The sequence below is a fragment of the Dama dama genome, chromosome 32 (genome assembly GCF_033118175.1).
Source record: "Dama dama isolate Ldn47 chromosome 32, ASM3311817v1, whole genome shotgun sequence".
Taxonomy (NCBI): Eukaryota; Metazoa; Chordata; class Mammalia; order Artiodactyla; family Cervidae; genus Dama; species Dama dama.
The window spans coordinates 17,042,340-17,114,428 of record NC_083712.1 but is presented as its reverse complement, the minus strand read 5'-3'; positions in this window follow the sequence as shown (position 1 = coordinate 17,114,428).

Below are 72,089 nucleotides of genomic sequence, written 5' to 3'. Positions count from 1 at the left end.
TTTACCACTCATGGTGATAAAGACAAGACCTGGTCTTTTTGCCCTCATGGCCCACAAGAAATGAAAACCAGTCTTATGAAATGTATAGGTGGTATACTTTTATCTTGGTCAATACCTTAATGCTACTCAACTTGCCTCATTTTTAATTTCAACTCTTGTTACTTCTGTGACCTTGGTCAAGCTACTTTACCTTACTGGGCATCAGACTTCTCAGTGACCAATGGGGCATAATAGTGGCTACTGCAGAGTTACTTTGAGGATTACTGTGAGATATCTCATACAAGGTATCTGTCAAGTAGAAATGACTCTTTAAATATAAATTGTTGTGCTTGTCATTTGTATTACTACTCTATAATTACTATCTAATTTAGAATCATTCTATTTTTAAAGGCATAATGGTTAAGTATGTTCTCTTTTGGAGGGACATTGATTTTTCAGTAAGTGTAGGAGAGACATTCTAAGCACTCCCAATCAAGGTTCTCTTAGGGTACTATTTTGTTATTAAATATGGGTTATAAAATGGCTTAAAGGGTGTTTGCATAAGTTATAGAATCAGATATATGTACCATTTGGTTGACTTCATTGAATCTACCAGAATCTCACTAGTTAATCCTCTCAACATGAACATTAAATTTACTTAAAATGAGAATGTATTTATTAAATAAATTACTTTTGAATTATTTGAATTCAAAATAATATGGTATTAATAACAAATCTGAGCTTATTGATTTTCAGCTAAAGTTTCACTATCTTGATATATGGAATTTTTGGTTTGTTTTTAGTGACATTTTAATTTGAGAGTAGATTGGAAGGCTAATATGGCTAACTATGTCTGCAATACTTTGTGTATTTGTCATTTCTTTTCTCCTTTCAGCTCTAATCAGCTGTGTATATATAAGTATTTGAATTCATTTTTTCTTTATTTTTTCCTTTCAATATGCAAAACTGCACAAATTTTTGCAAGACGAAATCCTTCTTGTGAATAATATGTTTATTTATATAGGTAATTTGATACTTTAAATTCAGTTTTGATAGAAACAACCTTCCTACTTAAAAGAATAATTAAAAATATAATTTTACAGTACAAATGTTTTCTCATTAATTTATTATTCATAAGTTTGAATTTTCATAAATGCTGTTTTTTCATGTTAAATATTTCTGAACTGTAAGGTATGCAATTTTAAAAAGAACTAATAAAAAGAGGGCTCCAATAAATAATACTAACTCTGCAAGAGTTTCATATTTAACATAACTGTCTTAAAGGCAATACATCAATTCAGTTCTGTTCTGTTGTTCAGTCATGTCCAACTCTTTGTGACCCCATGGACTGCAGTACGCCATGCTCCCCTGTCTGTCACCAACTCCTGGAGTTTGCTCAAACTCATGTCCATTGAGTCGGTGATTTCATCCAACTATCTCATCCTCTGTCATCCCCTTCTCCTTTTGCCTTCAAGGTTTCCCAGCATCAGAGTCTTTTCTAATGAGTCAGTTCTTTGAATCAGGAGGCCAAAATATTGGAGCTTCAGCTTCAGCATCTGTCCTTCCAATGAATATTCAGGGCTGATTTCCTCTAGGATGGACTGGTTTGATCTCCTTGCAGTCCAAGAGACTCCCATGAATCTTCTCCAACACCATAGTTCAAAAGCATCATATCTTTAGCAGTCAGCTTTCTTTATGGTCCAACTCTCACATCCATGCATGACTACTGGAAAAACCATAGCTTTGATTAGATGGACCTTTGTCGGCAGACTAATGTCTCTGTTTTTTTTATAATATGCTGTCTAGGTTAGTCATAGCTTTTCTTCCAAGGAGGCAAGTGTCTTTTAATTTCATGGCCACAGTCACCATCTGAAGTGATTTTGAGGCCTAAGAAAATAAAATCTGTCACTGTTTCCAGTTTTTCCCCATCTATTTACCATGAAATGGTGGGACCGGATGTCATGATCTTAGTTTTTTAAATGTTGAGATTTAAGCCAGCTTTTTCACTCTCTTCTTTCACCTTCACCAAGACGCTCCTTAATTCTTCTTTGCTTTCTGCCATAAGGGTGGTATCATCTGCATGTCTGAGGTTATTGATATTTTTCCAGGCAGTTTTGATTCCAGCTTGTGCTTCACCCAATCTGGCATTTCACATGATGTACTCTGCATACAAGTTAAATAATCAGGGTGACAATATACAGCCTTGACATACTCCTTTCCCAATTTGGAACCAGTCCGTTGTTCCATGTCTGGTTCTAACTGTTGCTTCTTGACCTACATACAGATTTCTCAGGAAACAGGTAAGGTTTCTGGTATTCCTGTCTCTTTAACATTTTTCCACAATTTGTTTTGATCCACACAGTTAAAGGCTTTAGCATAGACAGTGAAGCAGATATAGATGATTTTTCTGGAACTCTCTTGCCTTTTCTATGATCCAAAGGATGTTGGCAATTTGATCTCTGGTTCCTCTACATTTTCTAAATCCAGCTTGTATATCTGGAATTTCTTAGTTCATGTGCCATTGGTGCCTATATTGGAGAACATTGAGCATTACTTTCCTATCTGTGAGATGAGTGCAATGGAGTGGTAGTTTGGACATTTTTGGCATTACCTTTCTTTGGGATTGGAATGAAAACTGACCTTTTCCAGTCCTGTGGCCACTGCTGAGTTTTCCAAATTTGCTGGCATATTGAGTGCAGCACTTTCACAGCATCATCATTTAGGATTTGAAATAGTTCATCCGGAATTCCATCACCTCCACTAGCTTTGTTTGTAGTGAGGCTTCCTAAGGCCCACTTAACTTCATATCCAGGATATTTGCTCTAGGTGAGTGGTCACACCATTGTGATTATCTGGGTCATGAAGATCTTTTTTATACAGTTCTTCTGTGTATTCTTGCCACCTCTTCTTAATATCTTCTACTTCTGTTAGGTCCATACTGTTTCTGTCCTTTATTGTGCCCATTTTTGCATGAAATGTTCCCTTGATATCTCTAATTTTCTTGAAGAGATCTCTAGTCTTTCCCATTCTGTTGTTTTCATCTATTTTTTGCACTGATCACAGAAGAAGGCTTTCTTATCTCTCCTTGGTATCCTTTGAAACTCTGCATTCAGATGGATATATCTTTCCTTTTCTCCTTTGCCTTTTGCTTCTCTTCTTTTCTCAGCTATTTATAAGGCTTTCTTAGACAACCAGTTTGCCTTTTTGCATTTCTTTTTCTTGGTGACGGTTTTAATCACTGCCTCCTGTACGATGTCACAAACTTCTGTCCATAGTTCTTCAGGCACTCTGTCTATCAGATCTAATGCCTTGAATCTATTTGTTACTTCCACTGTATAATAGTAAGGGATTTGATTTAGGTGATACCTGAATGGTCTAGTGGTTTTCCCTACTTTCTTCAATTTAAGTCTGAATTTGGCCATAAGGAGTTCATGATCTGAGCCACAGTCAGCTCCTGGTCTTGTTTTTGCTGATTGTATATAGCTTCTCCATCTTCGGCTGCAAAGAAGATAATCAATCTGATTTCAATATTGACCATCTGGTGATGCCCATGTGTAGAGTCATCTCTTGTCTTATTGGAAGAGGGTGCTTGCTATGACCAGTGCGTTCTCTTGGCAAAACTCTGTTAACCTTTAGCAAATGAATAATTTTTTGACAGAAAGTGGAAACCACCTGCAATTATATGACATACAAATCCTAAGAAGTTAATTCTTTTAGGGACATTACTTTGTAATATTAGTATGATTGTTATCATATTAAACAATGACATAAACAATGTTGAGTAGGTATCACTTTTTATTAGACTTTAAAAATAAATTATTAAATTTACCTTAAGTCCATGACAAAGTTGTTATTTTCACACTATCATGGGTAGAGAAATTAAGTTTCAGGATGACTGAATAATTTACCAAAGTAAAAGAAATAAACACCTTTCAAAGCTGATATTTGAGCTCAGTTCATTCTGACTTTGAAGTCTATATATGTAATCACTAGCACCATTTCCTTTTATTGCTCTATAACTTAGGTGTTTTAAGGGAACAATGCTAAGTATCAGTACATTGCAGAAGATATGGAGAGATGGGAGTAGATTCACTAAATGTATAAAGTCTCATATTGATGTGGTAATAAAATAGACCTTATTAAAGTGAATGAAATAATGGTTCATGTAATATATTTTTGTTGTTTCTAAAGGGAAAATGGAAATTTCCTTAAATAGTGTATAATCAAATTAGTATTGAGTGCCATTTTAAAAGGCAGTATTTTGTTGGTAAATTTAATATTACATTAATCATTTCCTGCAGTTCAGTACATGTGGCTGATCATTGCCAGACTTTTTAGTACACCTGTGAGTTTCTCTAACTTGAATCTCCTGTTTGGAGTGAGTACCAGATGGGTCAAAATTGTAAAAAATTAATAAGTTTTATGTTCTTTATTTCAACTTTTATTTTGAATATGTTTTAAAATCCATTCAGTAATCTTGAAGATAATAATAGTTAATGCTATAATTAATTAATAATAAATTGACTTACAGCATAACTATGAAACTATATTTCTAGGTATGTATGTTTAATGATGTAACTTTAAACCTAAAATGCTATGATGATCTTCCAGATTAAAGATTCATATTTACAGAATAATATTTGATCTGCCTGGGGTAAGCCATTTAACCTTATATCTGAAAACATAATAAGGCTACTGTTACTTGCTATTCTCTTACTCTAGTAGGTATGAAGTCACTTGCAGGAATTTCATCTGATATTATTTTTATAATTTCTAGAATACCTGGCAATTTTGGGGTATACCATAAATTGTTGTTGTTCAGTTGTTCAGTTGTGTCCTACTGTGCAACCCCATGGACTGCAGCATGCCAGGCTTCCCTGTCCATCACCATCTCCTGAAGCTTGCTGAAACTCACATCCATTGAGTCAGTGATGCCATCCAACCATATCATCCTCTGTTGCCCCCTTCTCCTCCTGCCCTCAATCTTTCCCAGCATAAGGGTCTTTTCTGATGAACTGACTCTTCTCATCAGGAAGCCATATTAGAGCTTCAGCTTCAGCATCAGTTCTTCTACTGAATATTCAGGATTGATTTCCCTTAGAATTGACTGGTTTGGTCTCCTTGCAGTCCAAGGAACTCTCAAGAGTCTTCTCCAACACCACAGCTCAAAAGCATCAATTCTTCAGTGTTCAGCCTTCTTTAAGGCTTTCTTTATACTTATTAATTTAAATGAATGAATGTCTCCTATACACGTTAGCAATATAAAACATATCTGATAGCAAATAAATCCTGTAAAGTTTAGAAAAACATAATATAAATAATTATTTAAAAATACAATCTACTTTATTTTTTTTATTTTTTATTTTTTCACAATCTACTTTAAACAGAAAAAATTTAATTCATGGTTTATTGATGTTTGGAATGATGCTGAGCTAAAGTACAGTGTTAGGAAGACATAGAAGAACTTGCTTTTGTCATTCCTGGAAGGGCTCATTATGGAATGGGCTCAATCATTTTCTACGTGCAGTCTTTTTGCATGAGATATAAAGAGGTGCTGAACATGTAGATAATTCATAGTGCAAAAGCCTATTTGTCAGTTAGTTAAAAATTCAGGATTTTTTCCATTGAATTAAAATCTGTGTAGGTTCCTAGGACATTCCACAAAGGTCTATTTTCACAATGTAGCTGAAATGTTGTAGAAGGTCAGTGTTTGAGGTCAAGAAATACTTGATTCTAGTCTGGTAGCAATCAAGCCTACAAGGTAAGAATCCCCTTAGTAGCTAATTATCATGAGCAAAACTGGCATTTATCATTCATATGAGTGGGCATAGCGAAAAAACTCTAACAAATACAGACAGTTCACATTCCGCGTGGATACTGCAGGGCTCTGAAAACAACAGTGTAAACAGAAACGGCAGAAAGTGATCCTAGTCATGGGAAAATATACAGTAGTTATTGCCCTTTGAATGTTTTTGTCAAGGCGTCAAAAACTCCCTTTTTCTAGGTTATAAATGCACCAGAAAATGAAAAACATGGCACACTAACATGACATTTGAGAACCAAATTTTTTTCTTTATTTTTTCTTTGTAGATATTGGATCAAGAGTGATTTAAATACGTGCCTTTTTCTTCTTGTTATAGAGCTTATAATGTGAGTGAATCATTTCCACACTTGACAAATTGTCATGCCCCTTTCTATGTATGGATCAGCTTAGAACATTTATCCTTTACATTTTCAATGTCATGAAATATTTCTGAGAATTCCTTTAATGTGAAAACTTTTGCCGGCATCTCTTCCTCTGGGATATCGTCATCTTTTTCTTATACCGCTTTCCTCATTCATGTTGATCTTTGCCTTACTGAGTTCCTCTGGCCACATGTCCAGTGTCTCTTGAATGGCAGAAGTGCCAATATTCTAGGATCAGCAATTTCTTTTATAACTCTATTTAAATCCAATTAGAATTTTACTTCTAACATTATTACTTGTCATTTCTTTGCTGCACTTTCAACTTTGTGGGTCAAATTGCCTCTTTTGATTATCAATTTTTATAAAATATATGAGGGAGACAAGGAAACAATACAACTATCATTTTTTCCTGTTTGTGCATCATTTGAATAACAAATTCAAGGTGACTACTTACAGACCTATTTGGAAAGATGTGGTGTGATTGTTCATTTATCATGGTGCATATCTGTTATTTATGTAGTGATTTGAGGACTGAAGAGCTAGCAGTGTTGTTTGCACTTTATGCAGTTCTAATAGTTTGTAAATCATGGTAACTGAAATTTGAACCATGTTGGTGAGAGCACTAGTGTTATTTAACTAGACCATGACAACTGACATTCATGCGTTTGGATTATTCTAAGCAAGAATTGTCTGTAATTATTGTTTGAATATATGATATTTGAGCTACTGATTTTGTATGTCAATTCTATATCCTGTTACTTTAGTGTTTGTTTAGCTTAAGAATTTCTCCTAAGTAGTTTTGAGTTTCCCAGGTAACTATTATCTGCATATAGGGATATTGCTAATTTTAAGCATTTCAAAAATCTCTATTGTCCGACTATGTTGGTTAAGTCCTTTAATAGAATATTAAACAGTGATAAAGAGTGAATTTTGCTCATTTTTGACCCTAGTGGTTTTTTTCCCCATTAAAAAAGATATTGGCATAGCATCTGCTAAGGAAGAATCCATCAATTTAAATACTATTACTGTTTCATTGGAAATGAGTGATGAGTTTAAGTTCCATACCTTCAGTAACTAAGCTGATCATATGGTTTCTGTCCTTTGATATTTTCATGGTGTAAATTATGGTAAAGCCTATATAATATCACACTACCCTTTTATTCCAAGAAAAAAAAAGAGCATTTGTTTGTGATACACTATTTTTTCACATGCTAATAAATTATTTTGCTAATATTTATTTAAATTTTTATTTCAACATTTCTAAAATAAAATGTTCTATGATTTTATTTTCTCTCTGTGTGTAATATTTTAAGATTTAGATGTCTATCATTGTCATATCTGCTGTACAAAGTTTAGTTAGAATTATTTGTGACTTCAAAAGTGGAATAATTCCCCTTTGAAGTTTCTAGGTCTAGAACATCTTTGCAAAACTTCTTTCACAATTTTTTCCACATTTGCTATCATCATTGGTTTGTTTAGAATTCCCATTCATGTTTGGTGAATTAAATTTTTTTTTTAATATTTATTTACTTATTTGGCTGCCTAGGGTCTTAGTTACAGCATGTGGGGTTAGTTGCCCCATGGCATGTGGGATCTTTCCAGACCAGGGATTGAACCTGAGTCTTCTGCATTACAAGGCAGATTCTTCACCACTGAGCCACCAGGGAAATCCGGTGAATTATAATTTTTGTGACTATTATATATGGCAACTATGGTTTTACATTTATTTGCTTTGACTTGTAAAAGAACAGGGTCATAAGATTTGTCGTACTTCATTTTGATTTTCTATACTTCAGTAGTTTTCTCCATTACTATTTTTTCATATCTTATTGTGTTTATCTGTCTTTTTGGTGCTTCTATTTCTCACTTTTTTTTTTTTTTAAGTTTTTGGTACTATTCTAACATGAAAGTCTATCCAGTTTGCCTTCTTTTCCATTTTTAAAATTGTAGCAAAATACAGATAACATACAATTTACTATCCTACCCATTAAAAATATACAGTCCAATTGTATTAAGTACACTCACACTGTTTCATGTAACTGCCAGCACCATCCATCATCCAAAGTCTTGTCATCTTGTAAAGCTGAAACTCTATACCCATTAAGCAATAAGTCCCCATTTCCTCATACTCCCAGCACTTGACAAGGATCATTTTACTTCCTTTCTCTATGATTTTGACAAATCTAAGTACTTTATATAAGTGGAATCTTACATTATCTATCTTCTGTGATTAGCTTGTTTCAGTAACATGATGTCTTCAAGGTTCATCCAAAGTTGTAGTATAGGTCAGAATTCCCTTGCTTTTTAAACCTGAATAATATCCAATTGCATGTGTATTATATTTTCCAAATATTCTTCTCCATTAGAAGTCCCATTCCCATTCCTATCTGTTGTTGATGTGAGAAAATTACACTGTGTCCAAAAACATAAGCTAATGTATTTTTCAGTACATTTTTCTCTCGTCTTGTAGCGAAAGTGGAGTCATATCCTGTCGTTATAAGACTGTGTGCTATGCCAAGTTGCTTCCGTTGTGTCAGACTGTGTTAGCCTATGGACTGTAACCTGCCAGGGTAGTCTGTCCCTGGGATATTTCAGACAAGAATACTGAAGTGGGTTGCCATTTCCTTCTTCAGGGTATCTTCCCCACTTAGGAACTGAACCGGCATCTCCTGCATTGGCAGATGGGTTCTTTAACACTAGCACCACCTGGGAAGCCCATGATACTAGCTTTGATAATTACACTATTATAATTATATTTTATGTATATTATAATTATGTTATAATACTAGCCTTTATAATTGCCCATGTATTTACTTTTCAGTTTCTGTAATTTTCAACCCCAGATTTCTCTTTTTAAATTTTTTCTAATTTCTTATTGATATTTCGGTAAATGACTATTTTTGTGTTTTCCTTTTGTTTTTTAAGTATCTTTAAGACATTATTTTAAGGTCTTTGTTTAGTAGGTCTGCCATCTGGTCTTTTTCAGAGACAGTTTATTTATTTATTTATTTCCTTTGAAAGAGCTCTACTTTCTTGTTTCCTTGTATGCCTTGTGATTTTTTTTTTAACAGAAAACTGGACATTTGAATCTAATAGTGCAATGACTCTGGGAAATATCCCCTTCCTCGGAGTTTGTTGTTGTTGTTTTTTGTTAGTTTGTTTAGTTCTTTTGGTTATTGTAAGTCATCTCTGTGATGAGGATCAGACTGATGTGTAAACTTAAAGTTTTATCAGATCTTTTCTGATCTGCTTCCTTTTGGCATGAGTAATGACTCTCCAATTTTTCTACTACTGTGTATGTAGCTGCTTTTGAGTGTCCTACTAGTAAATATCTGGCTCCCAAAAGGAGAAAAAAAAAAAAAAGAATAATAATGAGGAAGGGAATAATGGTTCCAGGTGTTTGAACACCTTGGAGGTCACTTTGGCCAGAGGAGGAGGGACATATAACAATGCGGGAAAGTGCAAGAACAGTGGCCCTCTGATCAGAAGTGGCACTCGGTGACTAGAGCACAGACTCCCCGTATTTGGAGGACAGGGTCCTTTCTGCCCACCTTGGCTGTCTCAACTGTTTGTAAACTGGTCCATGCATGGGACACAGCTGTCTGTCACAGGACTGAGGGGTGGAGGATGATGCACACCTGTGCAAGAGCTGCAGCTGACCAGACTTAATAGTAGTTTACTTTCCAATGCTTCTCCTGGAAGTTACAAGCCTTCAACGACTCCAGAGTTCCAAAATAGTTGCTTTAGACGGATTCTGTCAATGCAATTGCTAATGGATGCTTCTGACTCTACCATCTTCTCAGAATCCTCTAGCCAAAGTTATCTTCAACTAGTATGTGTGTTTAATACACAATTCTTTGTATTATGTGTATTTTATGAAGTTTTATGTATAAACCTCATAAAATATCATGACTCTGAAAAATATTGTAGGTAGTTGATGCTTGGTTGTATATGGATTACTTGTACATTTTTGAACAGTTAGGTTATAGTGTTAGGTTAGAAAACTGTTGTTCCTGGTAGTTGAAACATTGTGGGTGAGAATGGTTCTATTCCCTAATGTCATTCTATATTATCAACCAGGTGGGTTCTCCTGTGTTATTGTGGAGAAAAAAATAATTATTTTCAAAAGTAACTCTGTGCTGTTATTCATCTCGGGACCCTATAAAGGATTGTGCATTATAATTGCACAAAATTGCAGATAAACACCTGCAGCTACTCAAAAGGAGGTGCCCCTGAGGATCCCTAAAGCGAATTTCTTTAATGCTACATACCTCATATTTTAAATTAACTCAACCAAACATCTCCTTTAAACTTGGCAAAAATAAGTTTCTTTTGTGCATTGTTTCCAGTATAGAAAGTATACTTCCTGTAGTGTGGAACCATGGTGGCTCGATAAATATATATATATACAAATTTCTAAAACGGGGTCACAGTCAGTTATGTGATTTGTAGACATGAAATGTGATTAATAGAATTTAGGTAAATCTGATGTTAAAAAACACCATTGTTTGATTTAAAATGCTGTAAAACATTTGAAAATACCAACTGCCAGTTCAATGGATGGGCAATGATTACAAACAAAGATGGTTTCTTCTTTTGGAGGAAAACATTTTCAGTTGTTTGCTAGGTTTTCTTTACTTCTTACTCTTTCTGGGTATTATATGTTATATATTTTAGGTGTTATATAGGGCAATAAAATTATATAGCATTCTACTATCTTGCAAGATAACTTTAGCACATATTTTGTATGCTTATCCAAATAATTCTTTCATATGATTATGGTGATGATGGTGATGATTAATTTTGAAAGTGAAGAAACTGTTGTTTGTCTGACTTGTTGACTTTCTCAAGGTCATCCTTAATATATAAACATCACCAACCTAATTATATAAACATTAGTTCCTGTCATCAGTAAAATTGCAAACTAATACTTAGGGCAAGAAGAGAACATATATAATTCTGAAGAACTAATGAGTCTATTAAAATTTAGTTTTGCCTGTGAGACAGAAGGCCAAACTTGTTTGTCAGCAGTCTCTGCCACAGTTCCTAAATGAATAACAACCACCAGCACCATCACCTTTGAGTGCAAATAACCACAATGTGTGTGCAGCGTTCTCAAGTGTTGCCAGAGTCCCAATCAGACCTCCCCGTGGATGTGTAAATATGTAGAGGTGTGAAGACAAATGTCCGTCCCTGAAGAACCGAAACACTTTGCAGATAACCAAGGCAGGTGTGCTCGGGGCTATCAGGGTTCTTCTCCCTGTGAAATCCTGTCACCTTACTCCAGTCTCCTATGGCCTTTTCTTAAGCTCACATATCTCTGTTGCAAGTCAGCACAGCTTGTCCAGCAGCTGTCACTGCAGGAATCAGTGTCCATGTTTTATTGCTGTAGGTTGTATTTCCTTGCAATCATTATCTCTAATTTCAACCTTCAGGAAAATCTTTTAGGTCTCTTGACAGAACATTATATGTTGAAATTAACTGAGGAATAGCAAAATGAAATCCAAACCTGCTCATCTCAGGGCAATGTATGATTATATGGCAAAAGCGAATTAAAAGAGTCAATGAATTGCATCGTGATAGAAGAACATATATTCTAATACACAGGTCTCATTTTCCAATAAGTTCATGTATTCATACAGATTATATTTTTATCATACTAGTATTCAATACCAATTTGAGGGACAGTCATTAAAATGATGTAAATGATTTCTTTTATGAATTGTATAATATAAATAATATGCCAGCATTATATGATTAAAAAAACATTTTTAGTTAAAAGAGGATGGGCGAGTCATTTCTTAGAGATGTTGGCTCCTCAGGTTAGAACTGGTAGGTATCTGTGCTGAGGTGAGTTCCGTTGATGGGCCCAGTCATCAATGTTCCAAGAGTGGAAATTATTTCATCTGTGATCATGGAGTTAAAGTGTTTAGGCACTGACTTAAACAAAAATCTACACGTATATTTCTAGCTCCAGCTACATCCTCTGTTCATCTCCATCTCTATCTATTTGTATATCACAACATGAAATTTAAATCTACAGCAGATGTCTAAATTTCATGGATCAAGTTTCCCTGTGCCAATGTATCACGGATACACCTACCCAGTAGCAAAGTGCCTGAATGGCCAAATCAGAAATTAGAAGACTATTTAGTAGGCATGGGGACAGTAATAGAAGTAGCATAAATTTGATACATACTTAATTGAGGCTATGAGAAGCAAAATAAACCATTCTGTCTGCTGAGTATGAAATCCTCCTGTTTTTCAGCATCCTCTCATCTCCCCTAAATAGTGCTGTGTAAGCAGAATAGGCAACAGGCTCGATTCCTAGATTCGCAAAGAAATCCTTCTTTATAAACACTTTCCTGCAGTCATATTAATATTAGTGAATCAACTATAGGTATGACTTTTTTTCCACATAAATCAGCTATCATCAGATATGTCTGCCTAAGATGTTTATTCCATTCCGTGTTTCCTAATTTCTCCCTGATTTTTATACTCAGGCGTCATGGTTTGATATGTTCTAGTTCTATATTCTAAGGTCTCTTTGTCTTTTCAATTCCATATTTCTGGTTAAGAAGTAGAAATTCTTGTAGATTAACCAGGCTGTATTTGGAATTCAGAGATCAAATTTGGCTTCGAGAGATCATGTTTACCTTGTTTTTACATGTTAGCTCTGTAATGAAAAGAGAGAAATAAAGTGGGATAAATTTAAATTACAATATGTTAAAAAGCCGTATCCATGACATATTTTCAGAGGTAGCCTTGTGTGAAGTGTTGGACTATGTGATGAAAGGTTTGCAAAAACTGACTGAGATTTCCCCTCTATATTCCCTTTGCGTTAGGTGTCTTGGGAACACCTCCTGCAGCAGATGGAATCTATTTCCCATGGTCTTGACTAGGGCTCACTATGCTTTGGTGAAAAAGGACATTGTTCCAATTCTGAGCCTAGGCCTCCAGAAGCTTTTCACAGTTTTGCTCTCCCTTCTGAAAACTTGCCCATTCACCATGTAAAAAATCCTGGACTATTCTGCTGGATTATGAAAGACTTGTGGCCCAGTGGTTCTCATTTTTCTAGCTGACAACCATCCAGACCCCATAGCATAGCTGCCTTACTGACAGGCTGTGGGGTAGATGCATGAACGAACTCATCTGAGGATGAAAGAACTGTCCAGCTGAACTCAGCCAAAATTGCTGACTCACAGAATCATGAGCCAGATAAATAATTGCTGTTTTAAGCCACCAATGTTTGCATTGTTTGTTATTGTCATGGGTTGATTTGTGCTCCCCACAGACAAGTTTGTACATTGACATTCTAATCTCTGATAACTCCATGTATGACCTAATTTGGAAATACAGTCATTGAAGCTATAATTAGTGAAGGTTGGATGTGGTCCTGCTGGAGAAGGAAATGGCAACCCACCTCAGAATTTTTGCCTGGAGAGTCCCATGGACAGAGGAGCCTGGCAGGCCACGGTCCATAGGGTCACAGAGAACTGGGCAAGACTGAAGTGACTAAGCATGCACGTGCTCCTGCTGGAGTTAGATGGGCCCCAGTCCAATAATCCAGTATTATTTGTGTACTTAGAAAAAGGGAAATGTGGACACAGACATGTACATAGGCAGAACACCATGGGAAGATTAAGGCACAGATAGGGGTGATGCTTCTCCAAGCCAACCAAAAATCGGGGAGCACATCACCAGAAGCCAGGAGAGAGGCCCTGAACAGCTTCTCTTTGGGAGTCCTCAGAAAGAGTCAAACCGGCCAATACTTTCATCTTGAGCTTCTAGCCTTCAGAACTGAGGCAATTAATTCCTATTGTTTAAGCTGCTTGGCTTACATTATTTGTTATGGCATCTTTAGCAAACTAATACAATTATGCAGCCAAGGATAACTAATCTAAGCCACACACTTGTTTGTTAGGAAATATGGGATAAGAACTTTGCTTTCAAAGTGTTTGCATATATTTTGACATCCAATCCTATTCAGAAAATTTAAAAATATCTTGGGCTATCTTGTATTGCTGGTGAAAAATAAGTGATGAGGGTCGTGTATTCGTCGTTATTTAGAGAAGAAGGGATTGACTGGATGTGTCAGGCAAGTCATGAAAAATGAATGGGAATGGAGGAAATTGTAGAAATAAAGTTTCAAGAACGCAAATGAAAGGATGTTTATGGAAAAATGCATGTGTCAAATCAGCTGAGTTTAGAAGTAGATCATTTTATAACAATTAAAAAAAGAATACTATGTAGATAGATTTGGACATGGGTTTGAGCAGACTCCTAGAGACAGTGGAGGACAGAGAAGCCTAGTGTGCTACAGTCCATGGGGTCATAAAGAGTTGGATATGACTTAGCAACTAAATAACAACAAGGTAGATTAGAAGGGGTCAAGGTCCCATAAAGCCTAGTTACACCATTCAGACATAATTTAAGAATAAACAAGCTTTATAGAACTTTAATGCATGGCAAATTCATACCCGAAATTTCAAGTCCTGGGTAAAATGCATGGGACTGTTAGAGATTACAGGAAGAAAGACTACTTGGAAGTGTCTCACAATATTCTTACTGATGAAGTCCTGAGTAACTTATGAAAGTCAATAACTTATGAAAAGGAAAGACTGATGTAAATATTCATCAAGAAAAACTGTTGCAAGGCTTCCTAAGTGCTAAATGTGTTTTAATTCTGGGCACGTGATTTAATTTTGCCAAACTGATTTTTTTGAAGAAATGGAGTTGGACACGACTGAGCAACTAAGCAACTTAGTGCACACGCGCACTTGCACACATGCACACACACGCCCGTGCACACACACACATATCTTTGAATTTAACTGTTCCTGTTTCTGCCAGGCAGAATTCAGGAGGTTAAATATATAAATGCTACAGAAGAGTTCATATAGAAATCAGCACTAGAATTTAGGTTGCCTCAGATCACATGTGCATGTCCAAGCAAGATGGTGCCCTGAGCAGCTGGGCATGTTTGCATGTGTTATAAACGAGTGGACCCACTTGCATTGTTCATGAGAATTCTAAATACCTTAATATAAATAGATATTTATTGTCATAACCAGGAGAATGATGCATGTGTTGCCAATTAGAAAAGTGGGTTTACATAAATCAGTAATTACCTTTTATAATATAGAAACTAGTTGAAACAGCTGCTTATTTGCATGTCTCTCAAAGTTGGAAGTCACATGTATTTTCTATTTTACTTTGATTTTACCTATTCTGAAGTATACCTTCCTTTAAAAAAAAAAAACCCTGCAACTTTCCAAAGTTAATTTGAATATAGGATAAGTAATACAATCCTAAAGAATTCTTTCAATTTAATTTTAAAAATAAGCTAGTATACTCATGTTTTGCAGTCACAAATGTTCTGGCAGAATCTTAATTTTACCTCATCAGTGTAGTTCAAAAGTGGTTTGGATTTCGCTGTACCTCCTTTCCTCAGTAGTAATGAATGATGAACAAAAAGATGTACAGTGCAGCTGGAGAAACCAGTCATCTTGTTCAAATAAATTGACTTAAGAAAATAAAATGCATGAATACTCCATAAAACTATATTCTGAGAATTCCAAATGGTGTAATTCTCTCAGAAATAAAATCTGAAGTGTTAAGAAAGTAGAGATTTCCTGAGAAAGAAGAAAGAGGGCAAAACAGTACTGTATGTATATGTAGGATCAGAAAGGAGAAGTGATAACATTGGAAAAGATGAAATCATGTTTTAGAAACAGAGTATGCTTCTAAATATTATAGAAAGAAAATATGAAATTATTCATACATTATAAATTTTAAGACAAAAAGGTTTATGTTATCAAAGTTTTCTAGAGTCACAGTTCTCATACATTAGAACCTAGAAGAATATATAGGTGCATGCATCAATGTTCTATCAAAAACTAACTTGTGGGAAATATATACATATATATACACATACAATAAAATGAAGTCATATAAGATATACATGTATTAGTGATAATCTTTTAGGATTCTTTATAAATTGCAGAGCCCCAAAACAAACCTTTGAATTGAATCAGAAGGTGAATAAAAAACACAGGTGTGTTTGTTATACATAACGTATGCTTTCTTTTTTTAATAGTTTAGTAAAGATAAGTTTTAAAATGCTCCAGAATATTATCGACCCATGTCATTTGTTATCACTAGTGCTGAATTCTTTCTTGTGATTCACACATATTGTGTGCTCTCCAAGAAAGGCATTTCATAGCAAATCCTTTATCCTGTACTGGTTGTATATATCAGTCTCTAATAGAAGGCTAAATTTATGGTTAATAAGCTATGCATAAAAATGTTTAAGTGTAACAGTTTCTATTCTAAATAAGGAGGAAATAAAAATTGAACTGTAGAAATCAAAACAACTATAGATTTTAGTTTAAATCAGATATATTCATCATAGTACCCTAAATAATATGAAAAATATTCTGATGGATATTCATGAACATGCTTTGAAAACAACTGATTTTCTGTAGAATTTATGGGAGTTTATGGAAATATAATCAAATATTTCATCCCTTTGTTGGAAGGCATGTGATCCTTACAAGTTTCTTTCACTGAGTTGTAGAAACAAGCATTTAAATGGGGCCTGTATCTGGGAATATGTTAAACAAAGGTTGTGCCAATCAGATACAGAAAAAAAATGTAAGATGATGATCAAGTGAACCTTATAATTTTGGTATCAAGGATGTAATTATGAGTATCTCTTTTCTGTCATATTCTATCTTTGACAAATTTATTATGAATTAAGAGATTATATCTGAATGTGTAAAAATACAGCAGAAGTTGTGGGTGTTATGTTTTTATTGATATGAGAGAGGAAAACTATGGTATTTGTGTCTTGAAAGGATCCCTGTGCCTAGCCATAAGATTAAATACCTAAGTGATATAGAGGAGGGTTGGTATGTCATGTCCATAAGAAGATTTGGAAAAGCAGTTCAATTTCAATTGAGTCAAGCCACTAATTATCAACCAGTTTTTCTTTTTAATAAGTTTAATATCTGTTTCCACTCTGTGCCTCAAAAAAAAAAAACAAACACAGATTTTACAAATGTAGATACAGATCAAGGCAGCAAAAACCTGTGGTTTAATATTCATGTTATTTTTACATTATTGTTTTGTATCAACATCTCAATGCCAAGTCATGCAGAGCACTGGGGTCATTAAGCTTACAATTGACAAAATAAAAAAAAAAAAATCTGGAAAATAGTTTCAGTTTCCAAGTGGCTTTGGCAAAAGAAGCCTGGATAATTTGTGGTATTTGGTGCCAGTAACATTTTAAAGCTGGATTCATATCAAGACCATTAAGCATCTTTCATAAAAAAAATGAAGAAAAACTGATCCTCTCCCCTTTCTTTCTATACTGTAGCTTTCAGAGCTTGACTTTCAGAGCTGCCAACTTGGATGTCAAAACACTCAGCTGAACGTTCCTCTATTACTAGAGTCTCCAACATGTGTTAAAATTTGGCTGAATTAGAAATATGCCAACAGTTAAACATCTTGAGTCCTTTTCATACTGAGTTCCTGGCATTTAATTGTGGTGGCTCCGTCACTTACCAGTCTCTAGCCATGACTATAGGAATTTTCATTTGTCAACATTTTGCAATTCTATGTTGTACACATTTAATTCATTAGTTTATTGGTGGTTTTATTCTTTTTTCTAAGCCTGTAAATGCCAAAAGGACATATGGATTGTTCTGTGGGAAACAATCACCTTTTCTCTGATGAGGAGATATATTTGCTTTAGAATAGAATCAAACCATAGCAACTGGTTTTTAACTCGTAATCATTTTTCCTTGGGGTACCTTCCTGTGAAATGCTATCATTTTGCCCTGGTTCAAACTTTGAAGAGAATCTGCTCCTCTCCAATTACTATTCTTTTGCAGAAGGAAAGCCCTCAAGATGATAGCAAGGGATAAATCACCATAACATTTAAAATTCCAATAAACGTGCTTATTAATGGAATTTAAACAGTTCTTGCATGAAAAATAAGATTAAAACATTACAAAGCATTTTGCCTTAAGTAATGTTTTATCGTCACCTAATTTTTCATATGTATTTGGAATCAACATTATTGTAGTACACTGACGACAATTCTTTTTCCAGTTCAGTCGCTCAGCCGTGTCTGACTCTTTGAGAATGGACTGCAGCATCTAGGCCTCCCTGTCTGTCACCAACTCCCAGAGCTTACTCACACTCATGTCCATCGAGTCGGTGATGCCATCCAGCCATCTCAAATAACAAATAGTACTAGGTATAATGTGAGCACATCGTGCTCAAAATGTATCTTCTAGTTAGTTGGTTAGGTTAGTTTTTAACTTTGAGGGATAAAACCATTACATATCTATATCACAAAAGGAAAATAATTAAAAATTATAAATCTGTAACTAATTTCATAGCTAGGTGTAATAGCTGTGAAATATGTAAGAATGCATTCTATTTCTTCCTGTTCTTTTTTTGTAGTAAGTGTAAAAATGTAACTTATTAATAATGTAAAAATAGTTAAAATATTTGACTTGTTTTTCCATAAAACATATATGGATTTCAGGAGAAAACAGTTGGAAGTTGAACATGTATTAATATTAATGAAATTTTTTAAAGTGTCAAAGTCAACCAGAGAATCAAAATAAGTTGAGTTTAAATTATGATTTTTTTTCACCTAGGAACATCGTTGCTTGCTATATAGCTTGTTACAGACTTCCCTGGTGACTCAGATGCAAAGAACCAGCCAGCATGCAGGAGACACAGGCTCGATCCCTGGTCAGTAAGATACCATGGAGAAGGGCATGGTAACCCACTCCAGTATTCTTGCCTAGGAAATCCCTGGATAGAGGAGCCTGGCGGGCTGCAGTCCATAGTGTCGACTGAAGTGACTAAGCACGCGTAACATGCTATAAGAAGTTACTCAAAAGTCTTTAAGCTTCTTCCATGCCTCTCATTATTTTTTAAGGTGATTTAGTAAGTGATTGACATAATAATTGGCAACATATACTTTGAGGACTTCCCAGGTGGTGCTCGTGGTAAAGAATCCACCTGCCAATGAAGGAGACACAAGAAATAAAGGTTTGATCTCTGGGCTGTGAAGAACTCTGAGTAGGAAGTGGCAACCCACTCCTGTATTCTTGCCTGGGAAACCCCACCGTCAGAGAAGTCTGGTGGCTACAACCCATAAGGTGGCAAAGAGTGGAACACCACCAAACACAACAACAAAGAATTTATTCCCCTCCCTACGTTAGTCTATAGGCAATAGTTTGAAGAGCACAATAGACCTCTTAGTGTTAAAAGATTATTTAAAACAATACTATTATATTTCAGACAATAAAATACTCTTGAAATTGTCACTTTATTTAAATTAAAAACAGGAAATTCTGGATGGGTAAAATAATTGTACTGAAAAAAAAAAGAGAGCTTAAATAGTTTAACTTGAAACAAGGACCAGTATTTTATAGGAGATGATATAAAAATGGCTGTTATGTTTTATATCTGGAAATAAAGCTAAAAATTATAGAGAAAAGATTTAATCTTTTTTTAACAATAATTTGTTTACCTCAAATGCTAACTTAAAAATCATTCAAGTGGAGATGATTCACATAACCTCAAGATAAAATTGCGATGAAATTATTATTGGAATATTTTAATTCATGTTTTACTTTCAATGTGAGCTTAAAGGTTGCCAGTTTTCAGAAAGGATATTGAAAGCTTTGATCAGTTTTTCCAAGTTTAGCTTAACTTTGATATGCAAGTTATTGTCTTATAGGCATCATCCTTTATTTTTTTTTCCTTTAATTGTTAACTGGTCTCATTCATAAATATTCATTTTTTTTCCCTTTAATTGTTAACTGGTCTCATTCATAAATATTCATTGTCAATGGCTTAAAGTTCTTCTAACACCTTCTTTAGGACCTCTTTTGCCTTTGGGGACCTAGCTATTTTTTAAATTAAATTCAAAATTTGTATTTGAAATATATTAATTATATTTTCCATTGCCATGAGAGAGTAGTAACTCTATTAGTATAAAATGGTATACGGTTACATCAGTCAAGACTTTCCAGGGAAATAGGACTGACAGGATATCTATATCTGTCTATCTATCTAGAGAGGTTTATTGTAGGGATTGGCTCACGTAATACTGAAGGGCAAGAAGCCACCCAGTCTGCTGTGTTGAAGAGGGAGAACAGTGAAAGTCAGTGGTATAATTCAGTCTGAGAGCCAGGACAGGTCAGTGGTGTGCATCCTGATCTGAGTTTGAAGGCCGGAAAACCAGGAATGCTGATGTCAGAGGGCAGGGAAGGATGGACGTGCTATTTCAGAGAGAGAGCAGATTCCTCCCTCCTTCCTCTGCCTCTGTTGTATCCAGGCTCTCGCCAGATTGGGTGATAACCACTCTCACTGGGGAGATCATCTGCTTTAATCAGCCAGGGATTCAAGTGCTAATCTCCTCTGGAAAGACCTTTGCGGGCACACCCAGAGATAATGTTTTACCAGCTTTCTGGACAGCCTTTGGCCCAGTCAAGTTGACACATAAAATTAGCCATCACCTTGATGTTTGAATAATGACTGATTTTTACTAATTTATTAGTAGAAATGATTTGGTTAAGGCAATTCTTTTTTCTTACATAAAATTTATAACTGGGGAGACCCAAATATTGTATAACAAGGGACTCTTTTACTATCCAATTATAGCCAACACTACAAGTTATAACTTGTAGTATATACAAGTTATACTTGTATACTTATCTATACTATAAGTTATAATGACAGACCTGGAAACACTGAGGAGTTATTTCAGCTTCAATTTAAACTGCTCTGGGAACACTGAAGAATTAGAAATTCATGAAATTCTTATAGAAGTTTGATCTTTACCAACATATACTTAATTTTATAATGGGATGAAAATCTTTATAACGAAATCTTAAACTTTAGCTTGTTTTGAACACAACAATGTATTTTATTTATTAGATAGTATTCAGCTCACTTAAATTTTTATTTTTACTTAAAGAGAGTAACTCAAATAGGTAGCACTCTGATCAGTGGACAGTAAATATCTTCTTAAAACAAGGATGGATATTTCACTCACGGTTTATACAGAACCAAAAATGGAGAGCTTCCATTCCAATGCCAGTTTGATGTCATTTACTACCTCTGCCCTAAACTTTTTATGGTTTCCCATCTGCCTACCAAGATGCACTCCATCCTTACTCACACCCCACTGCTATCTAACTTCCTGTCCAGTTACTTCCCTCCTCTTTTATGACCCCCAGTTCAAGGAGTTTTCTTGTTACTCCCAAATATGCCTGCAAGCTCCTCCTACAGGGATGGAATTCCAGCAGCTTCTTCTGCTTAAAATATTCTTCCCACAAGATAGGCAGGTGTCTTATTCACTTACCTCCTTCCATTTCTACAAAAATAACACCTCACTGAGAACTTACCTGCTCACCTTATTTAAGAATGCAAAAACTTCCCCTTTACTTCATCTTTGTTTTATTTTTCTCCACAGCAAATGTCACTTTTAATATGCTTTTTGCTATATATCTCTTTCTTCTCAGCAGTCTGTTTTGTGGAAACTATATATATATATATATATATATATATATATATACACACACACACAGACTATATTACAAGCTCTATAAGGGAGCAATTTCAACTCTTTGTTGACTAATTTATGCACAGCAGCTAGAATGGCACCTGAGACTTAATAAGTACTCAGCAAAGAAACAGGAACAAGCTGATTGAATGAATCATATATTCATTATCAGAAACACTTTAGTTTTGAGTGTCTAAATTAATAGACATTGTCAGGAATTTAGAGAAATGAGGAAAATTGTGATTTTTTTGTGTATTTTAAATAAAGGAGAACTGTAGATTTCATCTTAAGTGAATAGAATGGTTATTGTTCTACTCTATCTGGAAATGAGTGCAACGGATTTGGTAATTGATGCCTAGAGGATCCTATCACATCAGAAGTGTGTGTGGTTAGCATACAGAATAGACCATGATCAGAGAATACTGCTCCCAACATCAGACTTAGCCCTTCATCTTCTTGTGATTTGCCGATCCAGGTCTGGGTTCCATCTCATGAACCAATCCAGGAAGCAGCGTTTATGTGCTCTGTTAATGTGCAGAGATGTGTGTATATCATATTAGTTGTTCTTTGATTTAGAGGATGATGTGACTCAGTGCAGTGGCAAAGGCGCCATTAGTTATTGCCTAGAGCACAGGGAAGCACAGAAACCATCAGTACAGACTAATTAAGTGTAGAAATTTTTTTACTTCCTGAAAAAGACAAGGGTAGACATGGATGTCCAGTATTGGCTCTAGGTATTTCTTCTCCTAAGGAGTATTTAGCTCTGGCCATAGATATGTGTTGAATACACCCATACATACACACTCCTTTTTAGAATGTTTCATGTGTATACATAGTATGCAGTATGTAGGAAAATAAAATATAAAAGAATTTGAAAATGAAAACATAAGATTACATATGCAATAGACACATGGCCAAAGAACAATGCTTTTGCCTACACATGTAAACCTGATTATTGAATATTAGAAGAAACAATGTCCTTTATAATTAAGTGAATTAAAAAGCAATTTGCAACTAAGAGAAAACCTAAACAAGATATTTGCATAATTATTTAAGTATGATTTTACACAAAGTGGGCAGGATAAATACTGGAAGGATACATTGAAACATAGTTTAAAGCATGTAATTATAGCATAATTATCTGGGAAGCAGCAATAGTAGGGTGATAACTTGTTTGAAAATCTGAAATAGGCACATGAGGAAGACTGGTTGCCTCCGATCTGGGATATTCAGTTTCTCTCCTAACTATGGTGCTCATTAGGTGGATTCCTCCTTTGTTGGAGAATTTTAGTGTTGCCTCTGTTGGCAAAACTTCAGATTAGTTGTTGACAAACTTTGGGAGATGGTAACGGATAGGCCTGCCATGCTGTAGTCCATGGGGTTGCAAAGAGTCGGACATGACTGGGCAACTGAACAACAACTTTTGGCTGAGTAGCAGTCTATAAAATAAGAATAATTTAACCCATTTCTATCTTAAAACTAGTGCAGCACAAAGTGTATGTGTATATATTATTGCCCTGAATCTGAGATATCTTGATTTCAATCCTTAAACCTGATCAAAATCTATTTCTTAAAAATACTTCTGATATTAATAACTCATAACATTTATGAGGTATAAGGGAAGATAAAAGCTTACTTATACACTTAAATATTTAGAAAGTACTTGGTGATTCTAAGTATTCAAACATGTTAAATATTTTTATTATTTGTATTACTGTGAACATTTATAGTTCTATTTTTATTGTCTCTTACCTACTCTATTTCTTATACATACGTGTATTGTATATGCTGATTTTATTGCCTAGTAGTCCCTGGGTTGGGAAGATCCTCTGGAAAAGGAAATGGCTACCAACCCGAGTATTCTTGCCTTGGAAATCCCATGGACAGAAGAGCCTGGCAGGCTGTAGTTCATGAGGTCACAAAAGGGTTAGATATGACTTAGCAACTAAAACAACAGCAAAATGGACATAAAACAATATTTTTATAACTATTAACAATTTGGCTTATACAGATATTGATAGAGTAAGTCCAGCTGACATGATTTGTACTAGTTTTCCTTTATTTGCTTCCCCAGATCTCTTATCCACCTTCCTTTGCTCTACTCCATCTTCAGTTGGCCTCTGGCTTATTTGGTGATGGTGGAATTAGCAGACAATCCGAAGGTAGGAGCTTGCATTTCCTTAGCTAATTGTCTCTAAAACAATGCCAACTCTGACTAGGACCTCTTTAGGTTCTTCTGTCCTTCTGAGTTCTGGCAACGCTATTTCTTCCCTTTATTTCTTTATTCCTAGAGATGCAAGCAACTTCATACAGTTGATAGGCTCTCAGAGCCATGCCTCAACAACTCTTGTTTGATCCATTAATTCTTCCCACAATTGTGTATGTAGTCCCTTTGTTAATTTATCTTTATTTGAACTATGTGGGGTCAGTTCTGTTTTCTGTGGAATGCTGATTGATAGTGCTCTGTTCTAGAAGTAGCCTTCAAGATCTCATTTAGGTTGAGCTAACTTCCCTGATGGACTTCCCTGGTGGCTCAGATGGTAAAGTGTCTGTCTACAATGAGGGAGACCTGGGTTCGGTCCCTGGGTCGGGAAGATTCCTTGGAGAAGGAAACGGCAACCCACTTCAGTATTCTTGCCTAGAAAATCCCATGGATGGAGGAGTTTGGTGCAGGCTACTGTCCATGGGGTTGCAAAGAGTCGGGCATGACTGAGCGACTTCCCTTTAACTTCCCTGATAACTCAGACGGTAAAGAATCTGCCTGCAGTGTGGGAGACCCGGGTTCAATCCCTTAATTGGGAAGATCCCATGGAGAAGGGAATGGCTACCCTTCCATTATTGTTGCTTGGGAAACCCCGTGGACAGAGGAGACTGGTGAGCTACAGTCAGTGAGGTTGCAAAGAATTGGACACTGCAGGGTGACTAACACTTTCACTTTCACTAGGAAATACATAGATGGTACTGACACCTTGGCAGGCTTATAATTGCAAGTATTCAAGCTATCATGGGGTAGAAGAGAGACTTTGGATGTCAAATGCTTGTTGTCCTGGATTGTAATTGAGGTTACAAATACTGTGAATTAGACTAGCTGCCTCTGGCTGCCATGGTTTTTTTCAAAAAATAATATCAACAACAAAATGGACTTTAAATTCCCAATGTAAGTGCTAAGTGGAACAGACAACTTCTACAGTGATCTTGAAAATAATTCTTATTGTTTCTTATATTTGCAGGGTAGGTAATACTGAAGATCAGGTCTAAGAAATAACTTGGTGATTGTAACATCACAAAGCCAACTAAATTCAGGATTTTACAAGTCTTACTTTAAAGTTAAGGCACTGATTGGGGAAATGTGGAACCATGAGATTTGCAAAAAGAATATGTGGACAGACAGACAAAACTAAGAATATTGGATAACCCCAAATCCCCGAGTATTTATTGCCAAAGATAGCTAACTATTCTTTCCTGTCTGATGATTGCATTAAGCTTTGCAGTAACTTCACAGGGGGTAAGTACCACCCACAACTCTTCATGTACCAGCCTTTCCCAGCTGAGGTTCATCAAAATTTTACAGAAAATTATTCCTATAGCTATTTACTACATTTCCCCAAGAATTGTATGTAACTAGTATCATTCTGGATGGATGAACAATAAATAAAGTCATTATGTACAAGAAATTCCTTTGGCTATTGAAAGAGTTTTCTCAGGGAATCCCCAGATGTGAAGGATTGGTTTTTGATCCTAATAAGTGTTAAATAATAGCCCAGAGGAGAAATTCAAGGTCTTTTCTGGGAGGAAATATTATATATGCAAAGGAATTGGAAGACCATGTTTCTTTGTATAAGCAAGAACTAGGGAGTATTTGTAGGAATTAATTCAAAATTTAGTTAAAAAAATTTGCAATGTAAGGTTGGATTGGGTCAGATTTACTGATACAGTGCATTCATTCTGGATTTTCAGTATAATTTTTCAGCTCTAACTTGGATATATAACAATTTTTTGAGATTTACTTGAATATTAGACATATAGTCTACTTTCAGTAAAATCCAGATTCTAGAATCCTCATATAAAGAATGATGTAGAGTAAGGAATAAATTTAAGGAAATTATAATGTTGGGGTAAGTCTATTATGTGCAACTTTCTCACATCCTACAAGCTGTGATGTTTAAGAATAGCACTGAATACTGTATTTATCATGATATTCAAGGTATTCATATGTGTGTGTAGTAAGTCAACTACAAATGCATTAGTTCCATTCTGAGAGCAGGTTTGTAAGTTCAGTTTGTTCCTAAGTCTGACATACTTATATTAGGTACCTAATTAACACACTCAGCTATATAGTACTATACGTAATAGGGTTTACTTTTCATGCAAATAATACATAAAAAAGAGCACAAAAATAAAACATTTTAAACCTTATAGTACCTTGAAAAGTACATTAGTGCTATATAATAGCTGGCATCCAATGAACAAGCAAGAAGAGTTACTGACTGGGACACAGAGGGCAAACTGCAATTTAACTCATGACTGAAAGCACATTTGTGTCTTTGAAAGTTCACACCTTGAAGGGTATATATATATGTATGTGTATATATATATTTATATTTGTTTTGTTTCTTTCACCCAAATATACTCCATTGCTCCTGTTTTCATTGGGGTTCAGTAACACCATTTCCTTCTCTTGTTCCTTAAGCCTAAAAAGTCATTACAGTTTCCTGCTCTGTGTGTGTGGTCTGGGTGTCCCACTATTCTTTGTTCCTTATTTGTAACCTTGCCCCAAATGTGTAAACAATCCCTTCATTAGCATCTCTTTTAAACTATCTGAACTGAATTTAAGTACACATGGAGACTCTGACTTACAAATACCTCACTTTTCCCTTCTTTTTTTTTTTTAAATTTTCAAAGTGTTCTGTGTCAGGTTATTAACACATGCTTTCAGGTTACTAATCATGCTTTGGGTCTTTTATAAATTTTTGGTGTAAGGAGTCATATCTTGGAATTAATCTCTCTGTTTGCAGAGATATAGAAATTCCTTTTGAACTAATTAAAATTCCTCTAGGTAACATGTGCCAACCATTATAGTCACTATCATAAAATTTATACAGTAAGAGCTGAATTAGTTTAATTTGTTAATTTTCCATTTTCAAATTGGACCATTGATTTGTCAATTTCAGGTATAGAGTAATAAATTTAGGACTTAAAATTTATAATACCATTTCATAAATAATTAAAATATTAAACTGAACATGCTTGGGACATGAACTATGTGTATATATTTTGTTATAAACCTATATTCTCTTCATTGAATAATAATTATATTTAGAGAAGAACATGATTTCAAATCGTGGTTGCTACTTGAATTTGTAAGATCACAAGAATACATAAAAATACACTGCAGAGGCATAACTTTTTTATTGCCATATGTTTTAAAATAATTACAAGATCATAAAATACATCTGGGAACTTGTCTCAATTAGAAGTCTTGCTCCTCAGGGAAACATGATAATTTAGAAAGCAGGAGTTTCTTATAAACTGAAAAGATTCACATGATTTATTGATGTCCATTATTTCACGAGTAAAGAAAATAGATCTTTAGTATCTCTAACTGAATGGGGACTGATAGATTTCCAGGACAAATATAATAGTCATTTTAAAGAATTATGATCATGACCAGGTTTTATTGATAAAATTGGAATGATTAGATCACTACCGATAACATAACCAAGAGTATACTGAAGTCCAGACTATGCTTCCATGTCTGCTAAATCTGTGTGCCTTCCAGGTCATTCTTCAAATACCAAAAGCAAACAACTAATTTTTCTCTAAATGTATGTATGTACATGCATACATGTATGTTTGTCATTTCAGCAAGAGGTACTCCTGCTGGAACTTGGCTGGCCTTATTATGTAAAGTAAAGATAGCTAATGTGACAGAAGACATTAATGGGGGCAAAATGGCCCTATGTTTTTGTTTTTATGGACCAAAAATTTCTTTCCTTGTAGAGACAAAAATTGTTTTTGTTGTTTAGTTACTAAGTTGTGTCAGACTCTTGTGATCCCATGGACCATGAGCCAGGTTCCTCTGTCCATGGGATTTCCCAGGCAAGAATATTGGAGTGAATAGCCATTTCATTCTCCAGGAGATCTTCCCCACCCAGGACTGAACTTCTGTCTCCTGCGTTGCAGGTGGATTCTTTACTGCAGAGCCACCGTAGAAATTATAGAACACTATATAAAGATTTCTAACTGCCACTTTGAATACTCCTGGCTCTCTGTCTTAGAGTTTGTATTAAATGCAAAATGAAGGGAAAAAAGACCATCTTCCAAACAGCTTTAACAACTTATCTCCATCTAGTTTCCCAAACAGAAAACTCAAATATACTTTCGATGTGGATGATTCTGAACCACTTTGCTCATTTAAGTGTTATTCACAAAACCAGGTTTCCTTGTGCATCTGTCTTCATCTGTCTGTTTTTAAATCTTTGTTCCCATCATCTCTGAGTCCAGTTAACACCAGTCCCAGTTTGAACCATTTCATTTATCTCATAACTGACATCTTCTGTCAAGTAAAGCTTCCATATAATCTACTTTCTGCTCTAGCAGAGTATCTTTTCAAAATATGTGAATGGTTCCAACTTTAAAAACTCTCTAATTCCCTCCCAATATCCCTAGGATTAAGAATAAAATCTTCATAGACCCAAAGTGCCTTTTCCATTCAAACACTTTAACCTTTCCTGTAGGAGTCAGTCCTCACTTTTACCCTCAAGCACATGCACTTGTACCTTGCTTTAGAGACTTTACACAAATTGCTCCCTTAGTCTGCAGAACTCTAACTTATTTTTCAGTCTTAGCATAAATGTCATTTCCTCCAGCAAGTTTCCCTGACCTTCAGCCTGGGATAAAATATCTCAATATAGGTTCATATAGCATCCTGAAATTTTTACATTTCACTTTCTGGGATCTTGTTTGATGTGCGCCTTCCTTCCTGTTCTGTTCTGTGAGTATCATGGCCCTGTGAGCTTTCTTTATCACTGCATCCCTTGCCTCAGTTTCATTCACACATATAGAAGGTATTTCATTTCTTTTTTAGTCAACAAAGTTTTCACCAGCTTCTCTTAGGGCTTCAGCACTGAACTAGGATATAGTAAGTACTCAGTTTTTGATGAAAATTAATGTAAGTAATAAACTTTTGAGGAATACCATTTTGCATATGTGAGAGACTGATTTTTGAATAAAATACCCAATGGGGTCTTCCATGTCCTTTATATATGCTCTTCAAAATATTTAAATATTTTATTATTTATTGTATGTCTAGGCTATTTTGCTCTTCGCTAGTAAGCTCAGATATCTTTATCATTCAGAATTAATAGCTCTTCTTAGTCAAGTTTTTTTTTTTTTTTAGTTGGAGGCTAATTACTTCACAACATTTCAGTGGGTTTTGTCATACATTGATATGAATCAGCCATAGATTTACACGTATTCCCCATCCCGATCCCCCCTCCCCTTAGTCAAGTTTTTAAGCAAAAATATATTTCCTTTTCTCCTTTCCTCCACCCATTTAATTACTACTCGTTTTTTTTTTTTTTTTTTTTAATGAACCTTTGAATCTGTGCCTTTTATTGTACTCAGTTTCAGATTCTTTTTGGAATTAAGCACAATATAAATAGTAAGCTAAGAACAGTTGAAAACCTATTTTGGTGTTAACCAATTCTTCCAGGAGTCATCACTCATATTTTACGGTCTTCTTTGGAAATGATCCCTTAACCTAACAATTGTAATAAAAGAACTTCTCAGATTTTTCAGTGTTCTCAAAATTTACAGAAATAATGGATTCAGGTATGCTGAATATATTTCTGTAAGACAATGCATACTACAAAGTCACACACTAACAATTCCAAACCTGTCAAAATAAAGTTGTTGCTGTTTAGTTGCTCAGTGGTGTCTGACTCTTTGCAACCCTATAGACTGTAGCCGGTCAGGCTCCTCTGTCCATGGGATTTCCCAAGCAAGGATACTGGAGTGGGTTCCTATTTCCTTCTCTAGGGGTCTTCCAGACCCAGGGATCAAACCTGCCTCTTCTGCTTGGCAGATGGGTTTTTTTTACCACTAAGCCACCAGGAAGCCCAGAATAAAGTTAAAGCCTGAATAATCAGAAAGAACAGAGATGACAGCATTGCTAACAATAATGCTTGTGTGTGTGCTCAGCTGTATCAGACTCTTTTTGATCCCACAAACGAGGGCTATTCAAATGACAGGTGTATTTTTGATAAATAAGTGAATTAAACAGTCGTTACATAATTTAACTTTAGAAGTAATATGAAAATAATTTGATGAAAGAGGAGATAAGGAAGGGTTGAAGATACTGATTCTGAAAAAAGAACATTTGCAAAGATTAGTGAAAACTCTCCAGTAAGTTTTTTCCAATATGGATCACTGGGCTGTGTTGAGACAAAGGGAGAATTCTGAGCAAAATGGCACCATATAGCACTTGGTCCTCAGACGGCATGATGAGTGCAGTTCTGCTGGGATTCATGGTGCAAATCTGCAGTACCAGTAACAAACAAGCAACTATATGGTAGACATTTTAATATTAGGGGCTGGGGAAAATTGTGTTATTCAACCAACTTCCATGTTAAACAGGTATCATTTCCTTATTTACCAGGCTCTCATTTTCATGAGTTTGAAGCCTTTATTTTCATTACCGAGTCATGTTTTGAGACAGGCAGTACAGACTGCATTTGATCTTTACTCTAGAGGAAGGGTGAATATGAAAATAGTTCCAAGCAGTGCTTCTCAAACTATAATATTCATACAAATTACCTGGAGATCTTGTTAAAAAGCTAATTCAGATTCAAATTCAGTTTGTCTGGGAGGGACTTCAGATTATACATCAAGATAATGCATATGCTATTAGTCCACGGAGCAGACCTCCACTAGCAAGAGTCTAGAGGAGCTCTGCTCAGTGGAAATGTGAGCCATGTATGTAATTTTAGACTTTTCAGTAGCCACATTAAAATAAAAATAAATAGGTAAAATTTATTTTTTACCTATTTTAGGTAAAAATATTTTGCCTATTTACAATATATTTTATTTAACCTAATATACCCAAAACAGTATTATTTCACCATGGAATCAATATAAAAATTTTAATGAGCTATTTTACATTCTCTTTTCATATAGCTGTTTAAGTGTTGTATTTTCATCAGAAATACCTGATGTTATTTACATTTGAAAAAGTAGAGTAACATCTCGAGAGTTTCCAAATATACTTAAAATATTTCCAACTGACTGAGAGTATCAGAGTTTAAAATTAAATTTAAATTAATTAAAATTAAAAGAAAGTAAAATTTGGTACCTAAATTGTCACATTTCAATGCTAAGCCGCCACGCATAGTTAGTACCTGCCATGTGGGTCAGCAGAGATACACAGACTATTTTAACTAGACTTGAATATTTTAAACAGAATATTTAATGGAAGTTTACAGCAGGCTTCAGAAAACAACATACAATGTCTCCTTCAGTAAATATTGTTTGGAGTTTTAATGCATGCCAACTATTTTGCTGAGTGTTTTAGCTAGATAAAGTAAAGGAAGAAAACAGTTTTAAGGATATAAAATGCCTTATAAAGTGGAAGAGCAGGAATTCAGTTGGGTGTCCGTGGCTGAAACTCGGAAATGCAAACCAAGAGGAAATATATTTGCGTTTACTCTGTATCCATTTGGAAAGAATACATCTCTTCTCATTCCCTGCAGGAGGACATCTGTCTCTCCTCTTTATCCACATCCGGTGTGAGGGATGTTTACGCCCACACTCCTCGGGTTGCATACTGTGCTGGCTATTTCCTTGTTCTTCACTGCCGAGCCCACCCTTCTTTCTCTTCTCTGACACTCGAGCTGCAGCCTGCATGGCACCATCATCAGACTCACTTGCTGGTGGCGCTAGGTTTTTGTCTAGAATCTGGAGTGAGAGTGAAAGGCAGGCAGCTGGGAGAAGGGTTTTCTTTTTTCTTTCTTTTTTTAAATTACCATATCCTGTTACTTTCAGTTTGATAACAGAAGATAACAGGGGCTTTTTCTAGCCCTGGAATGTTTCAGCATCCTCATCACCAGCTACGCTCTGAATAGATTCTAGTACCAGCCAGATTATCCCTTTCTCTTTGGAAAAGGAGAGATGTCCTGCCCTCTTCAAAGGTCTGAGGTTCTTTGAGCTCTTAGGTTCTGGTCACATCATCTCTTCATTTTGATCTGTGAGTGATAGCTTCAGGATGAACTCAGTCCTATTGGTGGTGGTTCCTTCCTGGTTAGTGATATAAGAGCTAACTCAGCCCCACCGGCGATATGTTCTACGTAGTGGATAATATCTATGATACCTCAAGGTTTTCCTTTTTGCTCTTTCATTTTTCTCATATCTGGATAATCAATCTGTCCTATTAAATCTCCTCTTTTTAAGAAACATTACGCAGTTTCTATTTTCCTGATTCACACTGACTGATATACTTGGAACAGAGAGAAAGTCACTGCAATCCTTCAATTTAAATTCCAAGAGATAGGAGAGAATCCTACTCATCTATATTATGTCTGGGCGGAGGGGGGTGGAGTCCATTCTTGATCTAATCAATTACAGAAAAGAGAATAGTTTCATGTATTAGGAAAAGAAAAAGGCTGCTGGAAACTGGAATCCTCCTGCTTGATTTTGTGTTTGTTTGTTCCCAGAGAAAAGAAATAATGAGATGTACAGATATCTCAAAATATTTATACCTCAAAGATAATCATAATACATATACATGTATTATAGATAATCTATATACATGGCTGTATTAATCTGGTAGCTTTGATTCACTTGACCATCCTTCCAGTTAATTAAACAAATTTAGCAACTCTTACCTGCTAGAGTACTTTTCTCTACAAACTATTCCACTTTTCTCCTGCATCATTATCAAAAATATCTCTACTGGATATTTTCTGATAGTATAAGATAAAATCGTGTTATTTTTATGTGAATAAAATATTATTTGGTTCACCTCCATTTTCAGCTAATATTCCTTTTCCTTTTGTCTTTACATAAATATTCCTCCAAACAGTTTCCAGTATGAATGATTTCTACCCCCTTTCTTTACATTTGCCATGGAAATCATTACTTTTAGAAATTCATTCCTGTATTTATGCAGAAACTGCTCACGTCAAAGTCTAAAAATGATGTCACTGTTGTTAAAACCACAGCCCAATCTCAGCTGATGTAAAAGCAACAAGTACACTTGATCGCATCTTCCTTGATGTGCAGACCATCACATCCTTCTGTTTTTCTCTCTTTCCCTTTGTGTATCCTCTTTGTCTCCCTGACATCTAAACTCGAGTCCTTGGACCGCTTCTCTCCCTACTTTCACTTTGTAACCTCATCAATTCTCTTGGCTTTAGATAGGTTGACAAGTCCCAAATCTATACCTTGGCTCTGCACTCATCCCTGAATCTAGACTCATATATCTAAGCCAAATTTGACATCTCTACTTGAGTGTCTAAAACGAATCTCAAGCTTTAAAAGTAATCTCCCCAAAATCTTGCAAAAAATGTTTTAAAAAGCTTTAAAAAATATTCATCCAACACAATCCCAAATTGGCCTTCTCACCTCATCACCTCCCCTGTTTTAAAATATGCCAACTCCTATTTCAATTATTTACCCTAAAACTTGTCATTCAACCTTTCCTTCTCTTTGTCTTTCACACTTCACATGTAATCTAAAGGAGTTCTGTTGGTTCTACCATTAAAATATACGTGGAAGCTGATCACTTCTTTTAACCACTTGTAGTTCTACTGCCCTCATGCAAGCTAATGTTATATTTCTAAAGTACCTTATCTTGATGGCTTTGTAATCGGTGTCTTGGCCTTATCTTTTGACTTTCAGTGTCCATATTCAACACACACTTGATATTCCTTACCTTGTGCTTTACAAATATTAAATAATTTAATGCTTATTATATTTCCCTTGTAGGTCAGTGGGTAAAGAATCTGCCTGCAGTGCAGGAGACCCGGGTTCAATCCCTGGGTTGGGAAGTTCCCCTGGAGAAGGAAATAGCAACCCACTCCAGTATCCTTGCCTGGAAAATCTCATGGACAGAGGAGCCTGGTGGGCTGCAGTCCATGGGGTTGCAAAGAGTCAGGTGTGACTGACCGACTAACACTTACTTACTTACTTACTTATACTTCTATGAGGTGGATACAACTATCATCATAATTATACCCATGAGAAAGATGAGCCACAGTGAGATGCGGTAAATTGACCAAAACCCCATAGTTGATTAATGTCAGAGATAGGTCTTCAGGCTGTCAGGTACCAGAATCTGTTCTCCTAATCTCTGTTCTCTATGACAGCTCTTATTCCAACAAAAATCACAGGGTGTCACTCATCTACTCAAAATATTCAAATGAGTTTCCATCTTTCCTTAGGTTATAAGTCAAAGCTTTGAACATTTCTTGAAAAACATATATACATTGGCCTCCGGTCATCTCTGATATCACTTCTTATTACTCTGTTCCTCATTCTCAACTCCCCTTACCTTACCTTCTTGAAGATCTTGGGACACAAGAGACCCCCATCTTTCAGGGCCTTTGAATTTGTTATTCTCTCTGCCTGGATTCTTTCCCAAATATCCACGTAGCCGGTCTACTCACTTCTATCAGATTTTGATTTTAGTATCCCCTTCTGAGTGGGTCCTTATTTATCAGTGTACATAAAATCTCCTATCCTCAACTCTGTCCTACTTTACTTGTTTATTTTTATTTTGGGAAAATTTCAACACATCGTATGTTTTATTTATTTTTCTTGCTTTTTGCCTTTTCCCACTCCACACTCATTCAAATGCATGTCTCACGAAGGAGAGAGTTTGCTCAGTTTTGTTAATTGCTATATTCCCAGTGCCTGGTAAAAATTTGCTCAATTTTCTGAATAAATAAATGAATGTTTAAAAAAGAAAATGGCATTTATTTAACTGACAACTGTCATTTGAACATATCAAATCCAGGTTTGCTTTTGCGTCTGACTTCCATCATGTTTTATGCTTTGACTTCTGATTAATTTATTGAAGAGAGGGCATTGTAAGCACAAAAAGAGTTGTGCATTTGGACACAAAACACTGTTCAAAACAGTGGGGATATAGGGGGAAATAAATGGAAGTGGAAGGATTATTTAGGCAGAGGCTAATATGCATATGGCTGAGTCTGAATTCCACATGAGATTGATTTAAGTTGTCAAAGCAACACATAGACAGAAGTTATTATTACTTCGTATTTTGTTATTGTCCTTAAATGATGAGATTCTGATAGGGCAACTGTGTGTTTTCAGCAAACACTGTAAAGTGAAGCATGACTTTGATGATCCAAATATAGACATGTCTCTGTAACTGCATCTCTGAGTAATAGTATACTATCTCTCTACCATGTAAGTTGTTATAAGCTGTTATTGTTGTTCAGTTGCTAAGTCCTGTCTCCCTCTTTGCAACCCTATGGCCTGCAGCACGCCAGGCTCCTCTGTCCTCCACTTTCTCCTGGAGTTTGCTCAAACTCATGTCCATTGAGTCGGTGATGCTATCTAACCATCTCATCCCTTGCCGGCCATGTAAGTAGTGGGTGATAAATTGACATTTTGAAATCCAGCAATGAGCAGAAAGGGAAAAAAAGCAAGGAAAAGAGGTAGGAAAACAAGGAGAGATAGTGAAAGGAAGAGAAGAAAGAGGACTCTGTTTCTCTATTTGTGGAGTCATGGAAAGAGACGTACTGGGGACTCATGGGAGTTTATATGAATACAAACCAGTAAACATGTCTCTTTATTTTAACAATTAAATCAGGGATTTTCCAGGTGAAAAAATTGCAGTGGAAATTGACTATGTCCAGAATCCCCTATTTGTTTCCCAGGTCTAGAAGGTAATTTTGAGTCCTTTTATACAGGAAGTAAGAAGGACAAAAAATAAACAGAGTTATTTGGTGAAAAGGAGAGCCCCTGAAATGAGTTTCCAGATTTGTGCTGGGTTCCCTGAAGTCAGTTCTTTCAAGGTTCTGTGTTCCCTCACATGAAGGAAGAGGAATTTTATCTCATACGACTTACCATAATATATGTTTTTATTTTGTTGAAGCTAAAAAATTAAATATACACACATTTAGAAAAAGAAAATTAAAACCATAATACTCAAGAGTAATTATGACAGGAGGCCAGCATTATATTCCATTAACATATGGCAGTAGGTAATTAGTTAATAAGTGCACTTTCTAAATGTTGGCCAGTGTCCACATGAAAATGCATCAGACATCATAATATTATTTTAAAAGTCACTTTGTTCCTCTGTCATTTCCCATTTAATAAGCCAATATAATTAAACTAGCTGGGATAAGTAAATTTGGTCGATGTTTTTGGAAGTTTACAGCAACAATTTAAAGGCCGGAATAACAGCACGTTTATGATTTCCTTTACAGATAACAGATGTGCAATCACGCCAGAGCTGTATATTTTTACTTTAAATAGTAGTAAATTTAATTCTTTCTCTTCCTTAAAACACCAAACAAAATAAAGTGCTGTACCAAATTCGCTGGCAGTTTCAAGAGTAATGTGCTGTATCTCCCATCAATGCGTCTTTGCTGTCACTGTAGGGGAACTCAAAATAAAACAGAGGTGTGTAAATAGCTAGACAGATGTATATTTGACACTTCTGAAAGCAAACAGAATTTGTTTGGCACACAGTTCCCATTTTCTCTAGGGATTTGAGAACAGTGGAAGAATTTAATTTTGCAGGCCAGTACAAAAGTTTCTAAAATATGTTTTATACAATATATATAAGACAGTCATTGATTCACTGAAATAAGAAAATGGGATTCACAACCGGATTACCTGTGAGGCAGTTGTCCATTTTCAGGCAGACTCTTACGACATCAAAGAATGTAAAAATACAACATTCTTCTATAAACTAACCGAGGACATTCTTCATTCTGTTGGGATGACATTTTTGACAGTTGTTGGAGCTACAAGATCTATGAAAGTATTGTCCACAAGTTCAAGAGCATAAAAAAAAAATTTATAGCAAAGAAGCTGCAAGAGAAAAATGCAATTCTTAAACTTCAAGTAAAATAAAAAAGCCACTTTCTTTTGAAACATGGCTTTTTAACTAAAATGTTAGTGTAAACTATCTGAATAAATATAGTAAAAACTTATGGCATATCAGAAAATTCATTATTTACAAATCATACTTGAAAATTTACTTGTAAAAGAAAGTAAACAATATATTTGTAGAAAGTTTTGTAATATTTCCTAATTACTTACACAGCATGATTATCTAATATTGCTAATACACTCTATTTTGCAACAAGCTATTTTTCTGTAAACCTTAAGCAAGCCCTTTCTAATATTTCAAGAGTTGACAGATAAAGAACAAGGATCAGATGAGACCATTTCCAAACTTTAACATTCAGTTTTTAAAATTGTATGATAAGTAAGTCCTTAAAGGGGAGTCTCAGGGAATTCCCTGGTGACTCAGTGGGAAAGAAAGTGCCTGCCAATGAAGGAGATGCAGGTTCGATCCCTGGGTTGGGAAGATACCCTGGAGTAGGGAATGGCTACCTACTCCAATATTCTTGCTTGGGAAATCCCGTGGACAGAGAAGCCTGGTGGGCTACTTCCATGGGGTCACAAAAGAGCCAGACACAACTGAGCAACTAAATAACAACAAAAGGGTAGTCTCACATATATCTCATAGAATTGGAAGATGCTTTAACTCAGATTCAACAATTCAAACAGTTGGTTTATCACACTGTAGGTTTTGCTTTAATACTTAGTAGTGCCTGTGTGGCTATATAGGATTTTCTACCCATTCAGGATCCCAAAATGATGAGAGAAAGGGAGGGTCTTTGGGGTGAGGGAGCGAGATTTTTAGTAAAAATATCACTTGGACTTACTCTGAATGGTGGTCACAACTGGAAAGATGATTTTTCCTTATAAAGAGTGTGTAAAACTTTAAACGTATTTCTATAATGCACAGCAAGCACCTGCATCATCCTTCAAGATGATTTTATTTTTGGTCGTTGATTGTGAGCATAATGAGGGTTTCATTATACTTCAGCATAGTAATTACCCTCTCATATGTGATGTTGAGAAGCAATATCCACTCTCAAATTTTTGGTAATTAAACACCTTTTTTTTGGTATAATTTATCAAAGGACTAAGTGTTTCAGTAAATGAATACCTATGGATTTTAGGATACCATGGTAAGATGTGTATTTTAAAGAATAGTTTTGACTCATAGGCTTGTGAACAAGCATGAAAAATTAAAAAAAAAAATTTTAAGAAGGCAAACTTGAAAAGCTTTAGTAAAAGACAAAAATATTGTTATAATTTTATTTATCTACTCTACTACATTTATCATTTTACTGTAAGAAAAAGGAAGAAGATGTTTTCGGAATTGGGTATATTGTAATGTTTTATATAATGCATAAAATATCTAAAATCACTTAGCACTTCTGTTGTATCTCAGTCATGCATGATTCCCAAATATGTGTATCATTTGGTTGATGGAATTGTGTATTGTTTGTGTGTGTGTGTGTTCTATAGAGCCAGTGCATTTCTAATAATAACAAGAGGCCAAGAGAACTTCACTTTTAAAAAAGGCAAAGAAAGCATTAATTTCACACACAAACACTTCCAAATATCTATGTCCATCTGTTTAGTCTATCTCTTCTCCAGAAGGATGAGAATGTCTAGAGAAAATCTATTTTGGTATACTGAAAGAGTAAAGATATATAAACCTAAATAGTTATACACTTAAAGTTGAAAATAATGTGGCTTCAACAAGGAGAGACACTCAATTTACAAAACTGTGAGATTTACTTCACTTAGTACAAAAGATTTATTGGCAATTTTGTTAATGAACTGGAAACAAATTTATCTAAATGCACCCAATTTTTATGAAAGAGTCTCATCTTTAAATGTACAATTTTGAAAATGTTCCAGAATTAAAATATTCTTTAAAGACCTACTGTGAAATAAGACTTTGTTTAGACAGCAATTATTTTTCATTTTTAATAGTTTTTTTGTTTGTTTGTTTTCCATTTATTTTTATTAGTTGGAGGCTAATTACTTTACAATATTGTAGTGGTTTTTGCCATACATTGACATGAATCAGCCATGGATTTACATGTGTTCCCCATCTCGATCCCCCTTCCTGCCTCCCTCCCCATCCCATCCCTCTGGGTCTTCCCAGTGCACCAGCCCTGAGGACTTGTCTCATGCATCCAATAGTTTTGACCCACCTCAGAGTGTTACAAGGATTCCTACATTTTTAAAAGAAGTCCTACTTTAACCATTATGGATTTCACTTCAAGATTAGTATGACAAAATTGAGAATCTAAGCAATTTGCTAATAAGAGTGTATTTTTTATTTGGAACATTTTGTTAATTTTGCCCATCAAGTAAAAATTATTAATAGCATGACTACAAATTGATTACAAGATAACTGGAAAATATACAAATACGTGGAGATTAAATAACATGTTCCTAAACAGTGGGTCAAAGAAATCAAAAAATATTTTGACTCAAATGAAAATAGAAATATACCAAAATTTATGAGATGCAGCAAAGGCATTTCTAAGTATATGTTGATAAATAACTAGAATAAGAAAAAAGAAAGATCTCAAATAAACAACCTAACTTTGCACCTCAAGGAACTAGAAAAAGAACAACCTATGTCTAAAATTAGTCAAAAGAAAAAATGAATAGAAATAAATGAAACAGAGACTAAAAGACAATTAAAAAGATCAATGAAACCAGGAGCTCTTCTGAAAAGATAAAACACACACACAGATAAGCATTTACCTAGACTCATCCAGAATAGAAGGCGAGTACTCAAGTAAAGTTAAAATGAAGGAAAAATTACAACTGGTGCCACAGAAATACAAAGACACATAGAGACAACTAAGAACAACAATATGCCAAAAATTACATTGGGCAATCAAGAAGAAATGGCTAAATTCTGAAAAATACACAACCTACCAAGACTGATTGATGAAGAAATAGAAACTGAACAGATCAGTTACTAGCAAGGAAACTATATCTGAAATAAAAAATCTCCCAACAAACAAAAGTCCAGGACCAGATGGTTTTACTGAAAAATTCTATTAAATATTTAAAGAAAAAATAGTAACAATCATTCTTTCACTATGTATGCATATCAGATCATCACGCTGTACACTTTAAACGTGAAGCTATTTTTGTGTTCACTAAATATGTATATATATATATATATATATATATATACATTCTCAGTACATGTATTATAGTAAAACTACTACCTAACTAGAATCAGCATAAATTACCTTCTTTAAAATTAGAGTCAAGTAATCCATTCATATAGCTTAGGGATCTTGTATATAGGATTTTGCCTGATAAGAAATATCTTTAATATTTTTATTAAAATATGGTATAAGCTATAGACAAATATAAGCCATTCCTCCAAGCCATTATTATTTAAAATTACATTTTATACTTAAACCTCACACATAAACCTGTGTGAGTTAATATGTACAAATAAGGAAAAATCACTAAATTGCTTCATTTCCTGAATGTTTTATTCATAGAAAGTGTTGTCTATGAAAGTTATTTTGTTTATACTGCAAGGTAATACTGGGCCTCATTCATGCATGAGATTTTGTGAATAAGTTCTGTTACCTTATAGCATATTGTTTTGATTAAAAAAAGTGAAATTTCAAAGACCATAACAAGTCCAACCTGACCCTGTGCAACATTCAAAACTTAAACAATTGCCTATATAATTACATATTTGTATATCTATGTATTACCATATTACCTATATCTATATGAAATATTTATAAGAATGTTAAGTTCCTAAATATCAAGATGCAGTTGAAAAATTTAATACATTCTCTAAACAATGCTATGCAAACCATGTGCTTAGTTGTTCGATCGTGTCCAACTCTTTGCGACCCCATGGATTGTAGCCTGCCAGGCTCCGCTGTTTGTGGGAATTCTCCAGGCAAGAATTCTGGAGTGGGTTGCCATGCCCTCCAGGGGATCTTCCCAACCCATGGATCAAACCCAGGTCTTTTGCACTGTAGGCAGATTCTTTATCAACTGAGCCACCAGGGAAGCCATACATTCAGATTATTGTTACGAGTTTTAAAAAAAGTTTTTCTGTTTTCCATAACATCTGATCTTCTCTCAGAAGGTTTACTAGTCTAGATTATATATAGAAATTATATATAGAATTATATATAGAAATTATATATATAGAATATATATATAGAAATTATAAAATTTCATCCCTTCATTGTTAAAGAGTATATGACATTTAGCCTGTCACTATTTGTTTCTCTGCGTAAGAGAAAAGGCCCTGTGTGCGCTGTAGAGACGATCTATGTGTACTCAAAGGAAGAAGTGCTACCTTCTGAGTTGAATAACCACGGATAACCTACTTTTTATTTCCAGCTATGGCACTTGAACTGAACCTTAGTGGGTGTATTGCATAAGCATGGGGAGATGGCTTTTGAAGAACAGTAATTTGGAAGTACAAAGCAAAAACACAGGCAAAGAAAGATGCTAACTTTGGACCAGCAAATAGTACTGAAGATGAGCGTAAAAGACATGGTGAGAAGCTCTGGAAAGTGAGGGCAGAAGGACTGTCCAGGTTGAAGAGAACCTTTACTGCTAATTTAAGGCATTCTAGAAAATGGTCAAGATGTGAGCTTTTGAACGTACAATTATTGTTAATGTTACAACATCTATTCATTAGCACTGTTGGTAATGGTTCAAAGGAGTGACAAGACTGGGCCAGCAAACCAGCTGGGAGAGCCGTGTTACTAGACAGCCCCACAAGGCAAGAGGTGCAGTGAGACGGGGGAGGAACAGTTTGGAAGATGGATTACTTTTGATGAAAACTCTAGATTTGGGGGAAAAAAATTGTATGAGAGAAAACAAATTTTCTGAGATTTTCAGCTTGTTTGGGTGAAATCCCATTAGTAGACAGAGGGACTCCTGAGATAGTAAGATGAGCTTAAGCTCTGTCTAAATTCATTTTGAGAAACCAGTGGCAGAACATTTCAGAACGGATGAGCCTGTGGCTTCTGAAAATATGTGGTTAGTCTCGCTGTGAGAGAGGGGAAGTTTAAGATGAAAAATCAGGGTTCATTTTAGGGAGTAAAGCTAGGACTTGGGCTAGGTAGAGAAGATTTAGAGCGGCAGGGAAGTAGCCAACATTCAGAAGTTAGAGAAATGATTACATTTAAGGAACCACAAGAGAAATGGGTTCCAGTGAAAGAGTGTTCAGGGTGGGGAACAAAGGAAGAGGATGGCAGAACAGTAAAAGTGCCATGTTTGGGACAAAAAGGGAGAGAAGAGGCTGAGAAAAGAGGGCAGGAGTGCTTAAAAGAGCACAAGCTGAAAGAGGCACAGAAAGGGTGTCTGCTCTGCTTACAATTCTGCACACTTGCAAATGTTTTCCAAGTGAGAAAAGCCTCCATTTATTGAGTTATGATTTGTTATCATTTTTAATATTCATTCACTAATTTACAGAGATGGGTATTTTACAAAGCAGAAGAAGCAAAATAAAATTTTTACCAGAATTCCTTCTGTCCTTTCTGCCTGCCCCAATTCTGCAATTGTTCTGAAGCCATTTTACTAAAGCAAATCATCCTTAATCAGCTTCATGACACCCTATTACATGATTAACTCCAGGTGGTTTTCTTTTTGATTAGAATGAGTTTAAGGAAGTCTCTTGCTATCAGATACTTTGAACTGTAAATTCTGGATTGTGATTTCTGGTTGCAGATTTTTATAGACAACTCAGAAACAAGCACATCCACAGGAATTAAGTCTTTTTTGCTTCTACAGATAGGAAAAAAATGCCTTAACTTTCAAATAAAATTTATTGGAGGTTGAGAAGCATGGCATCAGTGAAGTACCAAGTGGCTAGACTACTGCCCTGAGCTTTTGTAAACTGAAGAATAATGTCACCTGTCCTTGGGTTCTTTGTGAGAAACTGCATCAAGGAGCAGCGCATTAGAGCTGTGGTTATCTCTAACTTAGGATTTCAGAGGTTTTTATTTTTCACTCATGTCTCTATGGTTGAACCATACAACTTTTCACAATCTGACTCTTATTTCCCACACCTTTCCCATCTTGCAGTTCACACTCTATCCAATCACATGTCCCATTTGTTTAGGAAGCCTCCTCTGGCCCAGTATGACATACTTCTATCAATCCTTCAAAACTCTGTCCCAGTAAAACTGCTATCATTAAGCTTGTCTCTTGAACCTTCCTCAGAGATAGTCAATCATTTCTCTATGCTGACTTTCTCTCTTGTGCAAATGCTTATTATTTAGTGGTATATTTATATATTTATCTTCTCAAGTAGACTGTGAGCATCTTGAGATAAAAGCCCGTAATCTGTCATTTGCTGTTTTCAACCATAACCTGGCACTTGAAACAGAATAGGAGTTCAAGTATTTTGTTTTTCATTGACTGGAATTGAATCAAATATTTGGCTCTAAAATAATATGAAAGGAAGTGTGATATGCTATTATCTTTTCTGTATATGAAAATTTTCAATTTCCTCCTAATTCCTAATGTTCCATTAAAAATATTGGTTCTATATCCTGGGGCGGGAAGATGTGCTTATTTATTGTCAGGGTATCAGAACAACATTTAGCTTTTGAAATCATTTGAATGACTTTCCCATATTAAAAGATATCACAGGAAGAAGATAATCTGCCTCAGTGGATTAACTCTTTATGAATCTAATGATGCTGAAGTCAGGAAGTTCTGTTTTTATGCTTGAATAAATGTCTTCTCATTTTAATGAGTATAGGTGATAAGAAGCATTTTTAAAGCAATCAATAACATATATTGACTGCTTACTTTACACAAAAATTTACTGAAACTGAACTAAGAAACTTTCTTGGCTAGACATTTACTTAAAAGAAGAATTAACAGAAAAGTGAAGACAATAATTTGGAAAAATGTTTTTGAAGAGAAAGAATAAAAATAAACATCTTCAAGACAAGTTAGTTATTCTTGAAAATATGTTGTGTTAAATTATGTGGAAATGGAAGGAAGGAATGGAAAGGCTGATGGGAAAAAAATACCAAAAATGATCCCTTGGATCACAGGAAAAGTAAGAGAATTCCAGAAAAAAAGAAAATCTACTTCTGCTTCATTGACTATGCTAATGCCTTTGACTGTGTGAATCACAGCAAACTGTGGAAAATGCTTCAAGAGATGGGAATACCAGACCATCTTACCTGCCTCCTGAGAAACCTATATGCAGGTCAAGAAGCACCAGTTAGAACTAGACATGGAACAATGGACTGGTTCCAAATTGGGAAAGGAGTAGGTCAAGGCTGTATATTGTCACCCTGCTTATTTAACTTTTGTACAGAGTACATTAGGCAAAATGCCTAATGAAGCACAAGCTAGAATCAAGACTGAGTGGAGAAATATCAATAACCTTAGGTATGCAGATGACACCACCCTAATGGTAGAAAGTGAAGAGAAACTAAAGAGCCTCTTGATGAAGATGAAAGAAGAGAGTGAAAAATCTGGCTTAAAACTCAGCATTCAAAAACTAAGATCATGGCATCCAGTCCCATCACTTTATAGCAAACAGATGGGGAAACAATGGAAACTGTGAGAGATTTTATTTTCTTGGGCTCCCAAATCAATGTAGATGGTGACTGCTGCCAGGAAATTAAAAGACTCCTTGGAAGAAAATTTAAATTTGTCCTTGAAAGAAAAGCTGTGACCAACCTAGACAGTATATTCAAAAGCAGAGACATTACTTTGCCAACAAAAGTCCATATAGTCAAAGCTATGGTTTTTTCAGTGGTCACAGATGTGAGAACTGGTCAATGAAAAAGGCTAAGTGCTGAAAAATTGATGCCTTTAAACTGGTGCTGGAGAAGACTATTGAGAGTCCTTTGGACTGCAAGGAGATCAAGCCAATCAATCCTAAAGGAAATCAACACTGAATATTCATTGGAAGGCTGATGCTGAAGCTGAAGTCTAGTCCTTTGGCTGCCTGATGCAAAGAACTGACTCATTGGAGAAGACCCTGATTCTGGGAAAGATTAAAGCCAGGATGAAAGGGGGACAACAGAGGATGAGATGGTTGGATGACATCATCAACTCAATGGCCTGAGTCTGACTAAACTCTGAGAAATAATGAAGGACAGGGAAGCCTGTTGTGCTGCAGTCTATGAGGTCTCAAAGAGTCAGACACAAGTGGACATCTGAACAACAAAAGAACCAAAAATGACTAGAGCCAAGAAAAAACTACTGAAAGAAACAGAGGAGAAATGAGGTGAGCAGGAGAGATGATCGCAGTAAGTTTGGTAAAGAACATGCATATGAAACTGTCCTAGAAGGACTTATAGCAAGTTGGAGAAGAAAATTCGTGGTTTTATAGAGGATGTATTACTAAAGTCATGCTGTATTCTGTTTCTTCTTTTCTACTTATACAATTATTGATGGAAATTGTGATTAATTGCTTACTTAGCATGTGCAAAAGCTATGTTATCACTTTATATATATAATTATAGTTAATATTCCCCAAACTCTGACATGATTGTAACGCCCATATTATAGGTTGCAGTTTGAATGCTAGGTAAATAATTTGTTGGAGAATACAGAGCTAGTAAGTGGTAGAGGCAAGATTCATATTCAGTTCAGTTCAGTTCAGTTCAGTTGTTCAGTCATGTCTGACTCTTTGCGACCCCATGAATTGCAGCACGCCAGCCTCCCTGTCCACACCAGCTCCTGGAGTCCACCCAAACCCATGGACTCGATGAGTCCATCGAGTCAGTGATGCCATCCAGCCATCTCATCCTCTATCGTCCCCTTCTCCTCCTGCCCTCAATCCCTCCCAGCATCAGGGTCTTTTCCAATGAGTCAGCCCTTCGCATCAGGTGGCCAAAGTATTGGAGTTTCAGCTTCAACATCAGTCCTTCCAATGAACACCCAGGACTGATCTCCTTTAGGATGGACTGGTTGGATCTCCTTGTAGTCCAAGGGACTCTCGAGAGTCTTCTCCAACACCACAGTTCAAAAGCCTGAAATGAAATGAAAAAACATAGACTTCAGCCCATTTTATATCATAATTACAGAATAGTTATTTATTTATTCTTTTATTTATTCAGGAAGATTTCACTAAATATCTATTTGTAAAGGCATTAGGAAAAATAAAGAAACTGCTTTGTGAATAGCCCAGGAATATTAGTCACTTAAATAAGATATAACACCTACAAGTGCCAGTTGCTGAAGCAAAAGTGAACATCAGAGAATGTGGGGAAGGGAGACAATGAGGAAGCAAATAGCATGAAGAAGTTCTGGGACTATCAAGAAATGTGTGCAAAAATCAACATGCAAATACAATATTTAGACAGAATGTTTATCAACATAAGCCTTGGTTATTATATGTTTTTTAATCTTGCTCCAAATATATATATATATATATATATATATATATATATGTATGTAGTGTAAAGGTACTTAAGAGCAGTTTCCAAGTTCTTTCAGATGCACTGTTACTGAGTCCTGTCATTTTCCTGTAAAGTTTGTGGTATGTCCCCCATTTTACAGAAGGGGAAATTGAAGTTTTAAGAGTTTAGGTGACATAGCTAGTAAATATCAAAGTTAGAATTTGCTCTCAGTTCTTCCAGCACTAACTTTATTATTCTTTCAACTAAATCACTGCTTCTCCAACTTTTCCTCTGAAGTTCTCCTTAAAGCAGGGGACAATGTATGTGCATATCCCTGGGAAGTCTGGGCAGGGAGCCTGGAGCAGCCCTGAAAACACAAAGTTCCTTTGAAACCTTCTGTTTTATATAAAACATGAAAATGAATGATTCTGCTGTTTTTATATGCACATGCAAGTGGAAAACCTTTTAAAAGTGCCACATCGAAAACTTTTTCACCTTTAGTTAAATTTAATTCTCAAGGAAATAGCACTGAAATTTCTCCTCTGTCATGTAATACATTTTAGCTGGCCATTGGTAACTCATTTATGGGATAGAAAAATTGCAGAATTATACTATAATAGAACTTTTAAAATTTACTTCTTAGGTAAGTTATGCAGTTTGCTGCTGCTGCTGCTAAGTCGCTTCAGTCATGTCCCACTCTGTGCGACCCCATAGACGGCAGCCCACCAGTCTCCTCTGTCCCTGGGAATCTCCAGGCAAGAACACTGAAGTGGATTGCCATTTCCTTCTCCAATGCATGAAAGTGAAAAGTGAAAGTGAAGTCTCTCAGTCATGTCCAACTCTTCGCGACCCCATGGACTGTAGCCTACCGGGTTCCCCCGTCCATGGGATTTTCCAGGCAAGAGTACTAGAGTGGGTTGCCATTGCCTTCTCCAGTTTACCTCAATAATAGCTATTTTATATAGCAGTTATTTAGAGTCTTGGTTTTTTTATCCCATTTATTTGAAAGATTTAGGGCTGGTATTTGGGATTGGTTTGGTTTGAGGGTTCACTGTGAGTTTATTTTCTTAAAAATATACAGGAGAGAATTTTTTTTGTTACTCCCAAATCTAAATATGAATGGATCACATTGATTACAGACTAGGACATTTCCAATGAGAGGCCTCTGTGATGTTACTGACTTTCCTATGATAAATGCCTTATATTCAGCACAGTTTTGCTTTCTAGGGGAGGTAGGGATGCATCAAGTCTTAAATCAAATGATGTTTAAATACCAAGAGGGATGGGAAGCTAACAGGAACATGCACAAAGGCAGTAAAACAGCCACAAGTAGGAAGTCACAAATAAGGAAAAAAAAGGGGGGGGATGATAAATAGGGTACATTACAAGAAAGGATTGCATGCAATAGGGAACCGTTTTAAAGGCTATCTCGTCATGATGTACAGGAGGGTGATTCTCCAAACATTATAGAACAGGCTGGAAGAGAGCAAAACCAACTCAGTCTGGAAGCAGGACTGGAAGGAAGATGCTCAAGAATTGATGAAACTGGCAATTCTGGGCTCAGCCAGGTGTTTGGGGGCTGCTTCCTTAGAGTGATGGAAATGGCAATTTTCACTGAGACATTGGGAGGCTATTTTCTAGTCTAGCTTTGTTGTTCTGCTTAGTTGCTCCACTGTGTCCAGTGCTTTGCGATCCCATGGACTTTAACCCACCAGGCTCCTCTGTCCATGGGATTTACCAGGCAAGAATACTGGAGTGCATTGCCATTTCCTTCTCCAGGAGATCTTCCCAATCCAGGGATCAAACCAGTATCTCCTGCACTGGCAGGCAGATTCTTTATCACTGGCCATCAGGGAAGAAGTCTAGCTTTAGAGCAGGACAAAATTAACTTGTGAGGTGCTCTGTTTCTAGGAGAGAAAAAAAAAATGGTCTGAATAATAACTTGATTTCAAATGTTTAGGATAGGAAATGGACCATAATCACAGAGGTAGGAAGGACATAAAAATTCATGTAACACATGATAAAACTGAAGCATTGAAAGATCAAATGATCTATAAAACACAGAATCATACTGCTAGAACCAGGAAAAGGACCCAAATTTTCAGGGTTCTGTGGGGCAAAGTTTCATGTGGAGAAAACATGAAAACTACTATAATATTTTAATGTAAAGTCAGATAGCATAGCATGTTCTTTTTATTGGCTTTTGTCATTTTTAAAAATTGTTTTTAGTTATTGTTCAAGCTAACTTATGGCCTATACACATAGCATATTGGAAATACTATAGCAAGGAAAATGGGCAATGGTTTGTGAATTGCAGGCCAAAGTTGGTAAGGAAGCAAAATTGGTCATGGGAAATAAATACACAGGATTCCTTATTAGAATAATGAGGATAAAAATACTATTTTTCTGCAGTTTAATAATTTAATTTACTGCTTTCTGCAACTTTTCCATTTTGATTGCCATCCCACTTATCTATGCTGAAATCAAATACTTAAATACATATTACTACTAATCTCTCTTTTTTTGTTTGTTTGTTTTTGGTTGCCAATGATTAGAATAAACTCTAAACCACTAATCCAGGAAAATTTATTTCCTGGCATGAAGCATCATTCTGCACATTTTAAGAAAACTGTTTCTTAGAGCTCTTCCTTTCTTCCAAACCATTTTCTTTAGCATTTTCACTTTTACAAATCTTTTTTCCAAAATACATAAGGCTTGACAACTGAAGATAAATCATCAAGCTCAGGAATCTAGGAAGAAAGTATATATCATGGCACTGTCAAAGAATGCTAAAATTTAATGTACCAACATAATTTATGCTTAATATATAACAATTACAGTAATATCTAATTTTAAATATTTTTACTTAACATTCATCCTAAATTTTCTTTCATCATTACAAACTCTTAATGAGCATTTTAAGTATGTGCTTTCATTTTCTTCGATGATAACTTCCTTGACATTTATATATGTTTACTTCTGTCTATTATAAACAGTATTGTGATAAATATCTTTTGACTCAAATATTTGCCATATGAATTATTTTCTTGAAAGAGAGTTTCATACACCAGATTTAAAAGTGTGCCTACTAATTTGTGTGTTAGAGACAAACAATTCTTTCACCATTGTCATTCCCCACTCACCCACTTATGCTCCTAAGAACTAGATCCAGAATAGAGTTTTTTATGATTCAGGCATTTCCCCACCGTAGTTGATGCAACTTACAGAGAAGGTTATGATAAAGCTTGACTTGGTGCTTAACCATACAACTTCCCCATTCCTATTGTTCAGCTAAGTACCCGTTTTTGTACTGGATAGTCAAACCTATTCTGAGTCCAAATATTTGAATTTTTATAGCTCCAGGACGTCTACCTTCACCCCTCAGATCTTGTCAGTTAAGAACATGGAACAGTTTCTTTCCAGCAATCCATTGTTTAGATGAGTATCATTGTTACATAACTTTCTAAGAACAGTTTGAAAATGGGTGTCTATCTGTGTACTATTTAACTGTCTAGGAATGAGATATAAGTAAACATGAGAGAATCCAAAACAAATTTTAATTTTTTTTTTTTTTTGTATAGGTCTCACTGGGTACCACAAAACTATTTTTACTTTGGGTCTCTTGCTTTAAGAAAAGATACTACATTTTAGCTACTCAACATAATAAGTACAGTATTTTATACAGGAAACTTTGCAATAGGGAAACTAACATCTGATGAGTTTCTCTGCTTCATCAAGTAAGATAAACAAGAATAAAAATTTTAATATGACCCTAAATAAATATACTCATATTTTTGCTCATTTTAATATTCCTAAATGAGATAGTATATTTAAAATGCAGTTTGTATTAAACATTTTAAATTACTATCTACTGATTACTGCACACATATTAACATTTTCATAAATGTAGAATGTATGAGCATATATATGTATTTTGTGTGTGTGTATGGGTGTGTGTGTGTAATAGAACATTTGTAAATAGAAAAAAGCATACTAAATAAAAGAAAAACCACCTCTCAGAATAAGAAACTGATATACTTATGTACAGATTCAATTTATTCTTATGTTGTTTGTATACAATTTTTAAATTTTTGGTATGCATGTATGCAAATTTGGCTTTGGAGTGCAGAATGAAGTAGGGCAAAGGCTAATAGAGTTTTGCCAAGAGTATGCACTGGCCACAGCAAACAACCTCTTCCAACAACACAAGAGAAGACTCTACACTTGGACAACACCAGATGGTCAATACCAAAATCAGATTGATTATATTCTTTGCAGCCAAAGATGGAGAGGCTCTATACAGTGAGCAAAAACAAGACCAGGAGCTGACTGTGGCTCAGATCATGAACTCCTAGTTGCAAATTCAGATTGAAATTGAAGAAAGTAGGGAAAACAACTAGACCATTCAGTTATGACCTAAATCAAATCCCTTACCATTATACAGTAGAAGGGACAGATAGATTCAAGGGATTAGATCTGATAGACAGAGTGCCTGAAGAACTATGGATAGAGGTTTGCGACATCGTACAGGAGGCAGTAATCAAGACCATCCCCAAAAAAGAACTGCAAAAAGGCAAAATGGTTGTCTGAGGAGGCCTTACAAATAGATGTGAAAAGAAGAGAAGTGAAAGGCGAAGGAGAAAAGGAAAGATATACACATGTGAATGCCGAGTTCCAAAGAATAGCAAGGAGAGATGAGAAAGCCTTCTTCTGTGATCAGTGCAAAGAAATAGAGGAAAACAATAGAATGGGAAAGACTAGTGATCTCTTCAAGAAAATTAGAGATACCAAGGAAAACTTTCATGGAAAGATGGGCACGTTAAAGGACAGAAATGCTATGGACCTAAAAGAAGCAGAAGACATTAAGAAGAGGTGGCAAGAATACACAGAAGAACTATACAAAAAAAGATCTTCATGACCCAGAAACTCATGATGGTATGATCACTCACTAGAGCCAACATCCTGGAATGTGAAGTCAAGTGGCATTCGTAGTAAGCATCACTACAAACAAAGCTAGTGGAGGTGATGGGATTCCAGATGAACTCTTTCAAATCCTAAAAGATGATGCTGTGAAAGTGCTTCATTCAATATGCCAGCAAATTTGGAAAACTCAGCAGTGGCCACAGGACTGGAAAAGGTCAGTTTTCATTCCAATTGCAAAGAAAGGTAATGCCAAAAAATGCTCAGACAACTGCACAATAGCACTCATCTCACACACTAACAAAGTTATGCTTAAAATTCTCCTAACCAGGCTTTAACTGTACGTGAACTGTGAACCTCCAGATGTTCAAGCTGGATTTAGAAAGGCAGAGGACCCACAGATCAAATTGCCAACATCTGTTGGATCATTGAAAAAGCGAGAGAGTTCCAGAAAATATCTATTTGTCTTTTATTGACTATGCCAAAGCCATTGTCTGTGTGGATCACAACAAACAGTGGAAAATTATGAAAGAAATGGGAATACCAGACCACCTGACCTGCCTCTTGAGAAATCTGTATGCAGGTCAGGAAGCAACAGTTAGAAGTGGACATGGAACAACAGACTGGTTCCAATCGGGAAAGGAGTACGTCAAGGCTGTATATTGTCACCCTGCTTATTTAACTTATATGCAGAGTACATCATGAGAAATGCTGGGCTGGATGAAGCACAAGCTGGAATCAAGATTGCCAGGAAAAATATCAATAACCTCAGATATACAGATGACACCACAGTTATGGCAGAAAGGGAAGAAGAACTAAAGAGCCTCTTGATGTAAGTGAAAGAGGAGACTGAAAATTTTGGCTTAAAACTCAACTTTCAGGAAACTAAGATCATGGCATCTGGTCCCATCACTTCATGGCAAATAGATGGGGAAACAGTGGAAACAGTGACAGACTTTTTTTGGGGTGGCTCCATAACCACCACACATGGTGATTGCAGCCATGAAATTAAAAGACACTTGCTCCTTGAAAGAAGAGTTATGATGAATCTAGATAGCATATCAAAAAGCATAGACATTACTCTGCCAACAAAAGTCTGTCTAGTCAAAGCTATGGTTTTTCCAGTAGTCATGTATGGATGTGAGATTTGGACTATAAAGAAAGCTGAGTGCTGAAGAATTGATGCTTTTGAACTGTGGTTTTGGAGAGGACTCTTGAGAGTCCCTTGGACTGCAAAGAGATCCAACCAGTCCATCCTAAAGGAGATCAGTCCTGGGTGTTCATTGGAAGGTCTGATGCTGAAGCTGAAACTCCAATAGTTTGGCCACCTGATGTGAAGAACTGATTCATTGGAAAAGACCCTGATGCTGGGAAAGATTGAAGGTGGGAGGAGAAGGGGATGACAGAAGATGAGATTGTTGATGGCATCACCAACTCAATGGATATGAGTTTGAGTAAGCTCCAGGAGATGGTGGTGGACAGGGAAGCCTGGTGTGCTGCAGTCCATGGGGTCTCAAAAATTTGGACACAACTGAGCAACTGAACTGAACTGATATATATATATATATATATATATATATACACACATATATATATAAATTTAGTCTTTTAGAATTATTTTGATAATATGTTGCAATACTCTTTTGGCATCTGCTTTTTTCTATCTTGTTAAAATATTTTATATTGTTTACTTATTTTTTCAAAACATAATATTAATATTTTGTAGTTATATAATATTTATTAAAAAGTGTATATACCATTTTAAAAAAAATTAATTCATTTTTCTTGACTGCTAGGTTATTTTTAGTAGTTTACCACTCTCAATATTACATCTAAGAACAGCATTGATTTATATCTCTTAGAATATTTCTGGTTAATTTATTAAGATAAAAACCAAGAATTACATTTTCTGTACACGTGTTTAGTTGCTCAGTTGTGTCTGACTATTTGTGAACCTATGGATGGTAGCCTGCCAGGCTCCACTGTCCATGGGATTCTCCCTGCAAGAGTACTGGAATGGGTTATCATGCCCTCCTCTAGGGGATTTTCCCAACTGAGGGATTGAACCCAGGTCTCTCACACTGCAGGCAGATTTGTTACCATCTGATCCACCAGGGTAGCCCTTCTTTACACATGCATTTTTCTTTTCAGAATATCCTTCAGAAGCAGCTATGCCAATATATACTGACTTTAGCAATACTTATGTTTCATGCTCTTTGCACCTCACAGGGCTGAGTATCAGTCCTAAATGATGAATAAATGATGCCATTTTAGCATGCAAAAATATGGTTTCCTAACCAAGATCCAAGATTAATTTTTGAGATTATTCAGTTCAGTTTCGTCGCTCAGTCTGGTCCGACTCTTTGTGACCCCATGGACCTTAGCATGCCATGCTTCCTTGTCCACCATCACTCCCGTAGCTTACTCAAACTCATGTCCATTGAGTTGGTGATGCCATCCAACCATCTCATCCTCTGTATTCCCCTTTTCCTCCTGCCTTCAATCTTTCTCAGCATCACAGTATTTTCCCATGAGTCAGTTATTCACTTCAGGTGGCCAAAGTATTGGAGTTTCAGCTTCAGCATCAGTCCTTCCATTGAATATTCAGGACTGATCTCCTTTAGGATGGACTGGTTGGATCTCCTTGCTGTCCAAGGGACTCTCAAGAGTAGTCTTCTCCAACATCACAGTTTAAAAGCATCAATTCTTCGGTGCTCAGCTTTCTTTATAGTCCAACTCTCACATCCATACATGACCACTGGAAAAACCATAACTTTGACTTAGATGGACCTTTGTTGGCAAGGTAATGTCTCTGCTTTTTAATATACTGTCTAGGTTGTTCATAGCTTTTCTTCCAAGGAGGAAGCATCTTTTAATTTCATGGCTGCAGTCACCATCTGCAGTGATTTTGGAGACCCCCCCAAAATAAAGTCTCTCACTATTTCCATTGTTTTCCCATTTATTTGCCATGAAGTGATGGGAGAGGATCCCATGATCTTAATTTTCTGAATGTTGAGTTTTAAACCAACTTTCTGTCCCTTCTCTTTCACTTTCATCAAGAGTCTCTCTAGTTCCTCTTCACTTTCTGCCATAAGGGTGGTGTCATCTGCATATCTGGGGTTATTGGTGTTTATCCCAGCAATCTTGATTCCAGCTTGTGCTTCATCCAGTCCAGCATTTCTCATGATGTACTCTGCATATAAGTTAAATAAACAGGGTTACAATATTCAGCCCTGGCATACTCCTTTCCTGATTTGGAACCAGTCTATTGTTCCATGTCCAGTTTTAACTGTTGCTTCTTGACCTGCATACAGATTTCTCAGGAGGCAGGTTGAGATTATTAATGATATTAAATATTTACCTGTTTTATTGAACACCTGCATTTTTAATAATGAAAAATATTTGATTGTACCCTTTATACATTTTTTTTTCTGTTTGTAAGAACTCTAAATTCCATGGTATAGTGTTGCTTAACTTTTGCTTTCAAAACAAATTTAATAATTTCCTTTTTTCTTTGTTTCAAAATGGGAATACTTAATTTTAAAACTAAATTTATTTACTCAGATTTTGGAGCTCAGGTGCATAGGATTGCACTAATCATAGAACTATTATTGACTGATGGAAGGATTGATTTCTTTTAAATCTTCAATTTTATTCCATTCCATACTTATTGTCAATTATTCTATTATTTTATAATAATGCATATTATATACACATATATCCTCCTATCTTTTTCCAGTTTTTGTTATATGTGCTATAATTTGTTTAGATTGTAAATTTTAATCCATCCTTTATATTTATCACTCAGCAGCTTTAAGATCTAGCTACTGTTGCTGTGGTCTAGTATTTTACAGTGGGAATTCATCCATTCTTTTAGTGAGGAGCATCATGACTTCACCTATCTCTTTAACACAATTGCAGTATACATCCTATTTGATAGCACCCTTTCTGGATCTGTATAAGATGATGGTGTGTGTGTTTGTGAACCAAAGAAAGGAATTCATCGGTCATATGGTATTTACATTTAATAGATCGCATTATTGCTGTAATGCTGTTTGGAATGGATGGAGTCTATGCTGTCAGCAGCCGAGTGTAATGATGTCTGTATTTCCTACTCTCTTTCATACATATATCTTTAAAAACTTTAATTGTCTATGCAGTAAGATATCTCTTTGTTGTTTTAACTTTTATTATCCTGATCACTACTGACTTTGAATATCTTCCATTGGCTTTTCACTAGTCTTTCTTAAATTGCCTGCTGATATTCTTCACCAATTTTTATTAGACTATTTTTTGCTGATTTGCATTAATTCCTACATATTTATTCATTCATTAATTTAAATAGCAAATGCTCATATGTTGCTTACTTTGTGCAAGGCACTTTCTAGGTTCTGGGGATCCAATAGTGACCAAAAAATGCAATAAATAAAACCTTATTCTCCTTAAAGTTTCCATCTTGATTAGAAATGCAGATGCATCTTCCTACTCCTATCTGGATTAGGACTGTAATAAATAAGATATATACTTTAAAAAAATATAATGTTGCAAAGTTATTTATATTAAGGAGAAAAACCCAATAAGGGTGGAAGGGAACATTGAAAATTCAGCAGGAGGGAGCAGTTGTAATTGTTCAGTTGCTAAGTCATATCTGAATCTTCATGACCCTGTAGACTGCAGCATGCCAAGCTCCTCTGTCATCCACTCTCTCCCGGAGTTTGCTCAAATTCATGCCATTGTGTTGGTGATACTATCTAGTCATCTTACCCTCTGCTGCTCCCCCTTCTCCTTTTGCCTTCAATCTTTCCCAGCATCAGGGTCTTTCCGAATCGGTTGACTCTTTCCATCAGATGACCATAGTATTGGAGCTTCATATTCATCATCAGTCCTTCCAGTGAATATTAAGGGTTGATTTCCTTTAGGATTAACTAGTTTGATCTTGCTGTCCAAGGGACTCTCAAGAGTCTTCTCCAGAACCACAGTTCAAAAGCATCAATTCTTTGGCACTCAGCTTTCTTGTGGTACAACTCTTACATCTGTACATGACTAGTGGGAAAACCATAGCTTTGACTATATGGACCTTTTGGCAAAGTGATGTCTCTGCTTTTTAATATGCTGTGTAGGTTTTTCAGTTTTACTTCCAAAGAGCAAGCATCTTTTGATTTCTAAGGCAAGAATACTGGAGAGGGTTACCATTTTCTCCTCCAGGGGATCTTCCTGACTGAGGGATCAAACCCATGTCTCCTTGTCTCCTGCATTACAGACAAATTCTTTACCACTGAGCCACCTGGAATCTGATGCTAATTCTAGGCAGACGGTGTCAGAATTGAGCTGAGCTGTAGAATAGCCAAATGGTATTGGAGAGTGGAGAAGTCATGTTGGAAAAGATGCCACTCATCAGAAGTGTTGTAAGTAAAATCAGTTCCTTAGCTATGTTTCACTTTTGCAAATGAACAAAATAAATGCTACATACAGGCATTTGGTATCAGTGGTAAAATCATCCTTATATGTTTTGAATATCTGTGCCATAGCTACATGATAGGTCTTGCCATTTATTGTCACTGAAAATTTAGCACTTAAAATTTTAACTAAACTTTGAAAACTTAAGACAATCCATCTGTACCAAAGCATGTTTCCATTTTTGCAAAAGTGCTGTATAAATTTTCTTCCAGATTTTCTTTGATATCAGTAAATTAGATATGGGTGTTTTTGTTGTTGTTCTGCATTTCTGCCTTCACCATGGTAGTCAGTATATAATTCAGTCTGTGATTTCTTCCTGTGGGCTGGCTTGTGTTGTCTGAGTTACAATAAGATATACAAGAGCCGGAAAAAGAAATCTGAAAACCTTTTGTTCCTAGATCTGAAAAACATTGAATTCATAATTTGGTGGTTTCCATAAGGAGTAATGGAATTTCAAGTCTTGCCTTTTTCTTCTGCTTCATTCACTGGCTTCTTGCAGAAGATCAGCTTAAGAGTTCTTGTGCTGAGAAATGGAATGCTAAGAAAGATTTATTATTATTTTGGTATTTCACATAAAAATGGCTTTGCTTTACTGAACTTTGAAAAAAGAAATGTCAAAACTGACATATTTTAGACAAAAACTTTATTCATTAAAGTGGCATTTTGGTTCTTAACCAAATGCAACAAGCAACAACAAAATAGTAAATGCATTGCTAAAGGAATAATGTGTCTTTCAGAATGGAAAGAGTGTTAAGTATTTTCCCTGTAAAGTACTTCTATCTATTTATCAATTATACAGAAGGATCATAAATCCATTAAAAAGAACTGGGAGTCAGCACTAAGTAATCATTAAAAAAAGTATGAATAATAAAAACAGGTACTGTTTAAGGGAGAACTATGTTCCAGTGGCTTGGTTGTTACTAGTACAACTAAGAAGTACTGCAAGCATTTCATAATTCAGCTGTGTAAATAAGCAAGGAAAAAGTTCACTTGCCTTTATTTTTCCATGTCTACTTCAACATCCACAATGGACTCAATACCAACAAATCTGGAAACAATATTTCTTATATTTCTTGCAATAAATAGATTTTTTAGAAGGCAACTAATATTAGGCCATTGCCTGAAGCAGGGAAACAGTGACAGACTTTATTTTTCTGTGCTACAAAATGACTGCAAATAGTGACTGCAGCCATGAAGTTAAAAGAAACTTGCTTCTTGGAAGAAAAGTTATGACTAAAGAAGACATCATATTAAAAAGCAGAGACATTACTTTGCCAACAAACATCCATCTAGCCAAAGCTATGGTTTTTCCAGTAGTCATTAATGGATGTGAGAGTTGGACTATAAAGAAAGCTGAGCACCGAAGAATTGATGCTTTTGAACTGTGTTGTTGGAGAAGATTCTTTAGAGTCCCTTGGGCTGCAAGGGGATCCAACAAGTCCATCCTAAAGGAAATCAGTCCTGCATATTCATTAGAATATGGATGCTGAAACTGAAACTCTAATACTTCGGCCACTTGATGCGAAGAACTGACTCATTTGAAAAGACCCTGATGCTGGGAAGGATTGAAGGTGGGAGGAGAAGGGGACGACAGAGGATGAGATGGTTGGATGGCATCACCACTCAATGGACATGAGTTTCAGCAAGCTCTGGAAGTTGGCGATGAATGGAAGCCTGGTGTGCTTCTGTCCATGGGGTCACAAAGAGATATGACTCTGAAACATATGAGCCACTGAACTGAACTGAATGATAAGTGTTTGTTAGAATAGGTGAAATCTTTCTTAGTGATTTCAGGGTCAGTACATGAGAAAGTTATTAGAGGTAGTAACTGAAGCAAGAATTTTGTAGTTATAGTATATAATGAATTTTATTTTCTATTTCTCATTAATCATGTTTTAATAAAATTAAAACTTCACAAAAAGCTCTTTTGCTGGCCCAGTGAAATATGACTTGTGATGCCAAGGATGCAAGATGTTTTGTAGGACTGGTTTTTGTTGTTTTATTTAATATAAATTTATTTTAATTGGAGGCTAATTACTTTACAATATTGTAGTGGTTCTTGCCACACATTGACATGAATCAGCCATGGGTGTACATCCTGAACCCTGTTCCCACCTCCCTCCCCTTTCCATCCCTCAGGGTCATCCTAGTGCACCAGCCCCAAGCTTCCTGTCTCATGCATTAAACCTGAGCTGGCAATTCATTTCACAGATGATAATATACACGTTTCAGTGCCATTCTCCCAAATCGTCCCACCCTTGCCTTCCCCCACAGAGTCCAAAAGACTGTTCTATAAATCTGTGTCTCTTTTGCTGTCTCACATATAGGGTTATTTTGACCATCTTTCTAAATTCCATATATATGCGTTAGTATACTGTATTGGTCTTTATCTTTCTGGCTTACTTCACTCTGTATAATGGGCTCCAGTTTCATCCATCTCATTAGAACTGATTCAAATATATTCTTTTTAATGGCTGAGTAATATTCCATGGTGTATATGTACCATAGCTTCCTTATCCATTCGTCTGCTGATGGGCATCTAGGTTGCTCCCATGTCCTGGCTATTATAAACAGTGCTGCGATGAACATTGGGGTGCACGTATCTCTTTCAATTCTGCTTTCCTTGGTGTGTATGCCCAGCAGTGGGATTGCTGGGTCATATGGCAGTTCTATTTCCAGTTTTTTTAAGGAATCTTGTAGGACTGGTTTTTGAAGTATTCTTTTTTTTTTTTTTTTTAACTCATCTGGCAGCTTTTACCACATCTTTTTGACAACTAACACCTGATTTTTCTCCGTCACTCTCTGACCATGCCACTTCTGCATCTAGTTCGGGGCTGCAGGACCCAGGCTTGTCCAATCAGTGCTTCACTTGCCGCAAACTACTGTTATTTTTTGAAGTATGATTACATGACCAAATTAGAATTTATTACAATATTTTTTTTACAGAGATGAAAAAGTATAAGCTAGAAGCTATTAGGGACCACCCTGAAGGGAGAGCCTTCCTGTGAATGAAACAAATGGAGATGAAAGTAAAACTGAAAGATCAAGAGGGGGTAACTTAATTGTGACATTGTTTGAGTTTCTGGATCCATGCATGCCTGAAATTAATGATACACTCTGGACTTTCCAGTTACATAAACCCATATATTCTTTTTAGAAACCTTTTTTCTATACTTTGTGACAAAATAATTGTAACTAATACCATTTACTCACATAATAGCCATGGATAAATTTGAAAAATCTGATTAATTAACCTCTAAGTGGTTTTCCCTGCTGAAACCATGCATTAATACTGGGCAACTATGCAACCAGATTACTACAGCGATCATTACTTTCAAGGAGTTGAGTGTATTTTTAAAAATAAATCAGATAGTTAAAGCACCATATAAAAGTGAATGTATTTTTAATTTTTTAGCATCCTTCTATAGTTTTGTGATCTAGATATTTGAATATTAGTCATACTGAGAAGAGCTTGGGTTTCCTCTGAGAGGTTCAGTTTTCTTTGGCTTACTGATAGACTACACTGGCAGTTGAAACCAGTACGAACTGTTGTGCTTAGAAAATAATTGAGTCATTTCCTTCTGTTTCATGTGCAATCATTTAATACAAGCTGATGTTCCCCAGGGACGTGGCTACCTGGTAAGACTGTATTTGAGTGGGTGTCTCTTTTGATGTTTCTTTAGTTGCACTTTTTCGGAATTGCACTATGTTTGTTCTCAATCTTTGGGAGCTCTTGTCCATATCTCTTTAATCAAAGAGGATAATTTTTACCATCCTACTAGTGGAGGTCAGATACTTTCTTGTTTGAAATAGCAACCATTCACCCAAATATATCTCTTGGACCTTTAAATGGATCTGATTTGTCCAAGCAACAATGACTAGAATGTTATAAAAATCCCGTTAATGGGGAATAGCTCTCTAGCTGTCTATTTCTAATGTTTATTCTCATTTACTACACAGTCAATCTTTCATTGCAACCTGCAGTTTGGCCTTTTCATTCTCTTAATTTTTCCTTTCTTTCCATATTTTCTCCTCTCTTCTCTTTCTTTCATTCTTCTCCGCATTTTCCTTCTTCTTCATTAGCTACCATTCCTCCGTGATCTCCAACTTTACAGCACTCAGGTTCTAGATGCGCCATCAGGAGAATTCTTCCCAATAATCCAAGGATTACTAGTGCTTAACTCCATACTTTTTTCCTTGTTTCTATTTAACATTCTGGGAACTTTGCAATGAGACTCCTTGTTTGAACTCTCGCCTCATGGGAACCATACAGTTTGAACCAATTATCCACTGTTGGTTCTTATGTGAAATTAGACACACTTGATACTATAGTTAAAAGCTGGGATTGTGTAGGAAAAATGGTTCCATCTGCTATCACTTGTGTCCAAGAAGACTCTAAATAGTTTCAAGGTTGCTGCTGCTGCTGCTGCTAAGTCGCTTCAGTCGTGTCCCACTCTGTGCAACCCCACAGCCAGCAACCCACCAGGCTCCCCCGTCCCTGGGGTTCTCCAGGCAAGAACACTGGAGTGGGTCGCCATTTCCTTCTCCAATGCATCAAAGTGAAAAGTGAAAGTGAAGTCGCTCAGTCGTGTCCGACTCTTAGCAACCCCATGGACTGCAGCCTACCAGGCTCCTCAGTCCATGGGATTTGCCAGGCAAGAGTGCTGGAGTGGGTTGCCATTGCCTTCTCTGAGTTTCAAGGTTAGGCAAGGTAAAAAGTGTCCTCTTTCTCTAAAAATATATTTTCTTGGCTGGCAATCAGAATACCGCTTTTTCTCAAAAATTTTTTTCTTCTTTTGCTGAGAGCTCAGAGTTTATTACACAGCTGCCAAAGAAAGAGTGTTTACTGTCTTTCTACATGTGAATGTGAAATGAAAATCCTATCATTTAAAGAACATGTGTATGGGGGGTGCATTGCAAGATGTTAAGAAGTATGGAACTAAGTAATATTATTGCTTATTCTTAGCTCGGAAAAGTAGTTCAGTCTAGACCTTAGTGCCCACACAGTAAATAAAACTCATCTACTTATCTCTTTCTTCTTAAAACCATTGCCCAAGGTTCAACATACTGTCTCTATAGTGACAATCTTTAAACATTAACTGAAGATAAATTTTTATCATTTCTTTCTTAGCCATATCCTGTCAGTCTTAGAATCTCAGCCTCAAATAAAATATTTCATTTCTACTAGTTATGCTACTGAAATAGTCTTCTTAAAAATAATGATTTATATACAAATAAATTTTATTTACATGTTTAACCTTCCTTGGTGTTCTCTGTATCTGGATGATTTACTGATTAGTAGTTTAAATTTCTCTATACTAAGTAGGTACTTTCCCTGTAAATATTCAATTGTTTAGATAATCCTGTTTCCTGTCAAAGTGCTTCTGATATTTTATAAAATTGAAGGATCCTTTTTTCCCCATTTTATATTTGTGTAATTTAAAATGCAACATTTATTGAAAAATTGGCTCATGCAAACTTTCCTGATCAAACTGATCAGGTCAGACACAAATGAAAAATATATTTACCTGAGTCTTTCATCATTAAGATTCATGTGTTATCCTCAAAAACATTTGTGAAAAATGTCTCATATGCAATAACTTATATTCACTTTGACCAGACCATCTGGCTGAAGTACATTTATTATCTAATATTCACATTTGGAGTCAGTTGTTTTCATGCAGTGTCTCAGCTCTCACTTCAGTGGTGCTTTGCTTCTCTCAATTGAAAGTGCAAATAGTAGTGCAGCTCGAGGTTTATAATCCCAAGTAATTAAAGAAAATATTGCAATGGACTAGGTAGGTATTCAAAACTAATGATGTTAATACTGAAGTTTTAGTGTTACTAATTTTTGAAGATTTTTCTAATTTCTCTTATCCCTAAGAATTTGAGAGACCTTAATATAACTTCAATATTAGAGTCATATATATATATATATACATACACACATTACTTATCCATGAAACTATTCAACTCCATCCCCCTGCATTTGAATCCTTTCTCCCTTGCTCTTCCCTGCATAAACTTGAGCTGTTAATCTGCCCTATATACGTAGTGATTGATATGTGATAAAATATGGAAAGTCTTTCTGATACCATAAGCTTGTTTCCATGAATAAACAATAAAGTGAGTAAAAAAGTGCTTAGACTTTTATCAACTTTGCTGTAAGTATTCAGTAGCTTTCAAGTAATACTTTCAAGCGTTATAGCATAATGTAGTAAGGGCCGTTGTAGGTATGCTCCAAGTGCCGTGTCAGCTAAGAGGATGACTCTAACGGCAAGTCAGTTGACTATAGGCACAAAGAAGTTTCTTATAAGACATGATACCCAACTGAATGTTAAAGGGCTGGAACTCCTTACAGAAAAACAAATTGCACATTTTTGAGTATTCTCTTGGGATATATTTGTAAAATTGTGTTTTAAAAGATATTGATCATTCTTGAGGTTTTCCATGTGCTGCTAAATTTCCCTCCTCCGAGTTTTAATCAATATACCCTCACATATAGTAGATTAGAAAAATTTAAGGGATTTTTTTTACTATGTAAATAAAGATTATCATGTGTTGGTAAAAATGACATTACTACAGTTCAGGAAAAATATTTTATAATATACAACAAAAACCATAAATATTTAATACATTTGTGGTGATTGTAGCTGTGATATTAAAAGACACTTACTCCTTGGAAGGAAAGTTATGACCAACCTAGAGAGCATATGAAAAAGTATAGACATTACTTTGCCAATAAAGGTCCGTCTGGTCAAGGCTGTGGTTTTTCCAGTAGTCATGCATGGATGTGAGTTGGACTATAAAGAAAGCTGAGCGCAGAAGAACTGATGCTTTTGAACTGTGGTGTTGGAGAAGACTCTTGAGAGTCCCTTGGACTGCAAGGAGATCCAACCAGTCCATCCTAAAGGAGATCAGTCCTGGGTGTTCATTGGAAGGACTGATGCTGAATCTAGAGTTCCAATACTTTGGCCACCTCATGCGAAGAGTTGACGCATTGGAAAAGACCCTGATGCTGGGAGGGATTGGGGGCAGGAGCAGAAGGGGATGACAGAAGATGAGATGGTTGGATGGCATCACCAACTCAATGTACATGAGTCTGAGTAAACTCTGGGAGTTGGTGATGGACAGGGAAGCCTGGTGTGCTATGATTCATGGGGTCTCAAAGAGTCAGACACAACTAAGCGACTGAACTGAACTGATGTGTGTTATTCCACTTAAGGGACTAAATCCTAAAACTAGGAAAATCATAGTAGACAGGATGAATGCAGGATGAAGCTTCTTCAGTAAGTAAGAACACATAGAATCCAAGTTACAAATAGTAAAGCTGCCTTATATAGGAGCAAAGATGCTTTTCCCATTATATTGTGAAGTAAAGCTATAGATAAGTGTAAATTTCAATAGGATGGTTGCTTTGGTGATAGAAATTTCTCTTTAGATTTAGCTTAATTCTTGTGTAAAGACTTGAAGAGAAATTATTATATACAGATAAGGATAGGGTAGTGTCTTCAGAAGGGAAAAGAGTCGTGCAATATTTGTCTTAGTTGGGGGTAAAGAATGTATTAGGCAAGTCCAGAAGGGTGTTCTGATAGAGCGTAAAATCTACTTAAGATTCGTGGCCATATGTTTAGTGTAACATCAGTCATACCAGCTGTTCCATTTTCTGTAGCAAAATTGAGCTATTTGAGTGCAGGACAGGAATGGGAGGATATTTAGGTTTACTAGACTTGCAGTTTTGCCTACCCAAACACAATCAGAGAAACTAGAACAAAAGAGTCTAGGGGGTTGAAAAACAAGAGTCATGATATAGGAATGTGTGTCTGTGATGAATAAGGGAAAGAAGAAAGGATGTGTCAAAGATGGCAGAAGACGAAAAGGAAGTGGCCCCGCTGGATGGGAAGTTGCTATGATATTGAAGAAGTGGAGTTGAATATGCAAGTCCAACCCTGGCAAAACAGGAAGTGGAGGTAGGAGACGGTAATGATGAGGGCCAAGATTTCAAAAACTTGCCATTATTAGTGAGAATTAGGTGTATAAACTACAAGTGCTCATTTACTTTCTATTTGTCAGGCACTCCTCTAAGTCACTAAATATATCTGTAAATAAAAGTGCTTAGAAAAGGGTAATATAGTTATTCTAATAAATAAACCACCAATATCTTAGTAAATTTTGTGTTGTATCAGAAAGCTACACATACTCTGAAGAAAAATAAATCGGAGAGACTTTCACTTACAACCAAGATGGAGTAACAGGACCAGATTTATCCTCCCAACTTAAATGTCCAATATAAACAGAAATAAATGGAAACAATACTTTGCAGGACACAGGACCTCAAAAAAAAAAAAAAAAAAAATGAAGGGGAGTAATCCCCAAGATAGGGGAAATGAAGAGGTGACTCTTAAAATCACCTCCATTTACTTCTTTGAGAGTTTCCAGCTCACATGCAAGGAGAAGAAACATGAATGAAGCCCAACAGTTTCTCTCAGTTGATAATAGAGAATGAGAATTCTGAGAGAACATAGTGGCTAGAATACAGAGGACAGAGTATCAGCAAGGAAAGAGCTGCATGGAGGAAGAAGTCACAAGATCTGCAGAGGACCCCTCAAGATTTTAGCTGAGTAGTGGTCATCACATCAAGAACTTTGAGTGACTGAAGCAGTAAATCCCCAAAAGCTTAGAGTTACCAATAGCAGACACTCTCAGAGGCCTGGCGATAGTGCCTATTCCCAGAAGAGAGATTGGAAAAATCTCAAGCTTCATGGAGAACTGGGGAGAATACACATAAATGTCTTCCCTCACAGTGGAGAAAAACAGTGGAGTGTAACTGAACACTGCTCAGTTCTTACCTAGCAAATATGAAAAGTAATAAAGCTGTGTTTCTGGAAAAAAAACAAAAAAACAAAAAACTCAAGGATACTTATAAGAGTACAAAAGTATCCAGCATCCAACAAGGTAAATTCACAGTGGCGTTGTTGTTCAGTCGCTGACATGTCCAGCTCTTTCTGACCCCATGGACTGCAGCACGCCAGGATTCCCAGTCCTTCGCTATCTCCCAGAGTTCGCTCAAACTAATGCCCATTGAGTCGGTGATGCCATCCAACCATCTCATCCTCTGTTGTCCCCTTCTCCTCCTGCCCTCACTCTTTCCCAGAATCGGAGTCTTTTCCCATGAGTCAGCTCTTCACATCGGGTGGACATAATGTTAGGCATCCAATAAGAAATTTGTACACAGCTTATGGGGGCCTTCTTATTGTCCTTCCTTCCTTTTTTTTCCCCTCTCTTTTCTTAATTTTGAATAATTTCTATTTATTTCAAGTTCACTGGCTGAGTAGTTTATAACAGATTTGCCATTGTATTATATGGAATTTCTGAGATTTTCTGTTTGTTCATTCATTATGAGAATATTGAATTTACGTTGTTAAATATAGTTAAAACAACTGCTTTGCAATACTTAAGTGCTCTGCCCCAACATCTGGGCAATTTTGGGGTTTATCTACATTGACTTTGTTTTCTCCTAAGTGTTGGTGAAACTTTTGTGTTTCCTGCTTCTACAGTTTTGGGTACTGTCCAGGTTATTGTGTCACTGTGAATAATATTTTTCAGAGATAGTGGTTTGTTTTAATTATCTTAAAATTGTTTGTTTTTCAGCAGTTTTTGCTTAATTCAAACTACAAAGACTATCTCCTCTCTGTGTACAGTAGCTAGAATAACTTTTCAGTTTATTAATTTTTAGCTGTGTTAGTTGGAGTCTGCCTTGAGCATGTGTAGTTCAGGGATCATCCAGACCTTTGAGCAGAATTTTGAATCCCCCTTCAGTGTCTCTCTCCATTCTGAAACTTATCCTATCTCCTTCTAGCTGCTCTAGTAGCAGCTGATCCTATCTTCTGCTTCTTAAAACCAAGAAGATGGTAATTTTCTATATAAATAATAGCTGTTCTTGCTAGAACTGACTGGGACCTACCTTCGGGGAAAAAGCTATAAAATGGGAAAATCATTCAGTGTCTTTCTTTCCGAGTATATAATTTCTACCTGCTTTTAATTGCTCTTAAATGTCTAAATATAGTTGCATTGTGGTTGTTACTTCATTTAATTATTCTGTTCAGAGTTCATGTGCTGTAAGTAGGAGGGCCTGTCGGATATGAGTGCTATGAGCACTGAAAATAGAAACCCAATTAATTTTCGTATTTTGACATTTTAAAGTCATGCTTAATATAGATTTCTTAGTAATTTCTAAGAAAAAATTATTAATTTTCAATTTTCCTTTTTTAGTCTTTTAATTCTCTTTCTAATTCTATTTTATTTTAGGCCCTTTAGAATTGGGGTTGACAAACTATCACCCACCATCTTGTTGGGTTGAATATGGCCCACCATCTGTTTCCGTAAACTAGGTTTTATTAGAACATAAACACCCATTCATTTATGTAGTACCTCTGTTTTGTACTGTTAGAGGCCAAATTGAGTAGTGTGACTGTATGCTCTGCAAATGTTTACTATTTGGCCTTTTATAAAAATTTTTCCAACCTCTATTTTAGTACAATGTGGAATACATTTTGTATTAGTGGGTAACTATATCTAGATATCAGAGGTAAAGCTTTATTTTTTTTAAAAAAAATCCCTTCTTATATGACTTTCCCTTGGTTTTTTGTACATATTCTTAATCTTTAGACATACCCCTCTATTTCTTGTTTCCTAGGAGACAATATCAAAGAATGTGTGTTGAATTTCCTTCAATGCCACTTTAAGAATCTGTTGAGAATATAATATGGTACTGCTCCTTGTATTTGTTAATGTAATGTCATAGGACATATCCCATAGGAAGTATATTCTGAGATATAGATTTGGCATGCAGAGTATTTGTAAGGAAATGTTCTTAGGATTCAAACCTGTAGACAAGAAAAGAAAGCAGGAATTTGGCAATGGGAGAATTTGAACTGCAATACAGTGAAAACAAAGGTTTTAGACATCCCATAGGAAGACGTGGAGCTGCAATAACCTTACAGAATTTTCCTCAATTGAGGCAAAAGTGACACAGGATACAAGATGCTTCTAAAAGGGGAGTTAGATAAGGTGAATTTCTTCTTCCGAGCGCAGTGCCCATAGAGGAAGAAAGCTATGATCTGTCAGCCATTATCACTCCCAGCAGTTGGTAAAGGAGTGCTTTAGCTTGGTGGGTAGATTCAATTAGAGGACTCACTACACACACATGTTATACTGACTGACTGGTTACAAATATTTAACAACCTCTCAGAATGATATTAAGACTCCAAATGAATGTGATATATTATTCTTTTTATATGTAACTGGCATTATATTTTCTGATATTATAAGTAGGATTGTTACCCTTAGATTAATTAAAGTAATTAGTGTGTAGTTTTCCTTTTTTTGTTTTGTTCAAGTTTTCAAATCAAACATTTATTTCCTTATAAAAAGAGTTGGAAAATGTGTTTTCTATTTTTGCTCTCCAAAATGGTTTATGTAAGATTGGTTTTATTTCTTCCTTAAAGTTTGAGAGGAATATACTTATGAAACTATCTGGGTCTGGAGTTTTTGTAATAGAAGAATTTTTTTAAGTTCAACAAAAAATAACCTAGTTTAAGTTAAAATAGCAAATTAATTTACATATGTGTGAGCATAGGCATAATAATTCCTGGAAACCCGAGACATCATTGTCCACCAAAGTAGCGACTTATGTGGATCAGTTGATCAAGGAATTTCAGTTCAGACCAAACTCATATTGTATCCAATTGACTTCCAAACTCATCCTGTGATTACTTCCCCAGTTCCAGAATGCACATTGGAGTAGACTTATAATCAACTGGCAGAATCCCCACACTCTTTTAATCACCTGTGGTTTAAAGACTTATTATAATAGGAAAGGCCAATTAGAAATGAATACAGCTTCCTTTGCCTACACAACCAAAAGAAGTAAATCAGGAGCCATGCCACTTTCCTGAAGGGAGTGCATGCATTAGAACCACCATGAAGAAACTAAAGGGCGTGGGAGCGGTGAATGTCAACATGCTCTCCCAATTCAGTGATCTATTTGGCTTGTGCAGAAAACAGGTAGATGTTGGAGAATGGTAGTGGGTTACTGTAAACTTAGTCAGGTGGTGTTTTCAAATTGCTGCTGCAATTCGAGATGTGTTTTTATTACTTTAACAAATTAACAAACCGTCTGGTACCATGCACACAGCTAGTTATTTGTCTAGTCTTTTTATTTATTTATTTTTTTCCTCTCTAGACCTTTAACTAAAGGTCATCAGAGGCAGTTTGTTTTTAGCTAACAAGGCCAGTATTACACCTACATTAACCTGAACTGGGCTTTCCAGGTGGTGCTAGTGGTAAAGAATATGCCTGACAACGGAGGAGACTTAAGAGAAGCAGGTTCGATCCCTGGATTGGGGAGATCCCCTGGCGGTGGGCCCTGCAATCCCCTCCAGTATGCTTGCTGGAGAATCTCATGGACAGAGGAGCCTGGTGGGCTACTGTTCACAGGGTCACAAAGAGTTGGACACAAGTGAAGCGACTTAGCACAAAAATTGAATTAGGGATATATTGACTCTTCAGCCCTTTTATCAAAGTTTAGTCCACAGGAATCTTGAGTCAATTTCCCTTCCATAAGACACCATGGTAATCTGTTACACTGATGATATTTTGCTGGTTGGGCCTGGAAACAAGAAGTAGCAACTACTATATACTTGTCAGAGTTAGGGAATAAAACTTGAAAGCTGTGGGACCCTCCACCTCAGTGAAATTTTTAAGGGTCCAGTGGCATGCGAGCATGTTGATATATACCTTTTAAAGTGAAATTTGAGTTATTGTATCTGTCTCCCCTTACTACCAGAAAAGAGACACAACACTTTTGGATTTTGATGGCAACTTATTCCTCCTTTTGTGTGCTGCTCAGCTCCATTTACCCATTGACACCCAAAGCTGCTAATTTTGAGTTAGGCTTAGAACAACAGAAGTTTCAACAATAGGTCAAAACTGCTGAATAAGATTATCTGCCATGCAGGGCAAAAAATACAGCAGAATCAATGGCACTTTATGTCAGTGGCAGATAATGCTGTTTGCATCCTTTGCAGGTTCCTATAGCTGAATCACAGGCTTGTCTGATAGCTCAGCTGGTAAAGAAGCTGCCTGCAATGCAGGAGACCCCAGTTTGATTCCTGGGTCAGGAAGATACCCTGGAGAAGGGATAGGCTACCCACTACTGTATTCTTGGGCTTCCCTGGTAGCTCAGACAGTAAAGAAACCACCCGCAATGTGGGAGACCCAAGTTTGGTCCCTGGGTTGGGAAGATCCCCTGGAGGAGGGCATGGCAACCCACTCCAGTATTCTTGCCTGGAGAATCCCCATGGACAGAGGAGCCTGGCAGGCTGAGTTATTACTCTCTTTTTGAGAAACAATTCTTTCCCTGGTACTTGCCCTTGGTAGATACTGAATGCTTAACCAGAAGCCACCAAGTTATCACGAGATGTGAGATGCCCTTCATGAACAGGCTATGGTCTGATATACCAACACATAATGTTGGTATGCACAGAAGAACTCTATTACCAATTGGCAGTGGTATTTATGATATTAGGTTGAGCAGGTCCTATAGGCATAAGTGAGTTATATGAGGAAGTGGCTAAAGTTCCCATGGTCCCCACCAAGGTTGTGGCATTCTTTCATGAAACAGTGGTGGAATGGTGTAGGCATAGAGTAGTCTTCTTGTTCAGTTAAGAAATGAAAATAAACCTGGTATGGTTTTGCCAAATACATATCATGAGAGAAGATAATAGAGAAAAAGAGAAACAGACACACACAGATGGAGAGGCAATGAGACAGAGATGGAAAGAGAAAGAGAGAAAGAAAGAGACAGAGATATTAGAGGCAAAGTTATGATTAAGATAAAGGTTGGCAGAAACATGGTTGGGAAATGTGCTTCTGTTTGAAAGAAGAATGTAAATGAAGTGAGAGTCTGAGCGTATTAAGTTCATTAACGACTATGAATATAATAGTGTTGGAGAGAGTGAGTCATTTGTCAAAACCATGAATGAATGATGGATAGTATCAGAAGATGTAATAAGCTGTCACTGGTAAAAGCTGACTGTCCTCATTTCAATGTAGTTGGATTTTTGAAGGAGGAAAATAAAGATATGTTTTGTAAAAGGCTTTAAAGATCAAGACCAAGGATGATATCAGAAATACTCAAGCCTTTGAGAGGACTACAGCAATATGAGAAAACTTTTAATAATCCCTCTGTGATTTGGAAATTTTAGATAAACATTTTCGGTGATCAGCATGTGTACTGTGAATGAACTATCTGTATCTCTCCAAAATCAATAATCTCCATATGGACTTATTTTAGATATCAAGAGTTTCCATTTGATTTTTCAGTTTTGCTCTCTTATGAAGTTCAAACATCCTTTCTGCTCATTTCTTAATATACCAATCACATTTTTAATTTTCCATGGTACAATATCTTGTAAGTCTCACTGCATGATAAAATTAATCTCTTTTTACACTTGAAAAATGGGAAAGCTCTCTACACTCCCAGTGCTTCTAGTTTGAGTATTGTTTTTACTCAACTATAATTTTCATGTTAAAATGTAACTTTGTTTTCTGGTTTTGCAACTGTTTTTAAATTTATCCCAAGGTATTATTTAGTGTATTTTCAATTGCCATGAAAACTTCTGTCATATTTATGTTATTAAGTAGCTGAAATTCATGTCAAAATTATATTGTCAATCATTGTTAATATTATAGTTTTGCAGAGCAGGTCATGTTACTAATGCTGTAAAAGAATGTAGTCTTTCTGAGTCTAAGTTAAAGAAAATAGAGAAGATAAAATGGGAAGCAAATGGGATATTTTCTCTAGTTTGGAAGATAAGAAAAGTATATTATTAATTTTTCATATTTTCTTCTTTCATTTAATATTTGTTGAATGCTTATTATTTGTAAAGGGTTAAGGACTTCCCCAATGGCTTAGTTGGTAAAAAATCTGCCTGCAATGCAGGAGACCCAGGTTCTATCCCTAAGTCAGGAAGATCCTCGGGAGAACAGCATGGCAACCCACTCCAATATTCTTGCCTGGAGAATCCCATGCAAAGAGGAGCCTGGTGGGCTATAGTCCATGGGGTCACAAAAGTTGAATACTTCAAACTAGACAGACTAATACTTCAAAGTAGACACTGGAGTAATAAATATATACCACTTCCCCTTACCTATATTGGTATTAATCCAAGTTTTTAGTTGCAAGAAACTACTATGGTGGGTTTAAGCAGAATATAATTTATTAAAATTGTATGAAATCACAAATTTTATTGAGGTTACAGAGCTTGACACACTTCATGACAGACATCTACTATGAGACCATCCATAGGAACTGCTGTTTGATTGTCCATACCTCTAGTCCTATGCACTGATTGCACTGGATATTTCAGCAACCTATGCTAATCTGGAGAAGGAAATAGCAACCCACTCCAGTACTCTTGCCTAGAAAATTC